Below are 72,089 nucleotides of genomic sequence, written 5' to 3'. Positions count from 1 at the left end.
ACTTTGAAAATATACTGCAAATATAGCAAAGTGAAAGAAAAAATGAGTACCACTGGATGACTCCTCTGCGCGGAAGTTGCACCACCACCTTGATTCTCTTCGGTTGAAACCTTTACTGCACCACCACTTTGATTGCCTCGAGAAATCCCACCATCAGTATGTAAGTCTGCTTGCAACATTATGTCTCCGACCTTTAAAATTTTCCAAAAAGAAAAATATAAAGTCTTCTAATACATATATCAACATAACTTAATAAGTTAATAATTTCCATTTTTACCATGTTGTCGTTGACAGATGGTGTCACTTTATCAGAACGATGACGTTGGCTTTTCTCATGTGAGTGTTGTATGCCAACATCATGTTGATGTGACGGAGCTTTACTATCAGCGAGCTTTACAAAAAATATCTTATTAATAAAAAAGGAAACCGGCTTGTTAATACCTATAATGTATTTATTGAATATAACTTTTAGTTTTGATTTTTACCTTATCTAGTGTTTGATTGCCCTTTATTGCATCTAACAACTTTTTGAAGTTATTATCCATGTAGTCAAACACCTGCAGTTTTGAAACACAAAAATAGAATTAGAATTGTTAATTACTTGACACAAGTAACATGAAGTAACAAAAACATATTGAAAACAAAACGCCTACTTCTTTCTTGAAAATCTGAATCTCTTCCCTTATCAGTTTAAACTCATTTGTTCCGGGTCCTGTAGGTGCATCTGGTTTCCTTGTCCCTTTTATCCGAGATTCCTTCCGTGATGGTTGTTTCCTAGAAGGAAAAACAGAAACGAGAAACTGTGTCCGTTTCTTGCATCGCGGGGAATTAGAATTGGCACTCCTTTGTTGCTATTCGTCACTGGACAGATACGGTGGTGTGGTACTAAAATCATCGTCTACCAAATCAGTATCATGTACACCATCAACTCCATGGTTGACGTTTGGTATATCATGTGCAACAGGAGGCAAATTAAGAGTCTCCAACTCATGGGGTGTTGGCATAACTTCCTCAAAGCTACAAGACTGTGAACAACAAAATATAGAAACTACATTACCATATATATCTACATTGGGAACATACTAAAATATGAGGAAAATATAGTCAAAATAAATTGATCACAAATGCCTTACTTCATAAATATAGTCAAAATATAATCAAAATATACTATGAAAAACAAACATTTGAAAACAGTTAAATGGTAAAGGACACAAACAAATATAACTGTTCAGTTTGTTAAAAATCTGGTTTACCGGGCTTTTGTCGTCTCTGAACATGCCATTCATCAATCTCTTGAATTCTGATTTTCCTTCCGTAGTCCGCCAGTTCAAAATTCTAGGAACTAAATTCCCCGTCTTAACTGTAATGGTGGACGGGACTTTTGAGCAACATTCATACAACCAGACTTGCATAGCAAGTGGCAACCCATGAATCCTATAATATCTCTTAAAACCAGCATATTTTTGTTCGATGCTTACAACCAACTCTCTAAACGACTCTTTACTCCAAGAATACTCAATATATCTCCCGTCCTCCACAACATCAAAATGGATCCTTGGTATGTTTGTTGAGTTTGGCTCACCACAATGTACCCACGTATTTATGAAATACAATATTGCCATCTTGACTGCGTCCTCCCCTTTATCATCCCAAACTGTCTTGTTGAAACACTCAATAAGCTCGTGTCTTTTAACTGACAGTTGGTTCTCATTATTTCTACCAAAATATTCAACCATAAGCCTATTCGGTTGTGAGTTATCATAAACAAAATCGTTTTCATCAAAGACACAATCTAACCCAGTGATCAGTGCAAATTCTCTAAGGCCGAAACGCAGAAATTTACCATATATTTTAATTATAAAGCACCTATATGTGCTGCCCCTTCGTTCTTTGACCATAAATCACCAAAAAAATTGTGCTTGTACATCCAATTGCTGCATTCTGAGATATTTACCAAAACAAATATTCCTGAACATATCCTTTTGTGCGTCTACTAGTTTGCCTCTAATATCTTGCATTACATTAACATTAATGTATTTACACATAGATGGGGCCACAGCAGGGTGCTTGGTAACCAAAAATTTAGATACCTGAAACAACATGCCAAAAAACACATATGATTGACAAAAAACAGTGAACACAATCAGGTAAAAAAAGCAATCAAAAATATGTACAAATATACAACAAAACGGTGATTGACAATGAAAAAATATAATGTAATTCAACAATAAATAAATATATATATATATATATATATATATATATATATATATATATATATATATATATATATATATATATATATACTGAAAATATAATGACATATATTGACTAAATATGTAACTTACAGATCAGTAATAACTGTCAACAAAATATACACAAATATACTTAAAAATTATAGTTATGGTGAAGAACAATAAACACGAATTAACTGAAGAAATATGGGAAAAAATAACAATACAAAATATACTTAAAATGCATATAAAATATAGATCTGGTTAAGTCACAGATCTGTCATAACTGAACTAAAAAATACAAACGAACTAAATATACTGAAAATACAACATAAATATACCTCTGCATCATCATCCTCATCGACATTATGTTTGGTTTTATCAATTTTTTTGCCCTTAACATTAGCAGCATTGTTACCAGCCTTTCTCTTCTTTTGTATCTCCATTTGAGAAACCTTTTTCATTTTTTCTTATTGTTTACTCTTCGAATCAACATAATCAGCAGAACGCCTAGGATCGCTAATATTTTTTTTTTTTTGAACGATTCTCAGCATAAGAGCCTGCAATGGCAGTTTCATGTTGAGAAATTCCCAAAGAAAAATTAGGAATCTCAAATTCGGGTTCTATACCTCTATTCGTCATCGGAGTAGAAGCTTTCTTAGCCATTTCACTTGAATCTAAGAAAAAACAACCAAGAACAAACAGTGATAATTAATTATTTAGAGTTACATTGCTGATTCAAACGGAAAAAAAAAACGAAAATATAGATTAAATACACGGTGAAAATTAAAAATCAGTATAGAATCTTACCTTTTTTGAGAATTAGATTTGAATTATGAGTGAAATTAATGAGTAGTTAATTAGAGATAAACAAGGAAGTTGAACTATTGTAAAACTGATTTGAAATTGGAGGAAATTAAGGGATATTAGGCATAATGGCGTGTATTTAGGGGGATAGGAGAGAGGGACGTTTTTCTCCCCTTAAATTTAGGGGTGTGGGAAGTTATCAGATGAGTGGTAAAAAAATGGTAGCTATAGGAAGTAACTATGTTATATTTTAGCTACTAAATATAATTATTATAAAGTTTAGTTATGTTCCACAAATAGGTAATAATGTAAGTTATGTCAAGTAAATTTACATATAAGAACACACTAGACCCAAAAACAACTCATTTTGACAATGAGAAATTTCTTTCTTACCTCCCACCCCAACCCTCACCCCACACCCACTCTGCTATGCCCCCCCAACCCCACACACTTTTTTTTCTTATTTCATATACTTTATTTTTCTTTTATAAAAAAAAATTATAAAAAAGGAGAATTTTTTTTCTTACCTCCCACTCCGATCCCCACCCCCACCCCCACCATACCTACCCCCCCCCCCTCCCCCCAAAGTTCAATTTCATATATTTTACCTTTATAAAATTTTAAAAAAAATGAAAAAAAATACTCTTACCCCCACCCCATCCCTCCACGACCCCCCACCCCACAACTTTCAATTTCAAATATTTTACTTTTATAAAAAATTATAAAAATGAAAAAAAATACTTACCCCCACCCCACTCCTACCTCCACCCACCCCCCCCCCCCCCCCCAAAAAAATAAATTTCAAATATTTTACTTTTATAAAAGTTTTATAAAAAATGGAAAAAAAAATTCTTACCCCCGCCCCACCCCCTCCACAACCCCCCCCCCCCCCAAAAAAATCAATTTCATATATTTTACTTTTATAAAAAAATTATAAAAAATGAAAAAAAAAAATCTTACCCCCACCCCACCCCCTCCCCTGAAATTTATATGAAAAAATTAATTTAACTTGACAAAAGAAAAAAATTATAAACATACACTTGAAATAATATTACACTTGTATAATATGAGTTAACCCATAACCAACTCAACCATTTATCACCCAACCCATATTTACCCACATAAATATGAGTGGTTTGAAACCCAACTCATTTTTGTTCAAACCATTTTCAACCAAACCAAATCCATCCAAACCCACCCATTTGCCACCCCGACCCTCGGCCAATGCATCAAACTTCAAAAACAATTTCAATACTCAACTTCAGTGTTTTTTTTTTATTATTTTTTTATTAGCGCCGGGTGTCCGAGCCTCTTTGAGCCCCGACTAATCCCGGGGGTGCACAACTTCAGTGTTTTTAAATATTGGTTTATCCATTAATATTTGTATATACTTACATTGAGTATATAAAATATTGGTAATTTGAAGAGTATTTGAAATGAAATAATGGGGTATTACTCAGAATAGTTGAACTTTCACACTTCTTCCAGTAAAGATCATTTCCAAACATAGCTCAACTTCCAAACACTCTCTTTTCAACTTCAAAATTCGGATACTAAATTTTTTCGACTTCAACCAAAATTTGTCCAAACATCTACTTCGCCTCCATGCTTTCTTATGCAATCAGAAAAGCTGGATTCTAGAGTATAGCAACTAAACAAAAATTTCAGACCTGAACTCGAGGAAGGTACCAACAAAATTAAGCAAGGTATCTTCAATTCCTGTTTAAAGGATTTTACAAGGCTTTCTTGATAAAAATGGTAGAATGTCTGTTTGACACACAAAGCTAAAGGTGCTAGTCTACAAAATTTTGTCGTCCAAAGTAGTTTGACATTAGAGCTCTCCTTCAAAGATTTATATCACAATTGCTGGCAACGGCTTGTCTAAGAATATAGCTAGGCTCCTTGACAGACTCAGATCACATAAGATCCTAAAGTATGTCATCAAAAGAGAACCAATACTGCAAGTTGTTATGTAGATCAACATTGGCAGCTCAATGAAATACGAGATGGTGTACCGCATAAGATATCACATAAGTCAGCCCTCCGGAGACAACTTTGGTTATACTTGCTCAGTATTCCCAAGTGAAAATTTGATTATATTATCACATTCAGAGATTGATCACATATCCAGTGAGGGCCCTCATTGTGAGGGTAGAAGGGAAAGATTCTTTTTGAGGGTTTTCCGTGCTCGCCAGTGAACGGCTGCTGCAGTTTCTGATGTTCCCATCTGAGCAGTAGTTCAAAAAGGAATCAGTACTAGATGCTTAAATTCCACCAAGTGAGAATATAATAAATAGCAGCAAATACAACTTTTCTACCCCATCCCTCCAACAGACACCCAACCCCAAAAAAATGAATAAATAAAAGGCAAAGGAGGATAATTCTTGAATACGTCACTATTGGTAGATCATCTAACAATAATTATATTAGACGAATGGTTTATTTTTTCCAAGCACCCACATCAAAGTGAAGACAGTTAAGATGTGTGAACTGCCTCATCTAAAATATAAAATATTAGAGAGGACATTAGTTTTTTTTTTAATTTTATGTTCATCATGCACCATTACGTGTGGGCATGGTTCTTTATCATGAACCAATTGGAAATAACTGCTTATGTGTGGACGCAAGACTTAGAACTCATGACCTTTATACCCATGTCAAGATGTGTAAATCCCCTCATTTAAAAGCTTAAATTGTAAGAGAGAAGACACCCTAGATGTTCATTTTAGGTTTACAATCGGAGTTGAAACAGCGAACACCTTTTTCCTCTAATTCCCAGCATATCTCAGGCCATTTTTCTGCTATTTGTTCTAGTGAGAAAAATCATGTGCTCGCCAAAGGAGAAGGAAGCAGAGCTTACCTTGACTTCCATATTATAATAGTCTTGCCACAATCCGACATCTTGATCATAAGTTGTAAGTGCAGTTTCAAACAATTTTCGGGCATTTCCAAGACTAGTCTTATCTCCACTAGATGCAAGGTTCAATTCCAGCTCAATGCAATTTCTATATAAAGAAAGTCCTGGATGTGGTAAAGCAAGAAATCTGCACAAGGCAGCCAAACGTCAGTCCGAAAATATACCATTATTGCTCTTTAATGAACAAATGAAACATCATCTAGCATCTGAGCACCCCTAAAATTGATCCCACACATCGGAAGAAGTTTTGATTAAATAATACTGGATAACCAAGTCTAAAGACTGAAGAAAACCCTCATATGTCTCAACACCTGCAAGTCCCTGAATTTAAAGAACCCAATATCAAGTTTGAGTTGTGCACCAAGGAGGAACAAGGTTAACCTTCCTGAAACTAGTAAGAAAGTGAACTAAATGGTACCTAATTACCTAAACCAACTTCAGAAAACAATTGATTAGCTAGTGCAATAGTGAAGGACCATGATTGGTTTCATAAAGTGATCCAGTTAGAAAAGTGCTCATTTTGTAGACTGGGCTAGAGATAGACGTCAGCACATTTTTTTCCATGCTCTTAAACAAGTCTTGTCTTCAGGTTAACGTACAAGAACACATTCACCATACCAGAATAGTTTATCAACATAGATATTTGCACTATATATACATGACAATAATCAATCAGCAGTAGCATACCTCTTATATAACTCTCTAGCACTCCCAAGTCCATCCCTTTGCAGAACAAAATTGATGATGGCAGAAGAGAGGGAAAACCCATCATCACTTCCACCATCTTTGGCCAGTACAGACTTAGAAGTCTCAACCAACTTGTCAAAGAACTTTTTACGAGTGGAGAAATATTTGAGTGCCTGCATAATATGTGTAAATGGATCTTAATATTTCCTTTGGAGTAAATGGATCTAAGAAGTCAAGCAACCTAAATATCCTACTCTTTCGAAACTAGTAAAACTAAAGCATAGAAGGAAATCAAATAGAATGGCATGTAATAGTATTACTCGAAAAGAAAAATTAAAATGCTTTATAAAGGAGATTCTTGTGCTTGATCAAAATACCATGGATCTTGCTCCTAGAAGTCCTATTTTTTCGGGCTCAGCTAGAGCTTCCATCCTAACAACTACTGAGAAAGAAATTAGTGTTTCTGTTGGGTGATATCAGTTTAATCTCCACATAGACAAGGACAAATCCTGCACTTTTTATGAATGCTACTCTATGCCAAAGCCGACACATACAACAGTGAAACTGCGTTGCCTCATGCATCTGTCATTTACTTATACATCTCTAACATGCTCAACAATGTAACATGCACTGACTCAACGGTATCTGCCAACATAAAAACAATGCTCAAACTTGCATTATATATGTAATCACATGAAGCCCTCAATGGATGCTTCCCTATTCTAATAAAGCAAAAAACAAATAGAAAAACGAATGACAGTGAAATGGTGTAGCCATGTGCATGTCTCAACCATTGATGCATCTCTAACATACTCAACATAGCATGCACTGAGTGAAATCTGCTGAAACATAAGCACTGCCCAAACTTGCATCTTATATGTACTATTGTATCAAGCCTAATGCTCGCAAAAGGAATCTATGCAAACAGCAGAAGTGTTTTTTTTTTCTTTTTTGAGAAAGGTAACAGTTAATTATCAGTAAAAAGATAGTGAATTTACATATTCAAAAAGAAGTATAAAATGTATCCTTGCTCAGCTTACAAGCACTCTATAACATCTAGTAAGGATTCAGCTTCGGCTACATAATTTTCTTAACACCAAAAATGAAATAGCAGAAGCAATATTGATATATGCAACTGGAAAGCAAGATCATATATCACAGCTAAGACAGGAGGCGCAATAAAGTTTCTATCACCATCTTATAATGCTTGACAACGAATCTATTTTTTTTTATAAGGACATGACAGAGAATCTAAACAGGGAAAGGTTTAGCTTTGACACAGAGAATCTAAACAGGAAAAGGTTTAGCTTTGACCTACCATAAGCCATATAGTTTCTGCTTCTGATATGGGAACTTTCAATAAAACGTTTCTCAGGGTTTCAAAGATAGAAGATAGAGCTGTCTTATTTGGAGTACAGTTCTTCTGGATAAATCTCAATTCTATTGAGAACCGTAAAGCCCATAGCTGTACTGCTTCTGAAAGTTTTCCAGAACACAATTTCTCTGCCAAAGTCTTAGCTTCATCTACTTTCCCAAGTTGCAGTAGAAAAGAAACATACTGACAAGCAAGATCCTGTGTGATGCACCCCATGGTTTCAGCCTTTTCATATACTACCAAGAGATGTGAAATAGGATCCATAGCATGACTAGCTGCACAGAAGTAATCAGAAGATTGACTCCCCTGATTTTTAATGACATCCATCAAGAACTTTGCATAACAATCGAACATTGAGGCTGAAGGCACAATTTTTAAACCTTCCTCATAAACCTACAGAATCGTTGCGGGTAGCCTTGTCAGCAGAGTACAGATATAAACCATAAAATAGAACTGCAGATAATGAAATCTCTAAACCCGTCCCCCACCCCAAAACCCACAAAAAAGATATCAGAATTTGTCAGTCCAGATCATACAGCTGCCTGCACCTGTTAATGAATGGAGAAAGTGATATAGGGCAGCCCGGTGCACTAAGCTCCCACTATGCGCGGGGTCCGGGGAAGGGCCGGACCACAAGGGAAAGTGATATATGATATTCTGAAAAACCGGTTTACTACTAGTGCAGTGAAAGAGTGAATCAAGTCATAAAACTAAAGGGAAGGAAGATATCAACAGTAAAGCACAAGCCTCGTAACGATTCATGTGCAGCCAAAGACTTTTGGTAGATGTCATCTCATTTAGCCACCGGAAAAATATACAATTGTCCTGGACATTAAATTCAAGTAGCACATTCTGTTGCACATGAAGGAGGACACTCAGAAGGGTAGTTCCAGAATTTATGCCTCTTTTTCTTAGAATGGAGAAATGGAGCAAACAATGACTGAGGATTATTAACGAATAAAGAAACTTCATTTCCAAATAGCAAGCCTAAGTTGCTGGCAAATAAATGTCCTTTGACGTGATCTTAGACATGCCAGATCCAGAAGTTATCACATTAGACAGGCAATATCGGGATTGGATTATAACATCAAAATCGAACATGTGGTCAACTAAGATTTAGAGTTACCTGAATTGCTCTGCTTAATTGATCAGCTGTCATTGGTTCAGTAGTCTCTGGATCATTAAAATCAATCACTTCCTGTCTTGTAAGCCAATCCCAATATGTTGGTTCTTTTGAGAAATCCCTTTTCATATCAGCAAGTATCTCATTTCGCATATCTTCTGAATGAGCTAAATCTGTTGCTTCTAGTATCTCAAGAAACTGTGTTCTTAAACTGAAACTGGAAGGAAGGGCTTTAATAGAACCACTATAAACTGTCTGAAGAACACTTAAACCTTGTTCCCTAAATAAATCTAATTTCTCCTTTGAGTCTCCATCGTGAAGATTGGATAATTTATCATCCTCTCTTTTATCATCAAGGGTCATAAATAATTCCTTGTTCTCATCTCTCCACTGTTCCTCTTTAGCATTTTTGACAGAACGAGCCAGTGTTCCCTCATCTTCTCCTAGCACAACTTTGCGAGCCTTTAATTTATTTAGGTATGTAAGCTCCATTCGAAGATATTCTACCCACAGTTCCTCAGAAGTTGGACATGCTCTCAAGCCGCTATGCATTAGGGCACGAGCAGCAGCAGCATTTAAGTTATTATCGAATTCCCAAGCTGCAGCATATATCCATACTCCAGGCACCTTAGGATGAAACCTAACTGCCTGCGCAAGGGCCTATTGAAGAACAATATAAAAACAGCATAAGACACCCGAGAGCACAGTTTCTTGACATTTAATGATTTGACACGGATTATGCCATCCAAGTTAAGACACTCTGACGCTCCAAATCCTACTTGAACCATTGGCAAGTTATCTGATTAAATATATATCTAGCATATAGTAAAAATCCTCGGTTAGCTATTCACCTAATCTTTTCACCTTTCTCCACAACCATGCACCTGATTTAGACTCTAGCAGGTTTTAATTACAAGAGAATTTGGATACGCTTTATACAAGAACAAGCTTTCAAAGCTCTTTTTCAGTCAAACAAACAAGATTTCGATTTTCAGAGAATTCTGGGCCACTGGAATTCATAAATATAGTAGGAAAATCAACATCACATAGATTTTGCCATTTGACCATGTTGCAAATCAGCAAATGATCATATGCAAGTGCATAAATACAGGTAAGAGAACCGATGATAAAGAAATATATATTGTTTGTTAAATCCCAGCGAAAATTAAAGAGTTAAAAAAATAGAAACTTGACCACAGAATAGACTTAGTAAACCAACTTTATAATCAAGGTTTAGTGTGTTGGACTGCCATGGTCTGCTACTATATTAAAAATACACATTTAAAGCTGCAGCTTTGGACTTATATGTAGAAAATAAGTTCATCAAACTCACCAGTTTGCACAAGGTGCAAAGCTAATACATTACAAACAGCCCTCCATGGTTTGCACTAATACATTACGGACACCCTCAATGCTTGACAAATGGAACTTTATTAAATAAAGGACATTTCAACAGTAATAAAAGAAAAATAACCGCCTTTCCATTATACTAGTTAACTCATCTTAAGCTTTTTATTTCCAATGTTTTAGAACTTGTTCGCTCTCTAACAAGATATATAAATCTCATCAAGAATAACCAATCAACTACGCCTCACTGCCAAATAACTTTGTTCTATCATTCCAATAGCAAGGAAATAACACACGTATTAGCTTTGGTATTATCAATCCCTTGTTTAGTGGTGTTTTTCAACCTATGTATAGCTAATACATGTATTAGTTTTTTTGAGATGGTCTTAATACATAACATTAGTTATACATAGCAACATGGTATTAGCAATACAAGGGTTATTAATATATGGATAAGCATGGTTAAATACAGAAATGCCCTTAATACACCAAATCAAACAGTGGATAAGAAATAATCTCCGCATTACTAATCCACCATGTTCAGTACTCCCTCCGCCGCAATTTACGTGTCTTACTTTCCTTTTTGGTCGTGCCTCTTTCTATATTTAGTAAGTTGACAATGCAAACATACTACATGACAAGTTCATAACCACAAGATTCAAAAGACATTTTAGTAGCTTATACACATCTTCAATTTAGGACCACAAGATTCAAAAGTATCTCTTCATTTCTTACACTTCATGCCTAGTCCAACTAAAATACTTAAAATTGGGACGGACTAGCAAATAATAGAGAAAGACTAACACAACATTCAGAACAAAATAATGTGATAACCGAAAGTTCTGTATGCATATGGAATAATAATAACTAGTTTAAGGATAAAACATGAAACTTGAGCTTCCAAAATTAGCAGGTTTCTGCAAAAGTAAATGTACCTTCTTCATTCTGCCATTCCTTCGTTCCCTACAGAACTCCAAATACTGAAACCAAAGCTCAATATCTCCCTTAAACCTACTCGTCGCCAATCGATAAATCTCAATTATCCTCGAAACTCCAGCATAATCCGAAACCGACTTTTTCAACTTCCTATCCCCGGTTTTCTTCATCATAACTTTCTTACGTAGTTGTCTTAGAGAATCTAGACCCTTTTCGTAGTCAATGTATGCTAGGAAATCCTGTTTCAATGGACTAGGTCTCTTTAACCTGTACTCAAATTTGCGGCGTTGTTTCACTATTTCTGATATTTCGTGGCGGCTGAATAGGGCGCGCTTTTCGAGGTCGTCTAGTTCTGGGAGCATACGCTCAAGCTTGTACTGTACCACATCCGCCATTGTTGTTGATTTCTTGTTTCTCTTCTTCTCAGTTACTGCACGACTGGAGAAAGAAAAGTTTGCAGTAGAAACAGAGACACAGAAACGGGAAGGAGGAGGGTTTGGAAAAAAAGAAAGAAAGCTGGGCTGCACTTGTTTGATTTGTAATCTAGCCCATTAAAATGAAGATGGGCATGGCCGAAGCCCATATTCATTTTTCGATTATTTGGTTTTGTTGAACTAAAATTAGACTTTTCGAAACCGTTTCGTCATCTCGGTTTCTCTTGGATATCGGTTCGATTAATTTTTTATTTTTTTAACAAAAGAACATCATGTTATAGTCACTAGTAAAAGTTAAAAACACCATATTATGCATACTTCTATGGGACTTTGGCAAAAATTCTCTAGACATTTATACTATTTAAAGGGTGATGAATCAAGAAAACATGAAAGACGACAAGAATAAAGATTGAGCCCACTATTTTACGATAGTGTAAAACAATGTTAAGCAAAGACAAAAGGTATAATTTAGGTCGCACGAGGGGAAAAAATCAATCACGATGGGACTCAAGAACGGAGTCTACTAAGATTAAGTATCCAATAAGATAAATTTAAAATCATACGAGAAAAAGGATATTTAGTACTTTGTAGCTTTCTATCCAAGATCGTTGGAATACATTGTAGCTTGCAAGCTAGTTACTACTCGAGATGATAGAACTAATTTAATTTCAATAAGAGTAGTATAATAGGTTTCAACGTTGGAACTTTAGGTGTTAATGATATATGTTACCGGCTTGCAGTCGTTTTCATCATCCCGAACCCATGGAGAAAATTTTAATATTTTATTATATCTAAATTTAATATATAGAATATATTTTATACATATAAACTTATTCGGTACGGTTTGCAGTTTATTTTATAAAATTAAAAACCAATCTAATTATTCGGTATGGTTATAAATTTATATAAAAACCATCGATTTTTTAAAAAAAATCTAAAAATCGATTTCGGTACGGTACAGTACGGTACGGTTCGGTCAGTTAAGTCAATTTTTTTAAAACCATTAACACCCCTACCGACTGGTGTTTCATTTTTGCCCCCTAATTCGATGATTTTTAATTTTTGTCACTACTTCTCATTTAATGAAAATGCATGGGCCAAAGTACCCTTTTTCGCTGGTCTATGAAACCAGAGATTCTAGGTTTGTTCCACGGCAGAGGTGATGAATTCGCTATTTTCTCACCAAAAAATAATATCGCAAGGCATAAGTTTAGAGAACATTTGCCTTGTCTGTCATAATTTTTGTAGAAATTAAATTTTTCAGGCATAAGTTGTGTAGTGCCGGGCAAGTTAGTTACTATGCAATTTATGCCGAAAAATTTAATTCCTACAGAAATTATGCCGGACAAGGAAAAGTTTCTATAAATTTATGGCTTGCGAAATAGGTGGATAGGCCGATTTTTTTTTTCGATGTCTAGGGTATTTCTGGTCACTTTTTTGTTATTTAAGCTGCCGAGGGGCAAAAATTAAAGACCACCCCAAGATAGGGGCATTCGTGAGAATAACCCTATCCAAGCACCTTCAACACTTTAAGTAACAAATAAGTGGCCGAAAATACTCTTGACACCAAACTAACAAATAATTTTTCACGGGATATAAATTTATATGTTCGTATCATAATATCCTACAAGTTATGCGTATGCAGGGAGAGCATAGTGTATTTCCAAAAGAAAAACAATTCACAAGCCCATATATATACTCGACCATCCCACATTAGCTACCAAGTTTTTTTCTCTAAAGAAGATAAAGAACATATGCCCAGAAAAGCATGACTCTCCAAAAACATAACTCCAGTTTCTGAACATTACAAGAAATTCTGAAAAATACTACAAACTTATGTTGCATAACTTAATTCCTATAGAACTTATGTCAAGCGAGGTGAAAGTTCATATTCTGAAGATAAAAACACAAAACTTACGCCGAACGAAGCAGGTCTGGATAGATAAGGGTACCTTCATCCAAAAAAGGTACCAGGTCTGGATTTGGATTTAGTCAAATGAAATGATTGGTTGATAATATTTTAGACCAAATCTATTTAATTCATTTTTCCATTTATGATATTATTTTCCGCGCAAAAATATTAATTTAAATTAAATTTCGCGAAATAAAAATTCGCAACGGTCATTTCTTATTTTTGGAAAAGGCAAGGCCTTTCTGAACAGACACCATACCTATTCCGAACAGGTGTTTTTACTTAAAACAATGGTTATATAAACAGAGGCAATGGCTCATTTTCTGCACTGAAATTTTTTTGAACTTTGGATACTTTCCTACAAATAAATTATATCGAGTCCTTGTGTGATTTGTTGCCCAATTTGAGTTCGACAAAATTGTAGGTGTTTGAAGTACCGCTACTTCTTCGACAGGTATATCCGTTTTATCCTGGGAAGAAGTAATCCATAACCTAGGGTATAGTGAGAAGATTAAATTCCTTAAGGACACACAATGAATTCTGTGGTCTTGAATATTTTCCAATTTTTTTAATTTCACCTTTTCCAATTTCTGGTTTTCTGGTTTTTTGAACACAATTTTACTAACAAGCTTAAGGAATTTAATATATATTTCTGTCTTCATATCTCTTTTTTTTTTTTTTTGGAGATTAAAACCTTCTTGGTTTTATACTCCCCGTGTTGGAAATTAAAATCTGCTGTTTTTTTACTCCAAATTTAAAATTCGGTTCGAAGAAATAAAATCTTCACCATTTTGTTTTAATCTGTTTCTGTAAAAACTTATTCAGTTCGAACATTTAAAAACTTCACCGTTTATTAATTTTTCTGTTGTTCATAATCAACAGATATGACAGGAACTTAAATCCCCGTGGTTGGCTCTACAAGCAATGTTGCCTCCTTCAGTTATGCTGCACCGGCTCCGGCAGAGAAGCCCAAAAAATTTACCGGGATTGATTTCAAGCGATGACAACAAAAGATGTTCTTTTATTGAACTACTTTAAGTGTGCAAAAGTTTATTAAGGATGACGTTCCAGTTTTGCCGGAATCAACACCTGATAATGAATATTTTGTTGTAACCGAGGCGTGGAAGCACTCAGATTTTTTGTGTAAGAATTATATTCTTAGCGGATTGGAGGATGATCTTTACAACATCTACAGTAATATGCAAACTTCGAAATAACTATGAGATGCGATGGAAAAGAAATATAAAACTGAGGATGCCGGTTTGAAGAAGTTTGTTGTAGCCAAATTTCTGGCCTATAAGATGGTAGACAACAAGTATGTCATAACCCAAGTCCAAGAGCTGCAAGTTATAATACATGATATCCTTGCTAAAGGTATAATCCGAATTAATGTTTCTGTTAAAAGTATTACTTATGTTGCTAATTACGAATTTGTAATTGAAGGTTTGGTCATAAACGAGGCGTTTCAAGTTACAACGATGATTGAAAAATTGCCTCCTTTATGGAGGGACTTTAAGAACAACTTGAAACACAAGCAAAAGGAGATGAAACTCGAAGATCTCATCGTTCGATTGAGGATTGAAGAGGATAATAAAGTTGTTGAAAAGAAGACACGTGGAACCTCAACAATTATGGGAGTAAACATTGTTGAGACTACTCCAATGAATCCGAAAAGAGGAAAAAGTCTTCAGGACCAAAGAATTATCCCAACAAGAAGAAATTCAAGGGAAACTGCCACAACTGTAGAAAAATTAGACACAAAGCTGTAGAATGTCGCGCTCCCAAGAAGGAAAAGAAAAAGGGTCAAGCTAACATGATTGAGACAAATGATAAAGTTGATGACTTGTGCGCTATGCTGTTTGAGTGAAACCTAGTGAGAAATCCTAAATAGTGGTGGATTGATTCTGGCGCCACTCGCCATGTTTGTGTTGTTAGAGAAGCATTTGCTTCATATGCTCCGGCTGGACCCGATGAGACCATTTTTATGGAAAATTCTACAACGGCCAAGATTGAAGGTTATGGAAAGATACTTCTGAAAATGACTTCTGGTAAGGTAGTGATTCTCAACAACGTTTGTCATTGTCATGACCCGACTAGGGGCCATGACGGGTACCCGGGGCTAATCACCGAGCACCGCTCGTTCTATTACTCATCATACTCATTAAGCGTACATTAATAAATTTTTATACTCAAATCATAGGAAAACCATTTCTCAATTGGAAACATAAATACTTTTATACACATAAGCCCTTCGGCTATCAAAATAATATATATGCGATAAGGACATCGTGAGACCATGCTACCCACACATACGTATCTACGAGCCTCTACTAGAGTACTAGACATATGGACAGGACAGGACCCCGTCGTGCCCAAAACACATATGTACACAAATAGTAAATCAGTGGCACCTCCGGAATAATGGAGTGCTCTCAAAAGTCTGCTTATCGGCCTCTATAAATTTGGGTCGCCTCCCTGTCTACCTATGGGCATGAACACAGCGTCCAAAGAAAACGGACATCAATACGAATATTGTACTGAGTATGTAAGGCATGAATGAAATGAACATAATAGAGAAGTCATGAGACATAAGATGAAGATATAACCTGCGTAACTTTTAAGGGAGGATACCTTTCATGCCTATATCATATATTATATAATCATAGTACATGTATCATCATAGCGCATACATCATCGTATCATACATATATCATAATACCGTATCTGCTCATACACATTAAACATTATCCTTATTCGGCCACGTAGTGGCTCGACAATATCACATACATATCTTCCAGGCTTTTCATACATTAGAATACATAGTAGTATCATACCCGACTATATAGGTTCGGTGTCTTACGCACCCGGCTATAATAATGCCTGGTGTTATACATGCCTGGCCCTACTAAGGCTCAGTGTTATCCGTGCCTGGCCCTACTAAGGCTCAGTGATATCCGTACCCGGCCCTACCAAGGCTCAGTGGTATCCGTACCCGGCCCTACCAAGGCTCAGTGGTATCTGTACCCAACTGCAGTGGTGCGCGCGCATTATATATATATATATATATATATATATATATATATATATATATATATATATATATATATATATATATATATATATATATATTCTACCCGGCCATATAAGCTCGAGGTTTCATAATAGCCACTTATAGGCACATATACATAAAAGCCCATAAACATCTTTAGCGTAATCACTATTATCATCATCATCATTATCATCATCACTATCAACATCGTCATCATTATCGTTATCACTATTAACATCGTCATCATATTTATCATAGGTATATCATAACCTTATCATAACTTAGCATAGAGCATGCACTTGAATTTAAAGACAATCTATGAAAATCATATCATATTCGTAGCATGAACTTCGTAAAAATATCGCATGATAGACTTTATAATCTCAAAACTTAGGCTCATCATTACCATCATCGTATCTATGGCATATCTCTTACCTTTATCTCATATGGAACCCCCTATGAACATAGACTCGTAACTTTTCGGAACATTGGTCATAGGACATGCATTAGAGCTTATAGACAATCTATAACAATGTCGGGGTGACATAAGGTCGAGAACCCCCGATTACATTATAGAGTAATCATATTCATCATATCTCACCTTGAAGGAACTAACATTTTAAGGTGGGTGTACGCCATGAACAACATCAAGGGATTGTAAGTAGGATCTTTAACTTCATAGACATCATATCTTGCTTTAGAATCTCTAGACTTAAACTTATCATCATTATTATCGTATTCATGACATTTCTCTCATCTTTACCTCATAAGAAGCTCTTTATCAACTTTAACTCATAGTTCCCGGAATGTAAGAAAGTCATGGAGGCGGAGGGAAAATACTATCATAGGAATCATTAGCTTCGTAGGAATGTCATATCATGAGCTTGAGGACTTCTAGACTTAGATTCATCATCGGTATTATCATGCTCGTAGCGTATCTCTTTTCTTTACCTTGTATTGAACTCTTTCTACTCGTAGACTCATAATTTCCGATACGTAGGAAAATCATGGAAAGATAGGAGGATTAATACCATAGGAATCATGCCTTAGAAAGAAGGGACTAGCCTTACATACCTCTTTCATTTAACAATTTCCATCGCTTGATTGTTCTCCTTTAATGCTCACGTTTCTACCTTCAAGAGAATTCACATTCATATTAGCTAATCGATTATATGAACGTGCTTACTAAAGCTAAAGAAAATTGGGCAGCATTTCCTTTATTTATACAACCTTCCCCATATAGTCTATGAACTCCCAAACATTTATAATAACGTTCACAATATCATAACCAACAATCGTCATTCATCTACATTACCCTCATTTCACAATTCCGCTTCAATTCATCCATAATCATGGTCATAGTATACTAGTACGTTTTCTTGCATATAATGTTTACCCCATGTTCTTAATATTATTTATAGCATAATCATAATCACGATATATCAAGAATCATGACTCATCCCAAGCTACTACTCAAATCTCATTATTCTCATCTTTATAACCCATGTTCTACCTCCTTTCATAATCTAAGTCTGTCAACCTCTTAATATCTTAAACAACATGGAATGACCATAAAACTTACCTTGGATAGTGTAGGAATAATCCTTGAGTGGAAATACTTCTCTTGAGCAAAACCCTAGTTCCACTTCCAAGAGATTTCTTGTCTTGGATGAACCCTAGTGAGTTTGTTGCACTTGATTCTCTTGGATTTATGATATGAACCTTTGATTTGTCTTGAATTTGTGTTGATGAAATATTTAGAACCCTCTAGAACCCTTGAGAGAGATGAAGAAGTGGAAAGAATGAGAAAATAAAAGTGGGAACATGTATTTATACTTGCAACTAAATCAGTCCGCAGGGCATTATACGGACCATTTATACGGTCTGTATAACCATGTACGGTCCGTATAAGTGTCTGTGGTTCATTGACATGGAAAACATTCATTCTGTTGGGTTATACGGACCCTTATACGGTCCGTATAAAATTCCACGGTCCGTGTAAGGTGGTCGTGTAACTCACAGCTTTTCCGAAGTTGTCCTCGTCGTTTCGTTTGATCTCCAATCCTTATACAACCTTCTTAACACTTGTTTAATACTTCATTAACAATATAAGGGACATTATAACTCTTCTCCAAAACTTCATTAAGCCATCATTAATTCGATACTCGTAAATCTTTCCGAAACACAACATATGCTTTGCCTTCCTTAACATCTTCCGTCTCCTACCTCACATGTCTTTGAAATCTCATTTGGAATCATCAAATGTTATTTCTTACTTATCAAGACATTGTATACGTCGTGTCCTTCGTCAGTCTATTCACTGTGCATGAACGGAAAAAATTTCGAGGTGTAACAGTCATGTTCCTGAAATAAGAAAGAATTTAGTTTCTACTGCACTACTCGTCAAGAATAGGTTTAAGTGTGTTTTTGTTTCAGACAAAGTTGTAATAAGTAAGAACGAGACGTACGTAGGAAAAGGTTACCTTACAGAGGGTCTTTTCAAACTGAATGTAATGGTCGTTGATAATAATAAAAGTTTTGCTTCTTATTTACTTGAGGCAAATGATTTATGACATTCATGTTTAGGACATGTCAATTATAGGGCCTTGCGAAAAATGATTAGTTTGAAAGTATTGTCTCAGTTTGAATCCAACCAATCAAAATGTTAAATATATGTTGAATCTAAGTATGTTAAGCATCCTTACAAGTCAGTTGAAAGGAATTCAATTCTTTTAAACTTAATTCATACAGATATTTGTGACATGAAGTCAATACTATCTCGCAGTAAGAAGTATTTCATAACTTTTATTGACAATAGTATGCGATATTGCTATGTTTATTTACTTAATAGTAAAGATGAAGCAATTGAAGCATTTAGGCAATACAAAAGTGAAGTTGAGACTCAACTTAATAAAAAGGTTAAAATGATAAGGAGTGATAGGGACCGCCAAATATGAATCTCCTTTTGAATAAATATGTTTGGAATATGGCATTATCCATCAAACAACTACCCTTTACTAATCACAATCTAACGGAATTACAAAAAGAAAAAATAAAACACTAAAGGAGATGATGAATGCCTTGTTAATAAGCTCTAGTTTGCCCCAGAACTTGTGGGGGAAGCTATCTTAACGGCTAGTCGAATACTCAATCGAGTGCCCCATAGCAAAACACAATCTATTCCATACGAAAAATGGAAAGGAAGAAAGCCCAATTTGAAATACTTCAAAGTGTGGGGCTGTTTAGCCAAAGTGCAAGTTCCTAAACCCAAGAGGGTAAAAATAGGACCTAAAACTATTGATTGTGTTTTCATAAGATATGCCATAAACATTAAAGAATATCGATTTTTGGTTCACAAATCAGAAAATCCCGACATTCATGTGAATACGATAATTGAATCAGATAATGCTGACTTCTTTGAAAATATATATCCATATAAAAGAGAATGTGGGTCCTCTAGGGAAGTATCTAAGTGACCTCGGGAAGAAACAAAGGATGATGTTCCTGATGAGGAAAATTCAAGACGTAGCAAACGTCAAAAGATATCTACTTCATTTGGACCAGATTTTCTAACATTTTTGTTAGAAAATGAGTCTCGAACGTTTCAAGAAACTATGTCGTCCTCGAAGCTCAATTTTGGAAAGAGGCAATCAATAGTGAGATATAATCCATATTGAACAACCATACTTGGGAATTGGTTGATCTTCCTCCAGGGCACAAACCTTTAGGTTCCAAATGAATTTGCAAAAGAAAAATGAAAGCCGATGGCATTATTGAAAAAAAAAATATAAGGCAAGACTTGTTGTCAAAGAGTTTAGACAACGAGAAGGTCTTGATTATTTCGATACTTACTAGCCGGTAAAGAGGATTACATCCATTCAGGTGTTAATAGCATTAGCTGCCATGTACGGTCTTGACAAACTTTTTAAATGGAGATTTGAAGGAAAAATCTACATGGAACAACCCGAAGGGTTTGTAGTTCCCGAAAAAGAGAAGAAGGTGTGTCGACTTGTTAAATCCCTTTACGGACTAAAACAAGCACCCAAATAGTGGCATGTGAAATTTGACCATACGATCCTGTCAATGTATTCAAGATAAATGCGTGTGACAATTGTGTTTACATTAAGAACACTTCTAATCAAATTGTCTTTGTTTGATTACATGTAGATGATGCGTTGATAATGAGTAACGACATTGCTAAAATAAATGCTACAAAGCGCATGCTTGCTAATAAGTTTGATATGAAAGACTTCAGAGTTGCCGATTTAATTTTTGGGAATTAAGATCCATAAGACTCCTCAAGGTCTAGCATTGTCTCAAACTCATTATATCCAAAAGGCACTGAAAACGTTAGGTGAAAGTCATTCTCAATTAGATTATGCCAGAGTGTTGGGTAGTTTGATATATATCATGAACTGTACCCGACCAGATTCCGCCTGTGCTATAAGTAAATTGAGTCGTTACACAAGTAATCCCGACCAAAATTATTGGCTGGCAATGAAACGAGTTTTGGGGTATTTGAAACATACTCAAAACTTTGCTTTGCATTACAACAAGTATCCTGCAGTTATTGAAGGATATAGTGATACAAATTAGATCACTGGATCAACTAAAACTAAATCCACACATTTTTACCATTGGTGGAGGAGATATGTCTTGGAAATCATCCGAACAGACATGTATCGCCCGCTTTACAATGTAGTATGAGTTCATAGCTTTAGACAAAGCCAGTGACGAAGTTGAATGGCTCTAGAATTTCTTAGAAGACATACCATTTTGGCCCAAACCATTGGCTCCTATAGGCATATATTGTGATAGCCAAGCGGCAATAGGAAAGGCCAGGAGCGTTATGTATAACGGAAAGTCTCGTCACATACGATGAAGACATAATGCCTTTAGACAACTTACTCTCTAGTGGAATTATCACAATTGATTACGTAAAGTCAAGAGATAATTCGTCGGATCCACTAACTAAAGGCCTAATTAGAGAGGTGGTTGAAAAATAATCGAAAGGAATCGGACTATGGCCGACTACAAGTGATTGGCGGTAACTCTACCTAGAAGACTGGAGATCCCAAGATCTAGGTTCAAAGAGATCAAAAAAAGTCATTGATGATGGTTCAACATTGTCTAAATAATTTTTTTTTTTGGCTCACTCTCGTGATGAGACAATGTTCAGTACCAGGATAAAGCATCAAGGCTTTTTAATGGTTTTTAAGTTTGATATGGGGTATATCAAGTAGTGTATCTACGAGATAACACATTTAGGCATCATCGATGTAAGTGTGAAGTAGAAGTCGCTTTAAGGAGAATTCTGTAAGGCCAATTCTCTACGCCCTTATGAACCAGGAAGTGTTCATGGCTGAAACGAACAAAACGATGAGAACCAAAGACGGTTAAAGGGTTAATTGTGTGACATATGCTTGTCTAGGTATACACCAAAGCTCGACGGTTCAAAGATATCAAATCTACCGATTGACAGAGTATATCCGACATATGTTCACTACAGAAACTTCAAAGATAAATCTACTTATCCAGATGCGATTAATCTTTGCTTATGAATCACATAATTTTTATGCATGTTTTTCATAATATAGTCATTCCCCATTCATGTGGGGGATTGTTGGGCTTTAAAGACCCATTACGTAGTTGAGCTTTAAAATGAAGTGGTGTGAATGAGAAATGGAGGGAAATAGATGTTATATCTCGTATTTTGCACATTCGGATAATTTGAGATAATTGTGACTAGTAAGAGATAAGACAATATTTTTTATCTTATTTCATACATAAGTTGTTCATGGAAATATTGATTCGGAAATATTAAGGAAGACTAAGGGCAAAATTGGAAATTTGGAAAATAGTTTCATGAATTACAAAAATTGGACATGAAATAATTGGGCTTGGAAAAAAAAAAAAAAAAAAGAGGCCCACAGGGGGGCCGGCCATAGGGGGATGGGCCAAGGCCCATGTGGAATTTAAATTGGGTAATAAAAAAAGAAGGGCCATACCATTTGTCATTCCATTTTTCAAGAACTTTCAAGAAAAAGAAGAATAGAGAGCAAGAAGAGAGGGGTTTCGGCCAAAGGAAAAAAAAAGAAGAAAAATTTGAAGCCTTTCATCTTGATTAAAAACAAATATACTCTTCTAGTATTCCTACTAATTTAAAGACCATCTTTAACGTGGTATAATTATTGAAGCAAGAAAACTACTCTTGGTGGCAAGTTCAGAAATTCTAGTCAAGTGGAAAGTTGAGGAAAAAGGTAAGAATTCATATTCTTTTATATGTTATGGAAGGTTTATATATGTTGTAGTAAGTAGAATTGAATGAAAATCATGAAAATAGTGTGTGTTGTGTGTGGCCGTGTGGGTGTATGTCTTGAATGGTGGCCGTGTGGTTGTTGAATGGTGGAGGAGTGGTGAATTAATTTTATTTAATATGTTAGTTGTGTTGTTGTGGACTTTATAATGCAAATGAAGGATTAATGGTTCAAGTCGGCATTGAAATTGGTTGTGGGTTGTTGTAGGAAATAATGCGATTTTAATATGGTTTTATGTAATTGTGAGAATGAAGTTGCTAAAGTATGAATTGTTGTTGTAGTTTATGAATTTGGAAGAATAAAATGTGTTGTTGTAGCTTTTGTTGCATTTGTAGAGTTTCGGGTGGAATAGAGTTTGGTTGGATTGTTTTGAATGTTGTGCGAGTTACCAATGTTAGAATATGTTTCAAACTGATTGTTGGTATTGTTGAAATGATTGTTGGTATGGTTGTTGATGAATCTGGCCGAGTTAAATTCTCGGGGTTGTTGTATTTACAGGGGAAATGCTGCCGAAATTTCTGTAAATAAAGTGTTGGATTAGAATTGGACTCTTAAGTGTTATGGCTAACATGTGGTATGTATGAATATTGTTGTAGATCTTGCGAAGCCAGAGGCTTAAGTTCGGATTAGCGTAGAAAGCGGGTAAGGTATGTAAGGCCTACCCTTTTCTTCTTTGGCATGATCCTTATGAAATAAGTATATGACGTATTTGTATGACTTCAAAAAGATTCTTATTCTTAGAGCCATTAGGATGGCTACCGTTCTTGATTTCCCATAAGCTGTTCCGTATGGTTTTGCTATGTATCTATGATGTCCGATGATGTGTATCTATGATGTCCGATGACGTGTATCTATGATGTCCGAAGTTTGGCCAATATGTTTCCAAATGGCATTTGGGAAACAAATGATATGACTATAGTTTTGACCTTCCAAATGTTAACACATTCGATTATTCCATCGAGCCTCTGATATGTTTTGATACGTACACATAGTTCTAAATGCTCTATTTGATTCGATTCATAACGATATCCGAAGGTACTTGACATGATTATGGCTCTAATTTCCCAAAAATGGCTCCTGAAATGCTTATAGAGCGTTCTGTACTTCAAACGCTCGTAACTTTCTTATACTAAGTCGGATTGACCCGAAACTTGTTTCTGAGCCTTCAGGGGTCGGTGAGTATACTTGTTCATCGAGTCTTAGAATTGATTTATATACATAAGGTTCTCGATACTCCGCTCGTGATTGCTACTATCATATCGACCGCCGAGCCTCGGGCCGGTTATATCATTGTGTGCACTATGTTATACTCGCCACTAACATGTTATGTTATATATGGGTCGGAGCCGACGCCTCGGCAACATGATATGTTCTGTTTTCTACATATATATGAGTAAGATATGTTTTTCAAAGGAAGTATTATTAAGGATATGTATATGTTATATGTATGGATCGGGCTGCACGTTCCGCAGCAGTATAATATATGTATGGATCGGGCTGCACGTTCCGCAGCAATACATATTATATTTATGGATCAGGCCGAACGTTCCTCGGCAGTATATATTATATTTATGGATCGGGCCGAACGTTCCTCGGCAGTATATGTTATCTATATATGGATTGGGCCAAACGTTCCTCGACAGTATATGTTATCTATATATGGATCGGGCCGAACGTTCCTCGACAGTATATGTTATCTATATATGGATCGGGTCGAACGTTCCTCGGCAGTATATGTTATATATATATGGATCGGGTCGAACGTTCCTCGGCAGCATATGTTATATATATATGGATCGAGCCGAACGTTCCTCGGCAGTATATGTTATATATATATGGATCGGGCCGTACGTTCCTCGGCACTAATATGTTATGTATGGATCGGGTCGTACGTTCCTCGGCACTATCACATTACATATGGATCGGTTATATGTATATGTATATGGTGGTATACGATGTCGGCACGTATGATCTGTGCTTGGAAAGTAAGTATTTTGGTACCTTGAATGTTTTACCCATTTTCGGTACTTTTCTGACATATGACATCGGTAAGTATGATTTACGTTCGGAAAGTAAACACCTTGGCATTTTGACTAATGAACTTACTTCTTGTACCGTGGTTCCAGTTATGTTTCTGTTTTCTGTATTCCATGCCTTACATACTCAGTACATATTCCGTACTGACCCCCTCTTCTTCGGGGGCTGCGTTTCATGCCCGCAGGTACAGACGTTCGTGTGAGTGACCCGACAGCTTAGGCTATCTGTTCTGCTGCCTTGGAGTGCTCCCTTGTTCTGGAGCCCATATTTCGGTATAGACTCTTCCGTTATATATATATGTATGTGTATATTCAGGGGTACGGCGGGGCCCTGTCCCGTCATATGATTCTGTTGTGTTTGTTAAAGGCCTGTACACATATATGTGGGTCATGGGTCGTTATTGTTCGGTTATGTCTGTGATTTGCGTCTAAGCGGTCCTATTTGTTATGACAGCCTTAACGGCTTGTATGTATATATGCTTATGTATATGCTCCGGATGATATGTTCCACGACAGCCTTAGCGGCTTCTGTATGATACGTATGTTATATGCGACCACTTCAAATTAATATCTGTATAAATTAATATATGTTGGATATGAATAAGATATGGATATGTCGATTGGTAAGGAGGTGTGTATGGGTGTCCAGCTCGGGCACCAGTCACGGCCCACGGGGTTGGGTCGTGACAATAGAAATGGAGGTAAGTGAAATTTGTTTGAATTTCATTTGTGCAAAAGCACTTTCTGCAAATGCACTTTGTCCACATAGGTGAGGGAAATCATTTGTTATATACTTATAGAGAAACACTTCCCCTAGCTCTTAAAGAGTTTAGAAAAGGACCTCCCATCGCGCTGTCGTCGTTGCTCGGCTTCACCTTCGGGTTTCGCTTCGGTCAAATGATCTGATTGATTGATAATATTTTTAGACCAAATCTATTTAATTTATTTTTTCATTTTTGATATTATTTTCTGTGCAAAATAATATTTTAAATTAAACTTTGCGGAGGAAAATTTTCCAATGGTCATTTCTTATTTTCGAAAAAGGCAAGGCCTTTTCGAACATACACCATACCTGTTCTGAACAGGGATTTCCGCTCAAAACAGTGGCTATATAAACAGAGGTAATGCCTCATTTTCTGCACCAATTTTTTTTTTTTTTTGTTTTTTTTAATTTGGATACTTTCCTACAAACAAACTATATCGAGTCCTTGTGTGATTTGTTGCCCAATTTGAGTTCGAGGAAGTCGTAGGCGTTTCAGGTACTGCTACTTCTGCGACAAGTATATCCGTTTTATTATGGGAGGAAATAATCCATAACCTCGGGTATAGTGAGGGGATTAAATTCCTTAAGGACACACAGTAAATTATGTGATCTCAGATATTTTCCAGTTTCTGTAATTTCATATTTTCCGGTTTCTGATTTTCTGGTTTTTTGAATACAGTTTTTACTAACAGGGAAATACTGAACTATTTCAAAAAGTCTTAACTACTGCTTACAACAGTTGCTGGTTTAGCCCATATTTAGTTTCAAAGCAGAAAATATATATTAACAATGGGTTATTTTCTGCTTAATATGTATTAATTGGAAAGAAAGATAAAAATAAATATCTAAATATCACAAGTAAAGACTATCTTATTCACCAGGCAACTCAACAAACAAAAGAAAGAACCCTCACATAAGAACCGAAATGAGGAGGCTGTTACTTTCTGCATCAAATCATTGATCATAAGCCAATAAAAGCGTCTAAATCTTTTAGCAAAAGAAAAATACTTGTTGAAGTTAATAACGTGGCTAATCAGGTCGACTGGGAAGAGAAAACTTATTTCTGAGCAGATAATAGCTCATTTTTAATTCTAAAATAGTTTTTTTTTTTTTTTTTTTGGAGAATGTCAAACAAATCGAAGCAAACTTGAGATGTAAAATTCTCACAAGTTGTTGTAGAATCTAATCCCCTCATCAAGGAAAATTTTCTCCTTATTTCATACGAGGAAAATATTTTGTTTAGCTCTTCGAGGGATCGATAAACAAAATCTTGTTTGAGCGAAACTTTCAAACACGTTTTTTAGTGTCTTTGAAACAAAAATGTTTCTAACTTGTACTTGTCATATATAGGATGAACGTAATGTCATCGTGTTAAAAAAAATGGCCGCACTTACAAGATGGCGAATGAATCGATCATCAGGAAGTAAATGAGCTATAAAGTAAGCTAAGAGCGTATCTTATGCATGCCAGTTTGTTTCTCTCAAAAGTGCCATTGATTTACTTCAATTTCACGGAAAAGTAGAGAGTAAACCAAACATTTTAATACAATATTGCCAAGTAAAGAAATATAAAAGTGTCATTAAAACTTGCATAATCAGACAAACTACAAATTTGACTCATAAGAATTACTAATTCATGCAAACCATAACCTACTTGAAAGAATAGTAATTCTCCTAGTTAATTAGTAACTGCAATATGAAGTTACTATTATTTGGTGGAATCTAGTAAATAAAACTACTATTAGTAACATATCATATGAAGAATTACTCAAGGTTTTTGATTTCCAAGTGCTGCATCATCACCTCCTTCACCTTGGCCACCAGCAAATGCACCATCAGCATTAGGAGTAGTACCTCCATTGTCACCACCAAAACCAAAACCTCCACCATTTCCCATGCCTATAGTTGACCCGAAACCCGATCCACCGCCAATGCTGGACCCGAAACCCGACCCACTTTCAAATCCAGTTCCCGCTCCAGCTCCAGTTCCAGCTCCAAAACCTAGTCCACCACCGCCTAGGCCACTTCCCCCACCAATTCCTCCAAAAGGACCAAAACCTAAACCCGGCCCTAGACCAAATACGGGCCTACCAAGCCCGTGACCGCCAAGAAATGGCGGTAAAGGGTGACGAAAAAACGTCTTTTGTTCATCTTCAGGTTTTGTAGCTTTCATGGAATTAAGGCTCCTTGCATTTGTGGATAAAACAAGTGTACAAGCAACAAGAACAACAATTAGGAAAATATTGGTTGCCATTTTTAGTAGTGGTTGATAGTACTGGATGGGAGAGTAAGATGTTGTGATGAGCAGTGTGAGAATTTTGAGTTTGGAAGCTCAAGTTATATAGTAAGGAAGATTAATGTGAAAATTAGGAAGATATTAACTCATGCATTGCGCGTTATTGACTAATATTTTGTTTACAAAAAGCCAACTATACGTCCACACCCTCTCAACATTCATGATCAACCTAACTCTTCCCTACAGCAAAGTGATTCAATTATTTCTTTAATTAAATGTACGTCTTTATGCACATTCGTCTTCCTTTTTTTTTTGTTCGGATGTTATATTTTAGGTTTCATCTGAAGAAGCATTATGAAGATTAATTAAGTCGATGCTATATTGAGTACTAAAATGCTACGCAAAATGAATCGGATTCTACTAATTATTAGGGAAGAACAATGTGTTTGAATTGTGTGACCAGTCCCATCCACTAGAGTAGAAATAATTTAGCATAGTTATATTAGAGTCGTCAGAGTTAATAAAGTTTAAGTTTTACTGGCATCCTTTATCAAATAAATCTTTGCGTGCTGTAGCGAGGGGTGTACAACGTAAACCGACAAATCGTACTAAACCAATAATCGAATCAAACGGAGAAAAAAATCCGATTAGTGGTTTAGTTTGATTTGGTTTGGTGTTGAAAAAAAAACCTGATCATAATTGGTTTGGTTTGGTTTTAACTAAAAAAAGTCAAACCGAACCAAACCAACCCGGCATTACATGTATATAAAATTTTAAAATATTTTATACATAAAAGATTTACTAATAATGTAATTTATTAATATCTCTTAAGTTTTTTCATAATTTTTGTCTTTTAACATATTATTTCAAGCAATTTGGACTTAAAATTTTGAATGTTCCAATAAGATTTATAGCTCATAGATGTTAGTAACTCAAAGAAAGTCAAAACCAAATCAATATTAATGCTAACAAAGTAATTCAATCCTAACACTGGGGATGATAATAATATTGGATATATATCTATTTTTTAGTTTTGCATTGTTAATTTAGATAATGAAATGACATAACTTAATTTCTTTTTTATTTATCATGTAATTAATACCTACTAGCCGTACTTATTTTAGCATGATTTAGTATTTTTATATAATGATCATTTTTATTATGCCATATTAATTAGCTAAATTTATTTTATGCTATTTCATTATCTTTTTTGTTGAATATTTTATTACAATGCCATCACACATTTCACATTTTTGTTATTTTCTTAAGGAACACCTTAATTATATTGTTGTATATTACAAGGACTAAAGAAATATTTGAAGTAAAATTTATATTTTGTATAGAATTTTTTTGGAAAAAAAAACAAACCCGAAAAAAACCGAGGTCGCAAAACCCGAATTTTTATTGGTTTGGTTTGGTTTATCGATTTAAAAACCCGACACAATTGGTTTGGTTTGGTATTTGAAAAACCCGAATCAAACCGGTCCATGTACACCCCTAGCTGTAACCATAGACAAAATAAGTGACATGTCGAAGATATAATTAACTGAATAAAATTTATCATCTCTTACAATTTAAACTTTTAAATCATGATTTAATCATATACTTCGACAAGTTGTGTATACACACATACATTCAAAAGAGTAATATAATTTCACGTATTCTCACCCAATTTATTTCTTTATTGTACCAATTTAAAGTTACTAAACTATTTTTGTAACAAAAAAGTCACTCAATTTTAACTAAATAGTATAGAAAGACACTAGGTTTTTTTTTTTTAATTAAAAAAGGTCATTTAAATTTACCTAGGTAAAATATAGAAAATGCCTCCTTTGTTTTCCCCCAATAATTATATGTAATAGTTAATTAGACAAGGTTGAATAATTTAGAGACTTTCTGGTAAAGTTGGGTGACTTTTAGGATCTCTCTTTCCATCTTAAGTGGAGCCCAAGACTTTTGTAACCCCAAAATAAATTTTTGGAACCAAAATAATCCATTAAAAAAAGTACCTAAATAGGCTTCACGCACAGATTATGTGTGTAAAAGACCAAAGTGTAGTTTTACACTAAAGTTCTTTTACGCACATAATCTGTGCGTAAAAGAGGTCGGGTCCCCCACCCCAACCTTTTTTCTTTGGTAATCAAATTGAAAATTAAGCTTTTTTCCATACTTTGATTGAAAATCAGTCACGTTTCAAAACACCGGAATATAAATATTTATATAGAACTTAATGTCTTTTTTAGCGTACAATAATGTCGGCTCATTACATCAGGTATACATATATGTTTGGATCGTCGTTTTAGGGGTTGTAAAGTGCTCCGAAGTAAGTTTGGAAACTTGTTATCTTTAAGTTTTTTTGGTACTTTGACCGAAGATTAGTCACGTTTCAAAATGTCGGAATATAAATATTTTATATAGAACTTAATATTTTTTTTAGCGTACAATAATGTCGTCTTATTACATCAGGCATACATATATGTTTGGATCGTTGTTTTAGGGGTTGTAAAGTGCTCCGAAGTAAGTTTGGAAACTTGTTATCTTTAAGTTTAATTGTCATATTTTATAAGGTTTTAATTAATCTAGGACGTCGCATGAGTTATTAATAATCGACAATAAATACTAAAATAACTAATTATCATTAAAAAAAAATACCCAAAAATATATATAATATTAACATAAAATGTACATTTTATTTACAAATACACAATCTCCTAATGCCTAAGGCCAACCCCACCACCCTCACTATCACCAGGACCCTCTCTCCTCCTCTTAATGACAGGATGATCTATGCCATGGTCATCCTTTCTTCCCTTCTTCAGGCCCTAGGTGAAAATATGCTTCCTGTGGGAGACGGCGGCGGTCTCCACCTGAGTAGCCTCTGTAGATGCCTCAGGAGATGACTCAATCGGAGGAGACTGGACCACAGGAGCAGAAGAATGAACCTGAAATAACATATAAACAATTTAATTTTTCATAAACTAAACATGAAATAACATATAAACAATTATTTAATAAATTATTTCTTTGTAAAAAAACAAACATGTGTGTCGACGGGCTCCTTAGCTGGCTCCTCAACTGTCTCCTGAGAGCTACCCAGAGCTGTAGCTGGAGGTGGAGACGGGTCAATCTGGACAGGCGGAGACGAGTCCACAGGCGCAGAAGAATAAACCTATAATACATGTAAATAATTTAGTTTAGCTTAATAAAATAATTAATTAATACATTATTTTATTGTAAAAAAAACAAACCTGTGTGTCGACGAGCTCCTGAGATGGCATGTGAGAGGGCTCTTGAGCGGCCCGCAGAGCCGGAGATGCAGATGGTGCCGAAGGCCCGGCTGTAGAACGGAGAAAGAAGTCATCGAAAATAATATCCAAGTCCTCATCTCCGCCTCCTATATGTAGATCATCAACTGCCACCTGCGAAAATGATGACCAAGAATCATAACGTGGGAACATCTCTGGCGTATATTCAGGTCTCTGTGAAGTCGACGACTTGGAAGAAGAAGGGGTATCTGTAGCCGACGGAGCCTGACGAGACATATCGTCAGGCTCATCTACTAAACCTCTGCCAGCCCGACCACCTCCGCCAACCAGATCACCTCTGCCAGCCCGACTACCTCTGCCAGCCCGGCCACCTCTATCAGCCCTACCACCCTCAGGAACACCCTCTGGTACATCCTCATCGACACGATGCCACTCATGTGCCTGTGTCATACCAGTGTCGGTAAGATGAACTATCCGTGCCGCATATGTCGCTATCCCAGGGTCGGTGGACTCCGTAAGGGAAATGCTCTCAGGGCGTGTCATCAGAGTCATCCGTAGCTGCATATATTTGCAAATTTTAAGAATTGAATAAATTCATAAAGTAATACATAATAAGACGACGATTGAATAAACTTACCAGCGCCTCGTACGCTCCTGAGAGTGATGCATATTCTCGGCCATCAGGACGCGGCGTCGAGGGGTTGGCAACCAAGGAGCGAGTAATATGCATGTACCAAGTCATGTACTCATGGACCGGAGTGTCATGTCCGACCGTCGCTAGAGTCGTCATCCTCTCGTTCCATGCATTGACTTCCTGGTGCATACGCGCCCGCCATGCCGCACTGTCGATCGAACGATCGTCCCTGGTGTAGTGGTAGTGCTCCCAATGTGTAGCCGCGGGTATGTTCTGCACATGCCCAAACTGCCGTAATACACGGTCGGGTGCGTGATGCTCAACGATGTCCATATGGATCAATGGACACCGTGCAGTCCACATGTGCTCACCAGCCCTACAAAACGTCGGCAGCTGACCCAAAATCTGATCATATGGCGTCCATATGAAAGCCTATAAGAGGAATTCAACTAGTTAACAATAAAAGACTAACAAAAATAACAAACTAATGTTAAATAAAAAAAACTTACCTCGGGGGCCATCATGCGGTCTAACTGATCCCTAAACGGGAGAATGACATGGTGCGTCTCCACACCTCTGGTACAGCCTCGCGACCATCTCCGTGCGTATGGCATATCCTCAGCAACATAGTCATCGGGAGGGTGAGCAGCTATGGGCTTAAAAGGTCTCAACCTAGTCCACACCTATATCTGTCATAGTCATCAAAAAAATTATTTATCAGTCGTCGTTTCGAAAAAATATATTTAGTGTTTTATCTACACACAGTTAAATATATTACCTGAAGAAGAGGGCTAAATGCAGTGACCTCAACCCTCTCGCCCATAGAAGCTCGATCAAATCCTCTGTACATGTAAGCCAGGACAACGGCGTCCCAACTATAACATCCAGCTGCTCTAGGTCCTCAATAAAGAGCAGATACCTAATGCTCATATCCGCACCCGACATGTTTGGGAACATGATGCCCCCGAATATGATGAGAAGATATAAGCGAGCACGTCGGTCAACATCAGCCTGTGCCGTCGCCTCGCCAATCGGATGCTGCAGATCTATGAGGCGCAAGTGAGCATGGAGGGAGGACCGCAACAACCGACTCCGTCCACGCATATCCCCCTGCAGAGGCTCGAAACCAGTGAGCCTAGCCATCTCCTGGCGATACGGCAGCATCTCCGGAGGCTCCACTCTATACAATGCATGTCTATCAATCTGTAGACCATAAATCACCTCGACATCCTGCAGGGTGATGGTAGCCTCGCCAATGCGGAGATGAAATCTATGGGTCTCCGGTCGCCAGCGCTCAATCATAGCTGTCACTAGAGCCCTATCGTGCACTAGCCGACCAACCTCGATGCACTGGTAGATACCGCCCCGACGTAGTATATCTATGACACGAGGATGTGGGGGAACAACCTCTAGAATATCCCATGCTGACTCCCCCAAACGGGTACAAACCATTCTACTAGAGGATACAGGTGCATCCCATACATACTGGGACCTATGCTCATGCTGTAGATAAAGTACCTCTCTGTTGTCGAAGGGTTCCGGCTCCATGGTGGTGTCTTATCTATTTTAGGCATTTTAAATTAATCATTAATAAATGAAGTAAGGATTAAAGTGGTATATTTTTTACGCATTTTAAATTAATCATTATTTTTTTAATTAATCTCTAATACGTAGTATTAGTTATGTAATCTTTTACCGAGAAATTATACAAAGGATTGAATCCTAAACTAAGGATTTTCAATTTCTAATTAGCAAATAAATAAATAAACAATTAACTAACTAATAAAATAATAAAAAATGAATTAGCATATAATTATTAAATAAAGCGAGAAACTAACTAATCAAATAATTAACAAATTATTAACAAATAAACAATTGGCTTAACAAAAACTAAATAAATAATTAGCTAGTCTAACAATTGAAATAACTAATCTAACAATTACCAAATACTAAATAAGCAACTAATAAACAATTAACAACAACTAAACAAATAAAAATAATTAAAACAAAATAATTAAAAACGGGCTGAAAACAGCCCATTTGCGCACAAAAAAAGTGCGTAAAATTTATTTTGTTGTCCATATTCATACAATAGTAATGCTTAGGTTAATAAATTAACAATTACCAACAAATGAAGAAAAAAAATTTAAAAAAAATGGAAAACGGGCTGAAAACAGCCCTTTTACGCACAAAAAAAGTGCGTAAAAGTATTTTTTTTGTCCACATAATAATGCTTAGGTTAATAATGTAATAGAAAAATCGAAGTGAAATACCTAGATTGAAGCTTTGATTTTGAGTTTTTGAATTGAATTATACGCCGCTTTATTGCGAAAAAACTTATTCCTAGACTTCAATATACCACCTTTGGGTTGGAAATCAACAAGAAAACGATGTTTTTGATCGTGTGGGACCTCGGAAAGAGACCTTTAATGGCTGATTTTCGTTTTTTTTTTTTTTTTCGAATTTGGGGGGACCAGTGGGGAAGACGACTGGCCCGATATATTTGCCTCTTTTACGCACAGATTATGTTCGTAAAAGAACTTTAGTGTAAAAACTACACTTTGGTCCTTTTACGCACATAATCTGTGCGTGAAGCCTACTTAGGTTTTTTTTTTTTAATGGGTTATTTTGATTCCAAAAATTTATTTTGGGATTACAAAGTCTTGGGCTCTCTTGAGTGTATCCAACTTTTCCGCGGACCAGGAAAGAAAGACTGAAAGGAAGATGTCATGGTTTAGTACCTCAATCGTCAAGACAATCTGCTAGCTAAGGTACAAGTATAACCAGCAAAACAACCTCAGTATAATTCATTATACCAACACTTAGTCTCCTTCTTCCACGTCTTCTCGGATTGGCAGTTAAAGAAATTTAATTAGAACGATAACTTGCTTTGATTAGCCCAAAACAGACAAAAATGGAACAGAACTATGGTATACCACAGCATCTGCAGTCTTAATAATTTGAGCTGAACGCTTATGTGCAGAACTGGTAACCTCTTTTTTAGATAAAAGAACCACTTTTTAATGACACTTTTATCATTTGTCACATCCAACAATATAAATGTTAAAGAGTACCAATTACTTCAAATATTGCAGCCATTGGAGTCATCCTTGAACATGGTGGAAGGTTTTAACCTTCCTTCCAAAGGTTGTCGTCCAATTTGTTGGTTGAGGGTGATGACAGCATTTTCTCGTTAAGGCTGCATTTACGTTCGTGTTTATACTAGGGTAGAAGAAGCAGTCCCAGAATTGCTAATAGTCGATCGAACTAAAGCCCGAAAAGTTCCAACAAATGGAAAATGAAGCATAGAAATATAGCTGATGTTATAAGCTTAAAGGCATAGAACATACAGACTAATTCATTCTTTGCTTCTTATCCCCGCTCTCCTAAATCCTCTGTGCATAAACGAGCACTAGTAATGTACACAAAAAAGTGCTCCACAAAAACTTTTAAGACCCTTAACGTTGATTACAGGTCATATGGACAAACTGCACAGTGAAGTACGATATACCGAGAGAATAATAAGGGTTGTGGGGAACAGAAGCACTGTGCTCATAAGCAATACATTTTGAACTTTGGACTACTTAGGAGAGATCTCCAAAAGCAGACCATAATGATCGCTAGGCAAAACAGGTAGTGTCAATCTCTTAACTTCACTCTTCACTTTCTTCTCCTTGATATATGTGACATTTGGAATTGCTTCCTTCCCAATCATCTTTATATCACTTATACAGAAATCTCGCAGTTTGCAAATAAACCTGTCCAAACGTTTCTGCAGCGTCCGGTTGGCGCTTAACATTTTGTTTGACTTGGTGTCATATGTCCATCCGATTTCTTCGGGCTTCATTTTTCCCCAAGCATCAATCCATCCATCAGGTAGAGGAAATTGACCGTCCAATTTGTCATCCCAGTTCATATCACCACAAAAGATTGCATTACGTTTTCTGTCAAGTAAATCCACAGCTTCCTTGGCTTGCTCCACACGTTCCTTGCTGTACATTTGATCCCACTTGGGTGGGCCAGGGCAGGGACTCTCAAGATGGCTGGTAGCAACGACCAAGCTCATATCTTTCTGAACTTCAATCTCAGCTATACAGAGTTCCCTTCCCATTATGGAGTTGCTAAATGGCTTGCAGCTGTAGGATTTCACTGCAATTTTGCTCAACTGCAAATTAAAGGCCAAGTTTAACTATAAAATGGACAAAAAATTTCCGAAAATCTACAACGACTCACGTTGAGCAATTAGTGAGATGTTCCAGATCTTCAACATTAACTTACCCTATTCAAAGTGAGTAAATGTTATGTGGCACATTTTTCCTTTTTATTATGTCCCAAAAAGAAATCACCTTTCTATAATTAGAAACAACGTAACTTTAAAATTCCCATTTTACCCTCTCTTTTTTTTAACAGGTAACAACTTTGTATTATAGACCAGTACTTAGGTAGTAATGAAAACCCCTTTACAAAAGAAAAAAGAAAACTAAGAAGCTAAGAAAGTAAAATCCTAACATGAATCAAGAACTTCTAGGATTGATTCTGCATCTACAGAGGGATTCTTTGTACACCAAAAACAAAATAGCAACATACAGTCTTGCTTGCTTGATCTTCCGTAGAGTGCTACTTCTATCCTCAAAACATCTAGAGTTCCTTTCTTTCCAGATTGTCCACCATATGCAAGCTGGAATGATCCTCCAGTAGCTTCTATTCCTTGCCCCAATCCCAGCCTCCGCCCAGCTAGAAAGAGTGTCAACAATCTTGCTAGGCATGGTCCAAGATATGCCTCTGAGATTGATAAAAATCTTCCATGGCTGATCAGTAATTCTGCAATGTAAAAACAGCTGCCCTACTGTCTCGGCTACTTCCCCACATAAGCAACAATTTGAAACTAAGATAATCCTTCTCTTTCTCAGGTTTTCATGTGTCAAACCAGCTTCTTTGGCTAGCAACCATGTAAAGCATGCAACCTTAAGAGGTATCTTAAACTTTCTAGATTTGTCTCCATGGCCAACTAGAGTTTTGTGGCTCAGTCATGTTCATGATCTTATAGCCTGAACTCACTTTGTAGTGCCCCTTGTTATTCCCAGTCCACCACAAACAGTCCATCCCATCCTTCAGCCCGTGGAAAGACTCCAAATGTTTATAAAGCTCAACTAGTCTAGGTATTTCCCAGTCATTCAACATTCTTCTTAAGATCAACTCCCAGCCTTGAGGTGACCACATTTCAGCCACTGTTTTGTTCTGAGGTTGTGCCAGAGCAAACATATCAGGAAATAGCTCCTCCAAACTTCTATTTCCCAACCACCTTTCCTTACAGAAAATTGTTTTATTGCCATTATATACTCTGATAACAGAGTGGCTCTTTAAAAAAAGCCACCATGCTCTGATCGATCTCCAGACAGTTACATCATATGGTTTTTACCTCCTCAGTAGCCCAAAAATCCAGCTCCCCATACTTCAATTTGATCACTTTTCCCCATAAAGATTGTGAGTCTTAAGCATACCTCCACAGCCATTTCAATTTTAAAGCCTTACTTTGATTCTTCAAATTTTTTATACCAAGACCACCTTGTTTTTAACTACTGATCAGAACTTTCCACTTAACCAAATGATAACTTTTCTTTTCCTTGCCAGAAGAAGGACCTTCTGAGCTTGTCCAGTCTTTGGACTATACTCGAGGGGATAGGAAATAAGGATAACATATATATTGGAAGAGCATCAAGAACTGCATTTCAGAGTGAGTCTGCCTCCCAAACACAAATATTGTGCTTTCCATCTAGACAACTTCTCAAACTTTCCCAGAACTGCATCCCAAAGGTTCTTTGACCTTGATTTAGCACCCAATGGCATCCCAAGATAGACAGTGGGTAAAGAACCTACTTCACCTCCCAAGATTGTGGCCAGAAGCTCTATATTAGGGACTGAATTGATGGGATATATATGGCTTTTCCCCCAGTTGATGTGAAGCCCTGAGATGCCTTCAAAGAGTTCCAGTATTACTCTTAGATATTTTAGTTGTCCCTCATTTGCATCACAAAAAGTCAGATGACTCATATTGGAGATGAGTCACCTCCAAACTCCTCTCATTGTTTGTGGAAACCTCAAAACCTGTGATCCATCCATTTACTTTTGTTGTCTTGATCATGTTGTTTAAACCCTCCATAGCTAGAATGAGTTGAAACGGGGATAGGGGATCCCCTTGCCTAATTCCTCTTGGAGCATCAAAGAAGCCTTCACGGGCTCCATTAACTAGGACAGAGAATTTCACAGTAGATATACAGAACCTGATCCACTTGATCCATTTCTCCCCAAAACCCATTTGTCGGAGGATTCTAAGTAGAAACTCCCAGTTAACATGATCATATGTTTTCTCAATATCCAACTTACACAAAATGCCAGGCTTATTTTGTGATATTCTTGAATCTACTGCTTCATTAGCAATCAATACAGCATTCATGATTTGTCTTCCTCTGATGAAAGCCATCTGTTGAGAATCTATACGCTTATCCACCACCCCTTTTAACCTCTCAGTGAGTACCTTAGACAAAAGTTTATATAAACTACCTATCAAGCTTATAGGTCTGAAATCTTTCAGTTCCTTTGCCCCTATATTCTTTGGAATTAAAGCAATATAAGTAGCATTGAAGCTCTTCTCAAACATGTCCTGGTCATGAAAATTGTGAAAAGCTTCCATGATGTTTTGTTTCAGGATTTTCCAACATTTGATAAAGAATCCTATGGTGTATCCATCACGGCCAGGAGCTTTATCAGCAGCACACTTTTTCAAGCAATTATATACTTCCTGTTCCTCAAATCTGGCTTGTAAATTGTTCTTTTCTGATTCTGTTATTGAGGGACAGTTAATCAAATTCCCAGCAGGCCTCCAGTTCTCTGTCTTAGTGTAGAGCTTCTTGTAATATAGTATGATCTCCTCCTTAACTCTTTCAAGCTCCACAATGGTTTCCCCTTGCACTTCCAGATGGTCAATAAAATTGTTTCTCTTATGAGCATTGGCTGAATTGTGAAAGAACTTTGTATTGTTGTCCCCTTCTTTCAACCGTAGGGTCCTGGATCTTTGTCTCCATGCAATTTCCTAATTTTTGAGAAGTTCCTCTACTCCATAACTATTGCTGCCTTCCTGATTGATTCCTCTTCTGCTAATGCTCTGCTATCCAGTAATGAGTCCAAACTTGCCATTTGACTTGGCAATTTAGACCTTTGAATGTTCAGGTTCCCTTGTTCATTTCTGCTCCATTCTTTTAGCTTGCCTTTTAGAGCTTTCAGTTTGCAAGCTAAAATGTAATTCGGCCTCCCATAGAACAAAAAAGAATTCCACCAAGAACTGATTCTATCAACAAAACCTTCAGTATTTAGCCACCAATTTTCGAACTTGAAATATAATTTTTTGTGTTCCCAAGCTCCACAAAAGAGAGCAATAGGAACATGGTCAGAGGTCGGCCTTTGAAGAGTTGCTTGCTGCATCTTACTGAAATGATCATACCAATCAGATGAGAATAAGATCCTGTCTATTCTAGAGGCTGTGGTGTGAGTATCACCTCTGAACCAAGTGTAAGTACCCCCTTCCAGGTGTAAATCAATAAGCTCCAAGTCTTCTATGAGATCTGAAAATTCTACCATGGCTGAAGATCTCCTCTGACAATTCCTCTTTTCAGAAAGAAACCTACAAACACTAAAATCACCACAAACTGCCCAAGGCCCCTCCGTAAGTCCTCTAACAGCCCCAATTCATCCCATATAGCTCTCCTTTCCACCTTACAGTTTGGAGCAGACCCCAAATATATGGCAATTAAAATTCTGAAGCATAGCCTCAAACTTGCAAGTTAAAGTGTAAACACCCGTTTGTAGAACCTCCCCTTTCCAAACTCTACCCATCCCATAGCATAATAATTCCCCTCTAGTACCACTTGCTTCTAGGCAAGCATATCTTACCCATCTTCCCCCCCCCCCCCCCCCCCCCCCAAAAAAACTTTGTTTCATTAAATCTTGAATGTTCCCCTCTAGCTTGGTTTCCTGAAAACAAAGAATGTCTGCTCTCCAATGATCTACAAGGCTCTTTACCATCCTTCTTTTCCCCACATCGTTTAATCCCCTTACATTCCATGACACAAGATTGAGCTTCATTACTTAGACTGTGTTTTCCCTTTCCCCTTGTTCCTGCTCCCATTACTTTTGAATTTAACATCAAAATCAATTAAATTCTTTTACTCCTGTGATCCTCTGGCTCTGGATTTTTTAATTTCCATGGCAGGTTCCATCCTTCTAGCTTGCCTGCACGCATCAATTTGCATAAGAAGTTCTCGGGCTTCTTCTTAATGTCCCTTGAAGTCAGCGCCAAAAATCTTGCCTAGCTTATGTTGGCGAACCCAAACAGTCATAACTCTCTCCTTGCCAATAGCAAGAATTTCCTGCTCTGTTAGAATTGGTACGGCCTCTTCCACATCCCATAACTCCCCATTAATGCTTGAATCGAGATTTTCCAACTGTTGTTCTTTGTGGAAATCAAGAACCCCCTCCTCCTCTTCCACCATATTTTCCCCCTCTGCCCTTGTCAATTGTACGTCTGCTTCCTTCTCTCTTTCTGAAACTCCTAAAAAAGTAGGAGTCTTTGCATGCATGTACTCCTCTGTTTCAGCCGTAAGTAATAAGCCTTGTGGGTTTTCTGAAGAGGATGTTCTATGTGCAGCTAATTCCTCAAAAATAATGTCTCTTGTTATTTTCAGATTGGGCTGGGAATTTAAGTCGTTAAAGATGACTTGGGCCGAATCTGGCTCACTGAAGTTGCTGGACTGACCCAACTTCTTATTAATGTTTTCTGAATAGGTCACCTGTCTCTCACGTGCTTCTTCAGTATTGTTTAAAAATTCTGCAACACCCACGTGACTGCAGGTTCTCCAGTCAACAACTGTCATAGAGCAGACTTGGTTAATAACCTCGTACGAGGCTTTGGACCTCTGGATATTACCCTGCTCTTGTACTCTTCTTTGATCAATGATCTCTACAGCAGCTGCCTGAACCCTAGCAGGTTCTTTGGCCGGAATCTTCTCAAATATTGTCTTTCTCTCAACCCAGATCGAGATTAGGAAATCGTATCCCCCGCTAGAGACGGTGACCTCACTGGGTATGCATTGAGCCTCGCTTATGACTTCAATTCGAGCCCATTTTAGGTGGTTTTTCAATTCAGTTTCTTCTTCTGTCTTCCTCCACCCTCCGCACTTGTCGCCGATTTCTTTGAATGTGTTGTGTGACCATAAATGGAGTGGCAGCCCTATTGCTCTGATCCAAGTCAAAATTTTCTTCTGTTGGACTGGTATACAACCAATAAAAGGGTTCCACCTCTCTAGCTTGATCTTGAAATTTTTCCAAACCCATTCCCCTTGTAAAATCTGCTCGGCCATGTTCCTATTTGGGAACTCAAAAAGGAACAAATGTCCAGCCATCTCGTAGATATTAACCCCGAAAGCTTTCTTCCATGTGGAAGATGCCCACCTTCTAATATCTGAAAGGGTGGGGTGTTCCTTTTCCCCAAAGAAACCAGCTATGCATCTTCCCAATATACCCTCTACATTAACTATGCTATCCTTTGTTGTTGATTGGGGTTGCCATTTACTGTCTTCAACAACCTTTGCGTACGGAAAATCTTCGTTAGTCAGTTTGGGGGGATGCCTGACTGTTGGTTGAGGAGAGAAATTAACAAATCTTATAAGCTATATCTCTCCAACCTGCATTGATGGCTAGTTAAGGTACAATAATAACTGATCTTGCTTCTCCTTTGAGGGACAAAATGCTCATGTATCTGCCATGTTCATTGTACTTCCTAGTACCAAAGAATCAGCCGCGTGATCTTTTGTCCTCCATCTCCTCACCAACTTTTTTTGGTCATTTGAAGCTTCCTTGAAGGTGAAGCATACCCACTCCGTGATCTTCTTGCTCAAAGTTATCCTTCTCAACCTGTTCCTGCTTCTTTCCACCCATTTTACCCTTAATGAAATGATATAAAGCTACAAAAATCTCTAAGGTTTAAATTTCAAGTCTTCCTTTCTCTCTTAAACTTTGTGCCTAGTCAAACGGTGTCAGATAAATTGGGACGGAGGGAGTACGTCAAGTTGAAAGCTCTGTTGTAAATAATTAAAAACTGAGGTGTCCCTAGGTATGGCGTCGAACTAATTATCTTAACTGAGGCAAGAATTACAGAACCAATAAAAACGCTCAAAACAAGTGCACATAACAGAAGATATATCAGGATCACAAAGCAAAAAGAAAAAACATAACCAAAGCATCATATAATAGGCCTTCTGAATACACATAAAATACCAAATATTGAAGGTGTATTAACTAATCACCTGCATGCAGAAGTATCCTCTCGTCAATTCCATCACATTTGAAATAGAACAAGAATACATTTTCCACCAACTGGACTGCTGAAAAATGTCATATATTTCTGGAGTAACCTCCTGAATAAGTGATATAACAACAAATTTTACAGTGTCAATAACTTTCATACAAGGCATAGTTTCTCTTGCATATTGACATGTAGATAAATGATGATAACCTGAAAACATATAACGTCTGGAGCATGCAGTGCAATAAGATGACTTAGAGCTCTTATCCTCTTGTTCATCTCTATATCTGCAAACCACACATTATAGGTCAAGATCTTCAACACCTTGGAGTTACTGGCTGAGAGAGTTTTGCCTGGTTCCTGATCCACTGAATCTGCAAAACATATCATTGCACTTATAAATAGGGAAATTAGGCGGCATAAAGTCTAAGTTAAAAGGAACAAAAGACTAACTAATCCAAAAAGTGAACTTCTACAACACAAAATCTAGATATTTCTCAGCTAAACAAAGTATGTAGTAGCATCAAAAGGCTTAACATCACAAAAGCTTACTAACAGCTCCACAACTAAGCCTTTTCGACAATGAAAGACACTAAACATCAGAAATCCCAGAAAAGGCACTCTTTCCCCACACAGTGCTTTTATGCTTTTTTTCTTCCTGGGGAGAAGTTCTCAACCAACAAAAAATTTGGGCTACACAAGGGAAAGATGGGAAGTGGGAACTACATACCTTCTCGATCAGAAGGCTATCACTTAACAAATATATCATGAAGCACGCATAGCTAGAACTGCTAGTTAAAATTGAAATCAGTGATCAAACAGGGCTGAACTCCACTAAGCCTCAACCCAAACTAGATACGGTCAACTATGCAAATACTTTATATCCATTGGTCCCATTTCATTCCAATATAGGAGCTCACAACATCCACATGTCCAACACTTTACTCAGAAGTAGGGCAGACAAAATGGTTAAGAAAACAAGTAACTATCCAATCCGACCAATTAGATATGGGTTGGATAACTGACCATTTAAAAAAGGATCAAATATGGATATTATCCATATGATTCACTACAAATGGATATCCATATTATCAATACCCATTTGTCTGCTTGTTATTTTTCTTAGAGTTCTTGCTTTGGGGAGTCTAAGCTTATTTTGGCTATTAGCTTGTGTTCTCACCTGACTATTCCTGAAACCGTGGATAATATTTATATATATGGATATCCATATTATACATCGGTTAACCCATTTTTTATCCGTATTAAATATAGGCGACTTAACCCGCCTGTTTGCCACTCCTACTCAGAAGCATTCTCAAGAAGGCGCATTATAACTATGTTCATGCTGAATTCGAAACAATCCAGGAACACCAATATATGCAAGAAACCAACAAAAAAGGGAATCTCTTTTATCAGCTAATTCATGTAGAAACATAACAAACTCCCAAATTTTTATAGACGATTAATCAGAACTTAAAAGAAAGAACTCAAATATACCCAATACTCAAATATATTCCTCAGCTACACAAAGTATGTAACAGCATCAAAAGGCTTAACATCATAAAAACTTACTAACAGCTCCACAACTGAACCTTTTTAGACAATGAAAGACAAACTAAACATCATAAATCCCAGAAAAGGCAGTCTTTCCCCACACAGTACTTTTATCCTTTTTTTCTTCCTGGGAGAAGTTCACAATCAATCAAAAAATTTGGACTACACAAGGGAAAGATGGGAACTACATATCTTCTCAATCAGAAGACTATCACTTAAGAAATAGATTTATTACAAATATAACATGAAGCACGCACAGCTAAAAGCCTAAAACCGTTAGTTAAAATTTGAAATCAGTGACAAACAGGAATGAACTCTACGAGGAGTTCAAATTATCATATCATTCAACTCAGCCTCAATGCCACACTAGATAAGAATCAACTATGTGAATCTTTATACCCGTTCGGTCCCATTTCATTATAATATAGGAGCTCACAACATCCACATATCCAAAACTTTACTCAGAAGTATACTCAAGAAACCGCACAAAAACCATGTTCGTGCTAAATTCCAAACCTACTGCAGGAACACCACTATATACAAGAAACCAACTAAAAAGGAATATTTTTTTGGGGTTATTTTCATTTTTGGCCACTCAGCCAAAAATAAACTACAGGTGCTAGCCAAAATATACAAAACCTATACACTTATTATGTATATGTATATATATACTTAATATACAAAACATATACATTTACCGGCTATTACACTCTACCCTCCCCGAACCGACCTGTGGGGTTACACTGGGTTGTTTTAGAGCGGTCCAAAAATGCAAGTATCCCTATCTTTTATCAGCTAATTCACGTAGAAACATAACAATCTCCTAGTAACATTCTAAAAGAAAGAACTCAAAAAATATACCCGATACTTCAACTGCCATAGTTGCAGCCTTTACACCCCTATACCCAACAACATCATCTTCAACCCCAAGTGGTTCCTCCTCCCTATTTTTTCTCTTGCTTGCACATCTAAACCTAACAGACTCCTTCACATCATCTTCAACACCAATACTAATACTATTCTTCCCTTTATTATTACAAGGCCTCAACAAAGGCAAGAACACATTTCCAACAGAAGAACACAACTCATCATCATCAGTTTCAAGAATAGCAAGACCAGAAGCAGAAACCCTAGTTCCACATATTTCACAACTTATACTATGATAAGGGTTCATAAAGGTACAACCTTTACATGGCCATTTGGGTCTTGTCACTGAATTTGCTGATGATGAGACTGATAGTGGTGGGTCAGATAAACAGATTTGGCAAGATGATTTTTGTGATGGAGGGTTTAAGAATGTGCATCTTGAACATGACCAAGACATGGTGGAGACAAAAAGGGTATTGATAGGGTTTCCGGTTGAGAAAATTGGTTTGATTTTGGTAAAGTGAAAGTGAATGGGCATTTTGAAATTGAAACCATATGTTTGCCCGCTATTGCGGTGGGGCGCGGTTATCCAAGAATAGTAGAAAATCAAGGTACAAACTTTAAAATAAACGGGAAAGGGCTAAATATACTCCTGTTATATCGAAAAAGGATCAAATATACCCCTCGTTATACTTTCTTTTCAAATATACCCCTCGTTATACTTTCTTATCAAATATACTCCTGTCGTTATACTTTAGGATCAAATATATACTTCATTATACTTTGGTACAAATATACACCTCATTTTAATCGAGGGACACGTGTCATCATCCGGGGTATATTTCGACCCAAAGTATAACGAAGTATATATTTGGCACTAAAGTATAACGACAGGGGTATAGCTAGACCCAAAGTATAACAAGAGGAATATTTGGTCCTTTTCCTTCCGTTTTAATTTTTGATGCGATCATACCAGTACTAACGCACAGAATCTCTTCAGAACTTCGAAGTTAAGCGTGTTTCGGCGAGAATAGTATTACGATGGATGACCCCCGGAAGTTCTCGTATGTAGTTGTTGTGAAAATCAAGGTACAAACTTAAAAGGAAATGATATTTCTTCGTTCTAATTTACGTGAACCTATTTCCTTTTTAATCAAAATGCAAAAAAAAAAAACATCACCCCTTTCTAAATTTGAAAATAAATTCACTTTTTAAAATGATTTGAAACTTGAGGTTTAAAGCAAGTCCGAAATATTTTTGTGTCTATAAATCAATTTTTAAAAAGTGAATTTATTTCCCAATTTAAAAAGGGATCATTCTTTTTTGCACTAATTAAAAAAAATAGGTTCACATAAAATTAAAACGGAGGGAATACAAAAACACTAGAGAAGAAAAAAAGAAAAGAAAATTATGAAAAATTTATAACCTAAGTTTCCATTGAATCTAACTTATCACCTAGAGCATTCATATTTCATGGTACGATACAATATGGTTTCATAAGTTTCAGTTAAGTAATTTCATTTTTTTATTTTTAAAGATACTCTATCATTATCTCAAATTTTTGGTATGATGCGATATTTTTAATTTTGGTTTGATTTGTGCGGTACGATTTGTCGACAGATATGAGTTTTATTCGACTTCGGCTTACGGTGAAAAATTATAACTTAAACAATGATGGTGACTCTTACAAATTCATGGAATAGCAATTCAAATCTTGATCATCAAGTTAAATAAATAGAAAAGATAGCGTGGAAATTAGCTTTGAAGTTTAATGGTTGTTTAAAAAGAAAAACCAAAATCTAGAAGATACAAGCAGAAGATGATAATAAGTGTAACGTATTTCAAATTTTAATATTTAGTAATAAGGTCAGGTTTAAGTGGAAGAATTTTAAGTATTCGTACTGTTAAGAATATTATATCGAATACTAATTTTTTTAAAAATGGACTTTTACACGATAATTCACCTAGTTAAAATTATTCACATACATAAAATCACTTTTTATTTAATTTATAAATAAATCTCTTTTTATAATTTTACCATATCCCAAAATTATATACGTTTGTTATTGCATTCACATTGGGCTATTGTTTCATATATTAACTTTATTTTAGACTTTCATTGTTTTGAGACATCTTATTTATTGATGTCCTATTAAGACGTTTCTTGTATATTTTCTTTTTGGAATTTTACTCATTGTAGCTTCTTTTAAGACCTAATTATTAATATTAACTATCTTTTTATTTAATTATATTTAGTAGCTAATTAACTTTTCTAAATTACAAATGATAGCTATATCAAAAATACATACCCAAACACATATATCTTTCTTTTTTCCCAATCACTACCCATTTTAGATTTTGCATTTCTCAAAACCCTAAAAATCTCTCTCCCCTTCTCTCAACCGCCACCACCATGGCCGCGCCGCCCCTCTCTCTTCTCTCCCTCTCCCTCTGTGCTCACCCCCCTCTCTCTTCGCCGCCCCTCTCTCTCTTCTCCCTCTCTCTCTCTGTGTTCACCCCTCTCTCTCTCTTTTCACTCTATCCGGTGAGGCGATGGTACAGATCTGGCCGTGTGTATTGTTGGTGGTGGCGGCGATGACACTGATTTTGGGATGGCGGCGGAGAAGATGACGTGGAGGTGGAGAGATTAGGGTTTTGTTGGTGGTGTAAAGATTAAGATTTTTTTTGTGGTGGTGGTGTCTCAGATTTGGGTTTTTGTTGTTGGTGGTGTCTCAAATTAGGATTTTGGTGGTGGTGGAGAGATTAGGGTTTTTGGTGGTGGTAGTGTCTCAGATCTAGTCGTGTGCATTTGTTAAAAGCCAAATACATTCAAAAATCTACATCTCACAAATACACTGTTTTTGAATGTATTTGTCTTTGTATTTTTGTGAGTGTATCTTTTAGCGTATTTTGTTAATAGCCAAACACACTTTTTTGAATGTATTTGTCATGTGTTTGAATTTTTTTTGTCTTGTACTGAATGTATTTGTTGAAATCCATTCAAATACACAAAAATTTGAATATATTTGGCTTCATATGTAGTTGGAATGTACACAATGTATTTGAAATACATCAAAAAAAGCCACTGAAGTACATCAAAAACAAAACAAAAGAATCAGTAAAATACATTAAAAAAAATCACTGAAATACATTAAAAAAAAAAAGACACAGAAATACATTATAGCAAAAAAAACAAAAAATCACTGAAATACATCAAAGCAAAAAAATATCACTAAAATACATCAAAAAAATATATATTAATATCTAATTTAATAGCTCCACCGTTAAAGGCTAAACCAAGGATCCTGTTTTTTTTTACAGTGTTCTCATGTATCTGTTGGCAACAAATACACGCGAAAACGTGTACAATTTTGCCAAAATGTAGCTACAAATGGTAATATTTAAAAGGTTAGCTACAAATGGTAGGAAGCTATAATAAGGTAGTCATTTGAGTAAGTTTGCCTTTGTTTTTTTTTTTTGTTGTTAATAGTTCACCTAGCTGGTGGTGACTTGTTTGCTATGTTGCGGCTTCGGTATGGGTTGTGAGAACTCTTGTCGACAATTTCAGCAGAGCAGAATAATTTTGTTTTCTTTCCTTTTAATTTTTACTATATTCTTATTACTGAAAATGCATTTCGAATATGATAAAGTGATTTACTCCTTCCGTCTCAAATTATATGTCATGGTTACTAAAATTAGTTGTTTCAAATTATTTGTCATTTTAAAAGTTTTAGAAGTTCAAGGCACAATTAACTAGTTTTTTCTCATTTTATCCTTAGTAGAACTTTGTCATTAATGAAAGATGACATATAAATAGAGTAATCATTCAATGGATAAAGATTATAACTTAGATATAAATAAAGAATAAACCGGTCAAATACCATTTTAATTAATATTTTTTAAGAAACGTGTAAAACAAATAAACGACCGATCATATGAGACGGGGGAGTAAATGTGTACAAGTTATGAAAAAAGGACAAAATTTTGACACTTACGTACATATGTTTAGCAACTTTCTATGGTTCCGATTTCAACGAAATAATGAATTGATGCGAACACTATTGTTTTTTCTTTCCAAATAACAAAACAAATGTACAATGACAGTATTGTTGTTAAAGAAAAGGGGTTCAATAAATTTAAAACAGCAAATACATTGCACGAAGAGCATGATAATGCTTTTATGAAATGTTGTTGGGAGATTATAATAATTTTGAAAGGTATAATTAGTTTAGTACAAAAATTAAGAATAATATTAGAAACCACCTCATAAATTTCGCTCCATAACACCTACTTCCCTCGTAATTTACGATATTACATGCTTACCTCTTTTATTTCGATTTATATATAACAATTTTTTTATTCTATTTATTTTTAACGCAAAATATTACAATATGACTATTATGCCCTCTCTACTTTAGTAATTTTATAAATATCTTCTCTAATAAATTCTTTGAAAATAAAAACCTATTTCCTTTGGCAAAAAATCCTCCCAATTTTTCTTGACAAATACTAGTTCCACCCTCTTCCTCTTCAGTTTTTCTCTGCTCGAACCCAGCCATATCCGTCTTTCATAATGCATATAGAACTATATTTTCACTTATCAGCAAAAGAAAGAATATATATATTTTCACTTCATTTCTCAAAATCTTTGAATAATTTAATCTCTCTTTCTATTCACCCAGAAATTAATAGAAACCATCAGCAAAAAGCATAAAATTAACCCCTATACCTAGGAAAACTAATCTCTAATTTACCTTGTGTGCCATAATTAAATTTCAGAACATCTAAAAAAAAGATATACGGTTCTTGCAATGAATAAAACCCCAATATAGCAGTATTCAATTTTATTTACAAAAAATAATTAAGTTTTGTAAGGAGTTTTATTTCTAAAGTAATTTCGTTAAAAGATGTTCACAAAATTAATTAAAAAAATGGTATATTGAAAAGGGAAAATTAATCATACTGTAATATTTTCATTAAAAATAAATAGAATAAAAGAATTGTTACACATAAATTGAAATAAGTGAGGTAAGCGTAATATCATAAACTCAGTATTATGAAGCGGAACTTGACTAGAGGTCTCTAAAATTAGTAAAAATTGAACTTACTAAGTTAAAATGTTACACGCTTTTGATTGTGAAACATGGTTATTCAATAACATTTAATATAGATGGAGAAATAATTAATTATATTCTCTATCAGTACCCATCCATCACTATAGCAAATCTGTCACAAAATTTTGTTTGTCGGGTTGGCAAACTGTTATAAAAATAAAAATAAAAGAGATTAATTTCAAAATAGAGAGAGACACTTGGATATGAGGAAATAAGATCTCTTGGCCTCTTACAATTTGAGTAGAAGAAAATGTCTTTCTCAGATCTCAAAAAATGAAGATCTCTTGTAAAAAGGTCATAAAACTAAAAAAAGTTTGTAAAGGGCCAAACCATTTTTTTCCATATCCCCAAAATAATTCACTTGAGAAATAAAAATCACAATTTTTTAAAAAGATCTGAAATATAAAGAAAATCAAATACAAAGGAAACAAAATGTTTTGGGCTTCTTGGTGCTTAAATTATTTTTCTTAATTTTTTGTTTGTTATACATCAACTGTGATCATATGTTCTCTAATGTTGTGGCAATTTTTTAAACGTATCGGAGACAAAACTAATAATTTAATTGGTAATCTGATGGTTTGAAACAATTTTTCCTCTTTTCCCACAGATTCTTTTTTTCTTCTAAAAGGAATAAACTCGTGAGCGAGGGAACAAGAAGAAAGGGGAAAAAAAAAAAAATGAAAACTCTGTGATGCTTTCCAAAATTAGCAGTGATTTCATAATCCATTAAAATCCTCCCTATATTTAACATATTTTATTTTGGTGGAATACATCAACACCCCTTAAATTTACCAGTAAATTTCTCTATATACTTGAATTACGATATTTTTCAATTGAGCACCTAAAAACAGGATACAATGTTTTTATTAGACACCTAAAAATATAAAATGTTTGTTATGGCTCAAATTTTGAAAACGTTTTTGCCCACCCTACTTGTCTAAATGAAACTTACTGATAAATTTAAGAGACTGTAAATATATTCCGTCTTTTCTTCTTATTAATTGTCAATTATACCATAACTCCATCACTAATTATTTACATAATGTCATTCGTCACCAAATCAAGTTTTTATTAGTGCAATTGATGAACTATAAAAAAATTGACAGGTTTTTTGGGAGCCCGCGACGTTTTTAGTATGAAAAAAAACCAACTAACACAAAAATAAAATAAAATACATAACTAGGTTTCACGCACAGAATCTGTGCGTGAAAGGACCAAACTGTAACTTTTTTAATTTGGTCCTTTCACGCACAGAATCTGTGCGTGAAAGGCTACTTTTTTTTTTTAAACCTATCAAAATCATTTTTTCTCCATACTTTGGGCAAAGATTAGTCATGTTTCAAAACCCCGAAATATCACTATTTTATATAGGACTTAATATCTTTTTTTGCGTACAATAATGTCGGCTCATTACATCAAGTATAACTAAACGTTTGGACCGTCGTTTTAGGGGTTCTAAAGTGCTTCGAAGTAAGTTTTTTTCTCTTCTTGTTCTTATTTTAGCAATGACAACAACAATTTCAGCTAAAAAACACTTAAATCTAGAGGCTGAAGAGTTCAAACCAACTTCCATGGAGAAAAATGGAGTGCCTTCTCTTCCCCACTTAGCGATTTTTCAGCAAACTCTTCTCCTTCATTTCCTCTATTTTCACCCCTTCAACAGACTTGCTAGAAATTACTAATAGCCTTAAAAATCAAAGCAAATTAAAAACTTACTAATTTTTTTCTTATTGATGACTTCATCATAAACTAACAACACAAATTAACCGCATGAGTCAGAAATTTAAAATAACTTAAATAACCCCTAATCTTCATCAGAATAGAAGTCCTCAATATCTTCGTCAGAAAAATATTGACGGTTTCTTAAGACACATCTTTTTTCAGTAGATGTTAGTTCTCTACCGGTTGATGATGCTTGTTCTTCGGCCAACTTTAGTATGTAAAATCTACAACGTCTTGCCAGCATTCTGTTGTTTTCTTTTCTAATCCTTTGTATTGCAAGCTCGCAAGTTTCTGGACCTACTCGAGGCCTGGTTATTGAGTACCTTGTTGAGATTGGAACGTTGAGATTTTCCAAGTCACGAACAAGACGTTCTGATTCGGCAAGCCGATGTGACCATTCTCGGCGTAAACTGCAATAATATTCTCGCGGATCTGAATATTCACACTGCAGAAATCATCATTACGCTTTATAAGAAGGTGGGATTTAGCTCGTCTAGTTTGAAATCACTGTTATCACTCGAAAAACTGCTATGATTTGAACTCTCATCATCACTGCTATTTGGTTCTTTTGGTAGGAGTAAAGACCAAGCTACGTTTCTACTACTCGACATTGAATACGTTGTAGTCTAATAACAAAAGAAAGGGCTACTTATATAGTTGCAAACCCCAATGTACCCCTAGTTGGGAGGGGGGTGGTCTTTATGACCCTATCTACTTACTTTATATAAAAAAATATTAATCTTCACCAGACATCTCACAGTCCGAATCCCACTTGGATCTAAATCTTGTGCTACAATGTATACCATATTCTACCCTAAGGTAACGTATTTGCATCCAATTGTTCTCTTCGCGAAAACGGTTTAGAGCAAAATTAAACTCTTGTGGAGTTCCACGAGGCATTGACATAACACGTTTTTTTGAGCGTTTAAGCCCTACTGACGCTAACTTTTGCTCCAGTGCTGCAGCCTCCCTAACCCACCAATCCCATTCCACTCTCATTTTATTATTGTATTCTCGATTGAATATGTTGTTAGGGTTATTTGAGTATAGAAAATCATCATCTAGTTCCCATTTCCTACCCATTGCTTCGAATATGTTTCCTGGGGTAAAACATGTAATAGAATCAAGATTACCAAACTGGGTGTAGAATGACATGATAACTCGTTTTAATATGAATGCTTCTAGAAATTGTCAATCATGTTATATATAGTACTTCATTATTTGACCGTTTTAATATGACTCTCACTTGTATTGCACACCATTTTAAAGCGCAATGTAAGTTTTGATTTGACAACACACCACGCATGACAATTTCAGCAATCTATGACACATATAGATTTCATTTGACAATACAATGCTGCATTGTTTGACCTATTTAATATGACTCTCACGTGTATTGCGCACCATTTTAATGCGCAATGTAAGTGTTGATTTGACAACACACCACGCATGGCAATTTCAACAATCTATGACACATATAGACTTGATTTGACAATACAATGCTGCATCATTTGACTGTTTTAATATGACTATCACTTGTATTGCGCACCATTTTAATGCGCAATGTAAGTTTTGATTTGACAACACACCACGCATGACAATTTCAGCAATCTATGACACATATAGACTTGATTTGACAATACAATGCTGCATTATTTGACTGATTTAATATGAGACTCACTTGTATTGCGCATCATTTTAATGCGCAATGTAAGTGTTGATTTGACAATACACCACGCATGACAATTTCAGCAATCTATTTAACATGAATGTTGGGCTAGTGAAAAACTCATCAATTTCACAAGTGTAAGTATTACAAGTCATTGAAAAAAAAAATCAAAGTTCATAGAAAAAATGTCTCAAAATGCTTCAACTGCTAGGGTTTCACTATTTTGGGATGGAGATATCGCTGAGGACAATTACTCTGTTCGTTGTAGTATCAAACCAAAATCCCATGTTAAATTTCCAACAACTTTAAATTATGAAACACCAGTCAGTTACATGCACCAAAGAATGAAAACTACACCTACTGAGTTTGGAATCTCAATAACAGGCACATATCCACAAACAATATCAAACAGAGTAGTGCGTTATGGCATGCACAATATCAATGATGATGAATCTTTGAGTGATTATTTGGGATCACCGGAAGAATATAGTGATTTAGTATTCATTAAAGTTCTTGAGATGTATCTTGAAAAGATACCTCGAGAAGAAGTCCCTCAAGTCCAGCCTATTTATGGTAACACCTATGGGGACTTTAGTTCTTATGGAGTCATTTTGAGTGGTCATGTATCGCTGGAAAATCTAAGCCAGCAATTTAATCAAGCTTACAATGAAAATTGGCAAATATGCATTTTTATATTATTATTGTCTATAGTGGCACGTGTTTGTTGTATGAATTGGTAAATAACCATTTTCAAATATTTATAGGAACTATTCTCAAAACTCGCCAGTGTTACCAAATATGAATGTTGGTGAATCCTCTCAGTTCGGTGGAGTTGATCATTCTCCACACCATGACAGTGTTTATGAATATGATGTTGGTATTTAAATATGTTACTTGTTGTGTAGGAGGAGGAATGCACTTGATAATGAAGATTTTCCAAATTATTATGTGTCATCATCAAGTGATGACGATGAAATAACTAATAATGCAGAGGTAACCGATGATGAAGATGATGATGATGTTCAAGTTAGTATGACCAACAATATTCCTCAAAGCCAAAACCAACAAGAACCAATGCACCACCACGTACCACCACCGATGGCGGAAAACCAAACTTCTGAAAGCCCAATTCAATGACATTCTTACAATATTCCTTATCTTGACAGCCTACAAGGTCGTGATGATGCATTTATCTTCACAAGAGAAGATGATCACAGTCACCTAAAAAACTGGATTGAACCAAAGGATCTCAACAGAGATCCATGCTACCTTACAAAAGGAATGTTGTTCGCATCCAAAAAGGCGTTGCAACGGGCTGTCAAAATTTATTGTTTTAAGGACATGAGGGAGTTTAAGGTTGACCAGTCAAACACAAAGAGATGGAGGCTAGTTTGTAGACGACGGTATCAAGGATGTGAGTGGTTGCTTCGGGGAATTGTTAAGCCTGATGGTATGCGAGCTATCACAAAATTCCGCCAAAAACACACTTGTGATATGGAAGATAATCGAGCAGATCATTATAATTTAGATATAAACATGATTGCTCAAGTGTTACTTAAAAAGTTGCCGCAACGCCAAGGTAACATATCCTACCTAATACATTATATGTATTATATCAATTAAAATATCATTACTAAATGTTGTTTGTTTAAACTTGTGCAGGATCCCCATCAAAGATTGCATTAGAAATGTTCAAACAGCATATGATAAAACTATAAGCATCAGAAAGGGATTTCTCGGGCGTAGACGCACTTTTGAGATGATCTTTGGAAATATGCATACCTCTTTTCAATCGTTGCCAAGGTATATGGTGGCTCTAGAAAAAATTAATGATAGTACTGTTGTAGAGTGGCGACTTATAGAGGGTAAAATTTTCAACTTCGTATTCTGGACATTCAAACCATATATTGATGGGTTTGCTCACTGCCGGCCAGTGATATCCATAGACGGCACACATGTATATGGTGCATACGACATCAATCTCTTAATTGCAGTAGGAATGGATGCCAATGGGTCAATATTCCCTCTTGCTTTCGCAATTGCCGCTAACGAGAGCAACGACAAATAAGGGGTCTTTTTGATCCATTTGAAGACTCATGTTATTAAGGATCGTACGGGCATATGCGTGCTGTCTGATTGTCATAAAGGCATATTGCGTTGTATGAATAATTTGCCGGGGTGGCAGCCTCCCCTTGTTTACCATCGCTATTGCTTAAGACACTTGAAGACAAATTTGCGATCAACGTTTCACAATGGCACTCTAAACAAATTGATGCGGGGGGCTGCGATGGAGCATCAAAAAAGAAAATGGGCTGCAAATGGATTTGATCAGGAAAGTTAGTGAACCCGCATACGTTTGGTTGATGAAGCTCAAAATTGAAAAATAGACGCTTCATGCTGATGGTGGAAAAGATGGGGCATGCTCACAACAAACAACTCAGAGTCTTTCAATGGCTTGTTGAAATGTGCTTGGGGACTACCTGTCACTGCAATGGTGAGAATGACTTTCAAGCAGGTTGTGGAGCGATTTGTGGTTAGGACATGGCAGGCCGGAGCGATATTAGCCGAAGGCGGGACATGGATGCCAAAGCCCTACACTAAGATGGAGCATTATAGAAAAAAATGTGAGCTTCACCAAATGACCAAGTATGACCCCATTCAACGTGTGTATGAAGTTAGGACGGGTTATTACAACGGTAAGGGTGGAAACGTGCATACCGTTTATGAGGCAACATGCACTTGTGGTAAGTGGCAAACGTACCACATGCTGTAAAGTGCTTTGAGAGAATGAAAAAAACGGTAACAAATTATGTGGCGTGGGAATACAAGGTCCACAGTTACCTTAGAGCATATTCCGGCCAATTCCACCCACTTGGTTATGAAGCTTATTGGCCGAACGAGCCGTTTTCAATGGTTGCTAACAAGGATTACATCAGAAAATTGGGCATTAACTCACGGAGTCGTAGACCCAATCAAATGGATGTTAGTGAAAGAACTTACTCTCGCAAGTGCTCTACATGTAAGCAATATGGCCATGAAAAATGTTCGTGTGGGCAACAAGGCCGTGGTGGGACAAGCACGCCTCGAAGTAATCTAGCCTCTAGAACTTGAAGATTGTATTGTTACTGTAATTTAGTATTGTATTGCTTTGAATTAGTATTGTAATTTAATGGAATGAATTATTTTTGAATAAGTATAAACCTCTCGTATTAGATGAATTATTATTAAATAAAATATTTTTATTTGTACATTCGATTTGACTAAATAATAAAACACTTAGATCAAAACCCTATAAAATATGACACTTAAACTTAAGGAAGACAAGTTTCCAAGAAGAGAAAAAAACTTATTTCGGGGCACTTTAGAACCCCTAAAACGACGATCCAAACGTTTAGTTGTATTTGATGTAATGAGCCGACATTATTGTACGCAAAAAAAGATATTAAGTCCTATATAAAATATTGATATTTCGGGGTTTTGAAACATGAATAATCTTTGCCCAAAGTATGAAAAAAACATGATTTTGATAGGTTTAAAAAAAAGAAAAAAAAGTAGCTTTTCACGCACAGAATTTGTGCGTGAAAGGACCAAATTAAAAAAGTTATAGTTTAGTCCTTTCACGCACAAAATATCTAAAAAAAAAGTTTGAAAAAATTGTAGTCCAAGAAAAAATTGTTTGACTCTTCAAACGATAACACCTTTACATAAATTGAGAGGGAGTAATTTATCATATCCTCAATTTCAGGCACAATATGATTTTTGTGTTAAAAGAAAGTTTATGTACAATAACATTTTATATGTGCACTATTTAACCACGTCTTACATGATATACAACATGACACAAGAAGGAATCTGTTTCCTTACACATTATTCATCCTTTTGCTCTTCACACCACTACAATGCGCTATAAAATGGCTTAAGCTTCAGAATTAATAGAATTTGATTCCACATCCAAATAAATTAGCTATTGTAGCAATCAAAGAGCGAATTGCTGATATAACACTTACAATATAGACAACGTGGAGAGAGACTAATTACCAATCGACTGTACTTAAAACTAGGGATGTTAATTGGGAAATGGGTGGTTTAACTAAATTTAGGCGGATCAAAATGGATTGAATCAATAAATGATCATTACCCGACCCCTACCCAAAATTAGTTGGACTGAGATGAGTTGGGTCAATCAAAATCTAATTGAGCATTATTTTGTAAAAATCCTGGTTAATGCAATATTTTCTCTATGCTATCTAATAGAACTTGACTCCTAAATAGACACCGGGGGAGGAGGTTAATTGGGACTCCAATAATTTTCGCCTAACTTAAACTTCTAATAAGTTTTCTAGATTTTATGAAACAGTCGCAGACTCTGTTCCCCAATTATGTTCCAACTTACTTTTTCAAACTTAAAAATTGTAAAGAAAGGAAATATTGTGCAACAGATTAAACATCACTAAAACACCAAGCCAAAGTGGATTTCCCCCGCAATCCAAAGGACCTACCCCTAATCCCTTTACAATAATGCTAAAATGGTTCTACCTTGCCAAGCTTCCTTAGCTTGAAAACAAAAATAACAAACCTAGAAAGTGTTTTAAACTCAACTATTGCTTCTAAGAAAGCTATTAAGTGATTACAAATCAAACCTATTACATTCACTAGAGTTGACACAAAAGAGAACCTATTTCGACCTATGGAACAGACTCTGGAACATAAGTGGACACTGACCCAATTCTATTTCGTATTTCAGGCTTCTTTGCTTGAAATTCAAAGAAACTTGACTGCTGAAATATTTGTGAATGCATTAACTCTTTAGAACGTTGATGGACCTTATTTATAGATGTATGTGCTTGTTCCATCATATTAGAGGCCAACTCGAAGAGGGATAATAAGTAGAAGTTAACCCAAACTCCTTGCTTATCCGATTGGGATCTAGTTAATTCCTTGTTCAATTCTAACTCATTTTTGATAAATCCTTGCAACTTAAAACTTAATAATATTATAGGATAATTACCCATATTAATCACATAGTAATTTAGCAACAAATATATCCTGCTAGACAATAAATTATTGCTAAATTCCTTTTTTCTTTATCCTTATTATTTCTTGACAAATTATGAATAAAACAAAACTTCAGGACAATCCTATTTTATTTATCATCATAAAAAACATACTCAACATATTTCCCCTTTTTGATGATGACAAACAAAATTTTCTTGTCGTGTTTTTCTTTCAACCAAGATGCAGCATATATTCACCCTAGAACTTGTCACCATTTCACGCTTGCAGAATTTAACTTAATAAACTAGAGCTTAGACATTCATGTGATTTTACTAAGACACACAAGCACATTAATCTTCCCCCCTTTTGGCATTACTAAAAAGCAGTTTATCAAAGTAATGTGCTTAAAGCAAAAGTCGAACATTTGATATACCTAACTCACCACCACTAGGCGTCAAACACAAAAGACACAAGGCATTTGAGTTTTTGCGTATGCAATCTATTAATATTGACCATCCTTACAAGTTCAACACAAACATGTATAGAGCAAAAAGTGATTAGAAGTAGCAGTTAATTACATCCCACAAATAATGGCCAAGTACAAATATTGTTCAGAGAAACAAAGGAAAAGATGATTAGTTCGGGAAAGTAATGTGGTCAGGTGGTAGGTTTGGTGAAGTAGAGGCAGCAGGCGTTACATGTGACTGAGTTAAAACTTAAATCAAAGCAAGGAGGTCATTATGCTCATTTTTTTAATTAATTTTTTTAAATCTGGCATGATCCTGCTGAACTTGAACAATCAGTTCCCAGAGACTAACAATTTCCTAACAAAGCAGTGCTACCTAAAAGGTATTGGCATTTGTCTGAAAGCTTGCTGGAACACCGGAAGGAACAGAGCCAACAATGTGTTCCATCCCAGTAGATTTCTTGTAAACAAGCCAGCTTCTTATTCTCAACGAATTTGTGATAAAGGAATCACTAAAATCCCCCCAACACATTTGTATCTAAACAAGCTAGCTTCACCTCCACCTTATTCGCCATACTCATCCCCATATTTTTCTTTCATTTTTTCACTTTTCTCCCTTTTTTCACCCTTTTTTTGGTTCCCCCTTAATGTTAGACTCCTTCTCCCTAGAAAATTTATTTTCCATCTTTATATACTTAGATCACTCAAATCTCAATGAGAATCCTCTTTGAATTTTGGTTTCGTGCACATGTTTCACATTGATCTCAACCTGGTTTTAATTTGGTAAACAAACAAAGGCTAATTTGGAACATGTGGTGCTAGTATAAGATTGGAATAATTTGGTGGAGAAGGTTTCTTTAACAAGTAATTTGACTCTGGGTCAATCAATTTAATTGAACAATATTAAGACTTAGTCAAAATCTGAGATACATACTTGACTCAGCACTAACTCTTGTTCCATCCTTGCATGCGTGCATCAATGTTGGACAATAAGGGCAATATCAACAGACATTATATTAGAGAAAAAAAATCTTGTGCTATGTGAGTGTACGTTTTACCGCACAGAGATTGAGTTAAATATTAATTTATGCTTGACCAACTATCCAATAATGTTTTCTTCAAAAAAATAATACTTTCCTAACCAATCATTGAAGGAAGGATCATGTACTCAGTGCTCAGTTTATCTTCATCATCCCAAGGTCTATTTATCTCAAAATATTTCTGCTTAGTACTTTGGTGCTTTTAGGGCCTTTAGTTCAGCTCTTATGAGTTTTCACTATTTTGTTCATTTTGCTGAACGTGTGGAGCAGTGTCAGTGGTTGTTCCATTAGTTGTTTCATATCCTGCATTTGTTTCTGTTTTAGGACTTGTTATCCCTAAATGTTCCAGACCATGCTCAGGTTCAGAAGGACCAGACCTAAGGTCTGTTCCATCGATTGTTCCTTCAGACTGAACATGAATACTTACCTCTTTTTCTGAGATTTGGTTGAGACCAATTTTGAAATCATTATCATCATCCTGCACATTCTTCTCAACAAAAGCATTAGATCATCAAAATGACATAAGCAACTTTTTTTTTGCTCTAATCATTCACAACCAAGTACACTTAATCTATAGAGTTGAAAGCGACTTAACAATCTTACCTTTTCCAATGAATATACATTTCTTTCTAAATGTCACACTCCCTCCTCTATAGGCTATTAGTGAGAGGAAATTTAATTTTTTCTCCATTCATGTGCCATTGAGCAACCATTACACTCTCACCTTATCCTGCAAAACTAGATTAAGTGTTATACTTAGGAATCCAATCTTGTTCGGGTCCCCTTCCTTGTGACACATTATAAAGAATATCTCTTCTAACCCATTTAACAATGTTTCCATTTAATTCAAGAGCCTTTTTTTTCTGGCCAAACATTCATACTTGTAGTGTCCCTTGTGTCCACAATGGCTACATAAATGATTTTCGGGCAAGCCAACGTATTTTCTTGATGTCCCATCCAGGCCTCTTGATTTTGTATCCAAGACCACTACGACATCTATTGTGATGTTCATTTAACCAGTTTAAATATTCAGTGGATATATTTCATTTGTTGGTGATTTCAAGTTCAGAGTTAACTTTTTTCAAAGTCTGTTGAAGCTCTGAATTTTTTCTAACTTCTTTGTTCAAACTATCTTTCAGCGTAGTAATTTCATATTTAAGAGATTTTTTTTATCAATTCTAACTTGCCTCTTGCTCGTAGTTTGAATTTTCTTAAGATCAAGAATTTTAGCTTTCAGAGACGACACTGTTCCATCCAATCTGCTGTTTTTATCTGTGAGTGTTGCATTAGTGTTTTCAAGTTCAGTTTTATATTTTTGAAAAGCTTTGCAATCAGATTTTAAACTTGAAATAGTTTTAGCCATTTTGTTTATTTCAACACTCACAAGATGGATTTCATCCGTTAATGAAAGTAAAAGCTTCACTACTTTTTTCTTAGATAGTTGTGAACTTGAGCCTTAAAAGTAATCAAGAGTTACCACGGAGGATTTGTGATCAGACTCGGAGTCGCTCCTAGCCGTGAGAGCTATCATTCCATCACTTGATTTTTCATCAGAGGTTTCTCCCCAAGTTTCCTTCATGACATTTTTAAAGGCCTTTAACTCAATAGTTTGCTGCTTCTTGAAATTTGAACATTCTTTTTTTTGTTCTTTCTTCAGCAAGGGACAATCTTTAATCAAGTGGTCAAGTTTTCCACACTTAAAGCACCCATTGAACTGAGCCTTTTCATTTGTTTTCTTTCTAAATTTTCTTTTTTAGATTGCTTTTTGTACCTGCGAACAAACATAGGTATTTCTTCTTCATCAGAGTTCGAATCATGTTTTGTAGCTTTTAAGACTAAGCTACTCTCCATCTTGGGTTCCTCCTTGAGCTGATTAAGTTTCTTGAATTCGTATGTTTGTAGGTTACCACTCAAATCATCTATTTGCATTGTACTCATCTATCTAGCTTCCTCAATAGCCATGATTTTAGGATACCATGAAGAAGACAAAATCCTTAAGATGTTCCTCATATGATATTCAATGTTAGACTTTTTTCCAAGAGACTTAAGCTCATTAGTAATATGAGTAAATCTGGTAAACATATCCTTAATTGATTGCTTTTCACCCATTGCAAACAACCTTAATTGATTGCTTTTCACCCATTGCAAACAATTCATACTTTCTTATGAACATATCAATTCTGGATTGTTTGACCTGAGATGTACTTCATAAGCCAATGTCAGAGAGTCTCAAATTTCTTTGGCACTTGCGCATCCTGAGTTTCTGTTGTACTCGTCGATTTGTCGATTCCCAGACCAAAGTATAGAATCTTGACTGTTTTTGCTTTCTTCTCCATCATTTTAAGATCATTAACATCAAATTTCTCTTCGGTCTTCAGAGCTTTTTTGCCATTGGCTTTGGTCTTAGTGGGAACCAATGGTCATCTCAGTGTGATTAGCCTAAACTGATAATCTTCAGCTTTTAGATAGATCTCCATGCAATTTTTCCATAGACTGTAGTGCTAACCGTTAAATAGAGGAGTCCTGGTGCTGGACTGACCCTCTGTAGTACCATTTGTGAAGTCATTTTATAGATCTCCCAAAGGGGTTAGCCTAGACATGAGCAACCCCCTCTCATATCAATTGAGAGAACTTGACTCTTAAATAGACACAAGAGGGGTGGGGATGGTGGTGGTGGTGGTGGTAGGGGGGGATTGGGTTTCCAACAATTTTCGCCTAACTTAAACTTTTACTAAGTTTTTTGATTTTATGGAACAGTAGTAGACTCTGTTCCTCAAGTGCGTTCCAAACTTAGTTTTTCAGACTTAAAAACTATAAATAAAGGAAATATTGCGCAAACGATTTATACATGGAAAACCATCCTGGATCAAATGGACGTAAAAACTACGACCTATACCCTGGTAGGATTTCAACTAAACTTCGCTAAGACATCGATCCAAAGTGGATTACTCCCGCAATCCAAAGGACCTACCCCTAAGCCCTTTACAACAATGCTAAAATGTTTCTATAGCTTGAAACAAAAACAACAAACTTAGAAAGTGTTTTAACCCAACAATTGCTTCTAAGAAAGATGATAAGAGATTACAAATCAAACCTATTATATTCACTTGAGTTGACACAAAAGAGAAATTGTTTCGACTTATGGAACAGACTCTGGAACATAAGTAGACACTGACCCAACTCTATTTCGCATTTCAGGCTTCTTTGCTTGGAACTTAGAGAAACTTGGCTGCTAAATTATTTGTGAATGCGTTAACTCTTTTGTCTATTGATGGACCTTATTTATTGATGTATACGCTTGTTCCACATTATTATAGTCTAACTTGAAGAGGGATAACATGTAGAAGTTGATACGATATCAAAGGGCACCCTTCCATCAAGACCTTTTACTCGTAGTCAAGCAAATGATCTCTAAGATTTACAAATGATGTTCATGCAAAGAGGAGCATTGGAGGCACCTAAGGAGTCAGTTACAAGAGTGTACAACGTGTACGAGATTTCTTGGGAAGATGGAAGCATGAGAGCGGAGGCCACAAAAAGTGGCTAGAAGACAAAGGAAGGCTAAGAGACCTAATTTGGGTTATTTTTCGCAGAAGGCCGCTTTTGGGCCTTAGTTGTAATAGGCAAGACTATAAATAGATGCCTTAGTCTCATTTTTATTCCTTAACTTGAATATTGATGAAAACACTTTAAGCGATAGTTTGTGGATTTGAGTTCCTAGAAGTTAAATCTACCTAGGTTACAAGTTTCGTAGCATTTGAAGGTGTTTTGAGCAATTCACCATTGAAGGACCTTCAAGGTTAAAAACAAGCAAGTAGGTCTTTGAAGAATAAGGTCTAATTGGCTTCAATTCCTATTGGACTTTATTCTCCTTGCTAAGGGGAGCTTAAATCTGAAATTTGGGATTGGAGCTGATTTGAGCATACATTGAATTTTGAATGTTCATGGTTTTCTTGAGCATCTTCAAATTGTCATAAGGAAGAAGGAGCCAAAAAGGAGTGTTTAATCCAAAATTTTCCAACCAAAGTTGAGAAAGGGTGTTTTTCCACCCCCAAAAGGGAAATACTAGGTTGTGTGGGTCCCTCAAAAAAATCAGAAATTTGAGTGGCCACGCTGCCCCACGTGGACCACGCACACTGGCCATGTGAGCAGCCACGTAGCTGAAGGAAAATCTTTTTTTTTGGCTACTGAAAGTGCCCACGCACAAGAAAGTTGGCCACGCAGTGGAAGCCTTCTCGGCCATGCAGCCAATCTTTCTCGGCCACGCACCACCCTTACTTACGCAGCTCTCTTGGCCACACAAAGTCACCCATGCCACCCACGCAAAAGTCCTTTTCCGAATCCAACTTTCGTCTCATCCTTCTTCTCATTTCTTTGATTCTCTAAACTAATTAACAACGAGCAAATGCTCTTACTTGATTATTAACTAGCTCTTGAGTCCCCTTTTTTTTCGTGCTAATTCTTCTTAAGTTTTTTTCATTTATTTCGTTGAAAGTTCATTTGCTCTCATCCATTTGTTTTGAGTCATCCGTGATTCATTAAATAAGAATCCATTCTTCTACAAAGCTAAGTAACAGTGTGACTTGATTGGACATGTGGTTTTCTCTACCAACTTGGAAGAGGCACTAGGTTGAGTGGTATGCTTTGAGCGTAAATACGAGTGACCTGAGGAGCTTTTTCTACTAATGTTGTTTGTTGAGTTTTACAGGTATAATGACTAACTCCGGGGAAAATTCTCAAGAAGGAGAGGACCCAATGTCCTTCATGAGCACAATGGCTCTCATTCTTAAGGAGTTAGTTGGGGTAAAGGAGAATTTAGGAGGCGTATCAGAGCATTTAGGAAGTTTAGAGTCTAAGGTGGTACAAGTTGGGCACACAAGTCGAATGGGCACTCCCCATTCCAAAGATGGAGAAGACACGAGTAAGAATCCAAGTAATTCCCCTACTTTTTCTCCAAGTCAATTGTGAGCGTTGTTCTATCCTCAACCCACACCTACCTTCACTCCTTCTCAGCGTACCTAACCACCTACTTTCCTAAATACCAACAATCCACCAATTGTGGAGCGAACCAATCCTCAAACACATCCCCAAATATACCACCCTTAAGATGAGCTACTCCATTAAGTGAATCCACTAGTAGCTCTATGAAACACTCCCCAAGCACCTCCGCAAAACCTTCAACAAGATCTTTTCTAAAACTAATTTCAAAACCCGCTGTTTGATGAAGCGGTTGAGGAGATACACCAAGAAAAATGGTGGGACGAGCAGCGTTATAGAGGAAGGCATGGACCTATGACTAATCGGGGTAGAGAAAGACATGAAGTTTTTGGGAGATTCCAAGGTTATGAAGACCGAAGAAGATTTAAGGTCATGAAGACCGATGAAGATGGCAAGGATATGAGGAGAGATGAGAGCATGATTGTAATTTAAACACCATCAACGTGACCATAGTGACCCGAAAGAGTTCTTGAGTAGAAGTTGAAAAGTGAGAGAATCTTCCTCACCAAAAATGTTTCACATGCTTTGAAGGCGAAGGAAAAGAATGCCCTCACTCAATTTGAAGGATATGCATCTACTTGTTGGGAATCCAAAAAGCGAGATAGAGCTCAACAACAAATCTTTGAGCTTCCTACTTGGCAAGAGTTGGTTGAGTTCATGGAAGTAAGGTATGTGCCACCTAACTACTATCAAAGTGTTCTCAAGAAGGTGTACATGCTAAATCAAGGAAACAAAAGTAGAGGAATACCTTGATGAATTTGAAAACTTGAGGATGAAGTCCAAGATTGAAGAGCATTTGAACTACATGGTGATATGATTTGTATCCAACTTAAATCACGAGATCTAAAAAATAATGAGGCTACAAACTTATAGGAGTCAAGAGGAAGCTCTTCATGATGCTTTCAAGGTTGAAGCGGATTTGAAAGAGGAAAAGGTATACAAGTCCAAGGTTATTTCATCATATTCGTAGAGTAAGAACAAGTACTCAAGCACTTGGGAGAAGCCCAAGACCACTACTTACACTCCCCAACCCAAAGTTTATTACAAGGCTAGGGGAGACGACAAGGGAAAAGGAGGATGATAATCTTAACTTTCCTCGTTCTTCTGCCATTCAATGTTTCAAATGTCATGGTAGAGGACATATTGCAAGTGAATTTCCTAATAGAAGGTCAATTGTGGCCATGCTTGATGGTTACCGAACCAATGATGAGGAGAAATGTAGTGAAAAGGGTAATGATAGAGAGCCGAAAGGTAAGCATGAAGGAGAAATTGTAGAGGAAGATGATGAATAGAGGCTAGAAGAGAATATCAATTTGTCTTGTTTATTGTGAGGAATCGTGGGTGCAACGAATAGAGATGATCTTGATCAAAGGGAGAACCTATTCCATACTCGATGCAAAATCATGGATACGGTGTATTCCTTGATTATTGATGGCGGAAGTTGCACAAATGTGGTAAGCACTACCTTGGTGGACCATATGAAGTTTCCCACAATGAAACATTCTAGTCACTAAGCTTTAATGGTTCAATGATTGTGGTGAAGTAAGGGTAACCAAGCGGGTGGTAGTGAAGTTTAGAATTGGCAAGTACCAAGATGAGGTCTTATGTGATGTGGTGTCAATGCAAGCATGTCATATGTTACTTGGTAGACCTGGGCAATTTGATAGGGATGCGCAACATAATGGAATGTCCAACAAGTATTCCCTTGGCCGAAAGCATACTCTTACCCCATTAACACCCTATTAAGTGAGTGAGAACTATAGAATCATGAAGGAACTTTGGGAGAGAGTTCAGAAAGAGGAAGTTGAGAAGGAGTCCTTACTTAGCCAAGAAGAGTAAGGGACAACCAAAGGGAAGGGACAAGATGTGTGCACTTGCCAAGCCAATCAATTTCTCGAAAGGGGTTGATGAGGGGTACTTTATGGTGTGCCTTGTCAACAAAGATCTATTATTACATACTAACAAAGATACTAGCATTTTTCCTAGTATTGGGTCTTTTTTTTTTTTTGCAGGAATATGATGATCTATTTCTGGAAGAGATGCCCAAAGGGTTGCCTCCATTGAGGGGTATTTAACATCATATTAATTTTGTGCCAGGACCTCAAATTCCCAACAAACCGATATATAGGAGCAATCTGGAGGAAACTAAGAAGTTGTAAAGGTAAGTTAAAGGACTCCTTGAGAAGGGTCTAGTCAAAGAAAGTCTTAGTCCATGTGTCGTACCGGTGATTCTTGTTCCAAAGAAAGATGACACTTAGAGGATATGTATTGATTGTAGAGCCGTCAACAAAATAATGGTAAAGTATTGACATCCTATTCCTAGACATGATGACATGTTGGATAAGCTATGTGGCTCAAGTGTGTTAGCTAAGGTTGACCTTATAAGTGGCTATCACCAAATTCGTATAAATCCCGATGATGAGAGGAAAACGGCCTTCAAGACCAAGTTTGGTCTCTATGAGTGGCTTGTTATGCCATTCGGCCTAAACAATGCACCTATCACATTCATGTGGTTGATGAACCATGTTTTGAAGCCCTTAATCAATAAATTTGTTAGTTTTCTATTTTGATGATATTTTGTGTATAGAAAAACAATTTAGGAGCATGTAGGCCATTAGAGGCAAGTGTTTAATGTCTTGTTGTGTGAGCGGTTGTTTGCTAATCTCAAGAAGTGTTCCTTTTGTGTTGATAAAGTTGTATTCTTGGGTTTTGTTGTAAATGCTAACGGTGTGGAGGTAGATGAAGAAAAGATGGAATCGATTAGAACTTGGCCCACCCCTCAAAATGCAATCGATGTGAGGAGTTCCCATGGATTGACAAGTTTCTGTTGATGCTTTGTGAAGGGATTTAGTACTATTGCCTCTCCCTTAACCGAATTGATCAAAAATGAGATTCCTTTTATTTGGGGAGATGAGAAAGAGAAAGCTTTTCAAGAGTTGAAGTCTATGTTGAGTTCGTCGCTATTGTTGCAATTGCCCAATTTTGAGAAGACATTTGAAATCGAGTGTGATGCTTCCAGGGTTGGTATGGGTGGAGTGTTAATGCAAGAGGGTAAACCATTGGCTTACTTTAGTGAAAGGCTAAAGGGAACTTCATTGAACTACTCTACTTATGACAAGGAGTTATATGCACGTGTGATTCGTTCGGATCATGAGTCCTTGAAGCATTTAAAGAGCCAATCCAAACTTAACAAAAGGCATGCGAAATGGGGTGGAACTTATTGAAGCATTTCCTTATGTGATCCATTACAAGAAGGGTAAGTAAAATATGGTGGTGAAGGCTTTGTCTAGAAGGTATGTTTTGCTAAATACTATGACATCTAGAATCATGGGATTTGAAAGCCTCAAGGGATTCTATTCTCAAGATCCCAATTTCAAAGACATTTGTGAGAAGTTGTCTCAAGGCATGAGATTTAATTGGTTTGAACTTATTGATGAGTTCTTGTTCAAAGAAGGTAGAGCGTGTGTTCCTATGAGTTCATAGAGAGAACTATTTTTCAATGAAGCTCGTAGTGGTGGCATGTTAGGGCACTTTGGAGTATCCAAAACACTTGACATCCACAATGAACAATTCTATTGGCCTAAATGAAACATGATATGGAGAAACTTTACGGACAATGCTTGGAGTGTAAGCAAGTGAAATTGAAGACTCGTCCTCAAGCTATGTACACTCCCCTTTCCACTCCCATTGGTTCTTGGATTGAAATTTCTATAGATTTTGTGTTGGGACTTCCAAGAATCAAAAGTGGGCTTGACAACATTTGAAGTGTGTTATGGTTTTAACCCCTTGGTCCCTTTAACTTTAACCCTCTTGTCTAGTGATGTTGTTGTTAGTTTAGATGCAAAACAAAGGGTGACCAAAATGGTGAAGATACATGCCAAGGTAAAGGAAAGCATAGAGAAGATCAATACCAAGGTGGCGAAAGGAAAATTGTGTCCAAGAGGATATGATCCATTCAAAGTCCTTGAGAGAGATCAATGACAATGCCAACAAGATCGACTTACCAAGTGAGTATAATGTTTTTAATGTAGGTGATCTATCTTCTTGTGTTATAGGTGAGCCTTTAGATTCGAGGATGAATCTTCTCCAAGAAGGGGAGGATGATATGATATCAAAGGGCATTCTTCCATCAGGACCTTTCACTTGTAGCCAAGCAAAGGATCTCCAATCTCTACAAACGATGTTCATGCAAAGAGGAGCATTGGAGGCGCTTGAGGAGCAAGTTAGAAGAGTGTACAACGTCTGGGATATTGCTTGGGAAGATGGAAGCATGAGAGTGGAGGCCACAAAAAGTGGCTAGAAGACAAAGGAAGGCTAAGAGACCCAATTTGGGTTATTTTTCGCAAAAGGCCACTTTTGGGCCTTAGTTGTAATAGGCAATACTATAAATATATGCCTTAGTCTCATTTCATTCCTTATCTTGAATATTGATGAAAACTCTTTGAGAAGTTTAGCTAGTTAACCATGGTTATCTTTAGTTATTGTAGTTGTGTGAATCCATTGTTGGAATTGCAAACCTTTGTCCTTGAGTTTCATTTGGAGTTGCTCATTTGTCGATTTCAACTTTGTATCTCTTATTGAATTCAAATAATATAGGTTTGTTAGTAGGAATCAATTGGAAGGGTTTGGTATAGAGTCCAAATCTGCCCATAATTCCTTTATTAATTGAGTCTTACTTCTATCCTTCTTTTCTATCTCAATTTCTTGCTATTTGGTTTGATTCGTAGAGTTTCACCCTAGGAATCATATCAGAAGTTAATCCAAACTCCTTTCCTTATTCGATTTGGATCTTGTTGATTCCTTGTTCAATTCTAACTCCTTTTTGATAAATCCCTGCAGCTTAAAACTTAATAATAATATTGGATAATTACCCATACTAATCACATAGTAATTTAGCAACAAATATATCCTGCCAGACAATAAATTATTGCTAAATTATTTTTCGTTTTCCTTATTATTCTTGACATACTATGAACAAAACACAACTTCAGGACAACCTATTTTATTTATCATAATCAAAATCATACTCAACATTATCTTTGACAAGAACTAGCTTAGTTTTTCTACATCTTTTTTGTGCTCCTCAATCTTCTTGATAGTAGAGTCGTTAGGGATTCGGCTCCACAATGTTGACGTGAAATCCCCTAGTATGAGTGCTAACTCAAAATGTATCGACGTGTTTCCTACACATTATGCATCCCTTTTGCTCTTCACACCATTGCAATACCATTTAAAATAGCTTGAGCGTCTGTCATTGCAACAATCAAAGATCGAATTGTTCAAAATAAAATTAAATAACACTTACAATTTAGATTATATGGAGAAAAATGAATTACCAATAGAATATAGTCAAACCCCAGGGAGGATGCACGTTTACCCAAAGCGATGCCACGTGACACCGCTTTGTGATTTTTTTATTATGCATGTTTAAATAAAATGCAAAGATAACTTATATACACTCAATGATGATACATTTCCACCTTCTGCACCTTTTGGTATAGTGGTCAATTGCAAGATTTCCACAATTAAGGTGTGGAAGCGAACAACCTAGCGTTAGATTCATAATTTTCAAATATTTTGGCTTGGTTTATCAACATTGGAAAATAATTATTGATTAGACTAGTGGGTCAAGAAGCCTAAGACTTCCTCATGTTCTTCCTATTTTCTCTTTCTTTAACTTCTTTCATGTTCAGTAAGTAAAACAGTAATATTTTTTGGTCATTTGTCCAGTTTGTTCGTTTATCCATTTCTTTAAATGTTGACATCAGTTATAATAAGTTGTCATTTGTCCAGTTTGTTCGTTTATCCATTTATTTAAATGTTGACATCAGTTATAATAAGTTTTGCTCCTGAACTATACGATTTGGAGCAAATGTACCATATGTTAAAAATGTGTCTTGCTTTTACCCTCGCCGCTATCAAAATGGCTCAATTTTGTCCTTTAGGGCTAACGACAGCAGCATAAGAGATAAATTCAAACCATTTATAAGTTCAAGGGCAAATATGCATCATTCACAAGGCTCAAAGGCAAATTCATACCCTAAATCCTACACAGTTTATTTAAATCCAACTGAAGGTAATTGTCACTAACTACGAATAACCTTGAAAAGGGGATAAATGCATGCCAGAGTATATCAATTGAATTAATTGAACGTGTGAACTCTTTTTTTTCTTTAATCGAAACTTAATTATGATTTTTATTTGTCTTTCGGTGTTCATTACTAATTGATTTATCCAATACTAAATTTGAAATAGCTGCTATGTCAAATTATAGGAAATCTTTAAGTTAAAAAAAAACTAAACAAATTATCTGCTTCTAGGTGTGAGAGAAGTAAATAGTTTGTTGTTGAACTTTGTGAATGATACATATTTGTCTCTGAACTTAAAAATGGTCTAAGTTTATGCTATATGCTGATGACATTAGCCCATAAGGGCAAAATTGAGCTACTTTGACAATGGCGAGAGTAAATACGAAATACTTTTTAATCGGAAGATAAATTTGCTCCAAAGCGTATAGTCTAAGGGTATATTTGAACCTTTACCCTTCAATTATATACAAAATCAGTGTAAGGAAGTTTTTTCAAAATTGAAACTTTAAAGGTTTCAGAAATTGAGAATATCATGATATTTGAAAAGATCTTTAAAAAACTTGTGAAAGTTATTGTTTGAAAAAGTAAATCAATACTGAGACACATTTGGACGGAAAAATCTTCTCCTACTTGCGAATTCGGACTCGTAAAACTTCAAAAAATTATGTCACAACCCCAAATGAAATAAGTCGTGCAGGCACCTACCTTTCCCACCTTTGTAGGCGAACCCTCAACCCAACATTAGTAAAAACACAAAGAATTAATTAAATAGGCGGAAGAAATAAAATCACGTAAGTCTGACGATAATAGTATAGAAAGTAAGGAAGATACACCCTAGAGTCTGGTCTAATCCATACAAGAGCATCTAACTGGAATATACAAGTCTGGAATATCAATAATACATCAAGTCTGAATATATCTCGGAATAGAAAATAAGACATAAATAAAGAAGAATCTTCAAGGCGGCGGACGTCTCGTGCTCACCCTGAGCGACTATCAGCCACGAGAAATGGAAGTAGATTCCGCCTGAAATTCTGCATTCATAAAAGAATGCAGCAAGTGCAGGTCAGTACAAAACCACAGTACTGGTAGGTATCATAGGCTGACTTAGTTTAGCTAACATAAACCAGACAATAGAGTAAGATA

General features: G+C 36.1%; 4 protein-coding genes across 4 annotated transcripts; all 4 read right to left on the bottom strand.

Moving 5' to 3' along the window:
• Positions 1–4,717: 4,717 nt before the first annotated feature.
• On the bottom strand, positions 4,718–11,952 carry LOC132606313 (uncharacterized). The gene is made up of 6 exons (XM_060319754.1): positions 11,426–11,952; positions 9,147–9,803; positions 7,964–8,413; positions 6,646–6,818; positions 5,902–6,085; positions 4,718–5,268 (listed from the first exon to the last, which is right to left on the bottom strand). The coding sequence occupies exons 1-6, from the start codon at positions 11,819–11,821 to the stop codon at positions 5,182–5,184; spliced, it is 1,947 nt and encodes a 648-aa protein (XP_060175737.1). The 5' UTR covers positions 11,822–11,952; the 3' UTR covers positions 4,718–5,181.
• Positions 11,953–27,495: 15,543 nt separating this feature from the next.
• LOC132605143 (glycine-rich protein 23-like) lies at positions 27,496–28,264 on the bottom strand. The gene has a single exon (XM_060318389.1). It carries the CDS (start codon positions 28,188–28,190, stop codon positions 27,705–27,707), a length of 486 nt encoding a protein of 161 aa, XP_060174372.1. The 5' UTR covers positions 28,191–28,264; the 3' UTR covers positions 27,496–27,704.
• A 2,568-nt stretch (positions 28,265–30,832) lies between these two features.
• LOC132605142 (uncharacterized) lies at positions 30,833–33,762 on the bottom strand. Its single transcript, XM_060318387.1, has 6 exons — positions 32,851–33,762; positions 32,582–32,761; positions 32,076–32,504; positions 31,421–31,996; positions 31,213–31,341; positions 30,833–31,114 (listed from the first exon to the last, which is right to left on the bottom strand). The coding sequence occupies exons 2-6, from the start codon at positions 32,684–32,686 to the stop codon at positions 30,995–30,997; spliced, it is 1,359 nt and encodes a 452-aa protein (XP_060174370.1). The 5' UTR covers positions 32,687–32,761; positions 32,851–33,762; the 3' UTR covers positions 30,833–30,994.
• A 1,609-nt stretch (positions 33,763–35,371) lies between these two features.
• On the bottom strand, positions 35,372–45,453 carry LOC132606312 (uncharacterized). Its single transcript, XM_060319752.1, has 4 exons — positions 44,845–45,453; positions 42,640–42,803; positions 42,431–42,541; positions 35,372–36,237 (listed from the first exon to the last, which is right to left on the bottom strand). The coding sequence occupies exons 1-4, from the start codon at positions 45,386–45,388 to the stop codon at positions 35,653–35,655; spliced, it is 1,404 nt and encodes a 467-aa protein (XP_060175735.1). The 5' UTR covers positions 45,389–45,453; the 3' UTR covers positions 35,372–35,652.
• Between the last annotated feature and the right edge of the window lie 26,636 nt (positions 45,454–72,089).

This window comes from Lycium barbarum, chromosome 8 (assembly GCF_019175385.1).
Source record: "Lycium barbarum isolate Lr01 chromosome 8, ASM1917538v2, whole genome shotgun sequence".
Taxonomy (NCBI): Eukaryota; Viridiplantae; Streptophyta; class Magnoliopsida; order Solanales; family Solanaceae; genus Lycium; species Lycium barbarum.
Note: the sequence above shows the minus strand (reverse complement) of the source record. Positions and strands in the feature narration are given on the sequence as shown.

Bases quoted from the DNA above. Each gene is read 5' to 3' on its own strand.
- LOC132606313 (XM_060319754.1), bottom strand. From the start codon at position 11,821: ATGGCGGATGTGGTACAGTACAAGCTTGAGCGTATGCTCCCAGAACTA. The intron at 8,414-9,146 runs GTAACTCTAAAT...ACGATTCTGTAG, and splicing joins AATTAAGCAGAGCAATTCAG to GTTTATGAGGAAGGTTTAAA. The intron at 6,086-6,645 runs GTATGCTACTGC...TGCCTTGTGCAG, and splicing joins GCTAGAGAGTTATATAAGAG to ATTTCTTGCTTTACCACATC.
- LOC132605143 (XM_060318389.1), bottom strand. From the start codon at position 28,190: ATGGCAACCAATATTTTCCTAATTGTTGTTCTTGTTGCTTGTACACTT.
- LOC132605142 (XM_060318387.1), bottom strand. From the start codon at position 32,686: ATGCCATACGCACGGAGATGGTCGCGAGGCTGTACCAGAGGTGTGGAG. The intron at 31,342-31,420 runs GTTTGTTTTTTT...CATGTATTATAG, and splicing joins AGGAGCTCGTCGACACACAG to GTTTATTCTTCTGCGCCTGT. The intron at 31,115-31,212 runs GTTTGTTTTTTT...ATGTTATTTCAG, and splicing joins AGGAGCCCGTCGACACACAT to GTTCATTCTTCTGCTCCTGT.
- LOC132606312 (XM_060319752.1), bottom strand. From the start codon at position 45,388: ATGCCCATTCACTTTCACTTTACCAAAATCAAACCAATTTTCTCAACC. The intron at 42,542-42,639 runs GTTATCATCATT...TCACTTATTCAG, and splicing joins CAGACGTTATATGTTTTCAG to GAGGTTACTCCAGAAATATA. The intron at 36,238-42,430 runs GTGATTAGTTAA...TTTAATTTGCAG, and splicing joins GAGGATACTTCTGCATGCAG to TTGAGCAAAATTGCAGTGAA.